The following is a 72,089-nucleotide window of genomic DNA, read 5'->3' on the forward strand; positions in this document are numbered from 1 at the left end:
GAGTCCAAGAAGCATTTTGTGAATGACCAAAAGAAAATTGTAGCAAAACTAAGCATCCTTTTTAGATGCTTACCATTACTATGTTCAAAACAAAGAATCACTAGCTCAGCTGTTTTTCTTAACATATTCTCAAAAGAACTATTTTACCTAGAGCACATCAAGTTCCAAGAACAAAAAGTTGGTTTAGGTTTATGAACTTTGTAACAGTAACATCTAATTCCAATGCAAAAAAACTTATGACCATAATTTAGATAGAAATACTATTTTTACATCCATTATGTATGACTAACAGAGCAACAATTTATGTCTTAATTGTATGTAAGTAAATTGTGTTCATCCTTATATTGAGTGTTATCCAACCACATAGATAACCATATAACTATATAAGCAAATTCAAGGATTAAGATAATCCTTGATCTTTTTAGTGGCAGCTTCTTTATAAAGCTTTGCCTCTCAAAACTGCTCTTGCTAGCAGAAATTTAACCACTAACCACCAGTGTAAAGGAAGCTAAAGAGACCAAGGATTTTTCCAATTAATTTTTATGAAGTCGCCCTGCTGTCGCCATCACCACTGCTGCCACTGCCTAGGCCACCACCGCTGCCTGAAGCACTGCCTAGGTCATCCATGGAGCAAACATCGGAGTTCTTCTTCTCCTCCTCACTCTCTTTCTCACTATCTGTGTAAACATTTTGAGTAATGAATGAGCCTGAGAAAAATAAGGTGCCATTAAATAGGTCAGTTGACGTGGCCATTAACAAATTTTTAGTGATGCCATGGCCAGTGGTGTATTTTTCAACCATTGATCTCTAATAAATCAATAATAATAAAAAGCTGTACCTGTTAATAATAAAAGTGCACCTTAGTTTTGTGGTTTTCATGTTTTCCTCAGCACACGAGACATTTCTTTGTGTTTGATATTTCCTTACAATGAAGTTTTATTATTTATCAAAAACAATAATAATATAGAAATTTTTACTATCCTAAAATCACACATGCATATGACAAATTCTTCAAATATGTCCTACTTCATTTTAACATTAACACCTACTAATGATATTAACGCAATTTTTTGTTTCTTCCACTGTTGATTACCCACAATTACATTCACCAAGAACAGGCACAAACAGCTAAAAAATCCTCCGGCCGGTAGACAGTAGAAAAGCACATCAAAACAATTAATATTTGCAACCTCCACATTCTCTCTAGTCCCTATTGATGCTAATTCAATTAACTGGTAGTCCAGAAACTAATATAAACACTAACTTAACAATCATTTTCCTTCCATTTTACAGCAACCAGAAACAGGCTAATAAAAAAAGAACCAAACAAAATGAGACTCAAAACAAAGCTAATATTGAACAAAATCAAGCAAACAAAAAGTTAATCATTATTAAACTTTGTGTCCAAAATCCTAACTAATGACAGTCACTATTTGGCCACTGAGAAAGCCTAAGAAAAGAAAAAAAAAAGCATAGGTTATAGTTTGAACTCCAAAATTGACTTAAGTTAGAAATATTAGAACAGGGCCAAGGATTAGCAAAAGGCAACCCTAAGCCTAGCATTCTCTGCTCAAGCTGTAAATTTGCTAATAAGAAATGCACACTGAAAAAAGAAAAACAAAATCAAAAGATTGACCTCATTTCAACACTTCCAACTATCATTCCTCAAATGTAATTTAAAGAACTTCACCCATTCATATTGAGAAGTTTCTTAAACTCAGGGATATAAACAATTACAGCCTTAGTTTCTGCATCGAAAGTACTAGCCAAAGTTATATACAAATCAAGCTATACTAGCTAAAGTTACTTTTCACAATGATAGTGGCAAAACTGAAAGTGATATTATAGCTGAAGTTAATTTTCACATTTACTTACCCCCATCAAGTAAAACCAAGCTCTCCATTGAATTAGCCGAGAAAGCCACCCAATTAGCATCTTCAATGGCGAGAATGTTCTGATTTTGACTCTCAGGGTCAATTGAAACCAGTCCAGTGGCATTCTTAATGAGAAGTTCACCATTGTTAGTGCAGCCAAAGAAATGACCTATCCAAACCCATTCCATTGGTATCACAAATTTTCTAGTCCAAGACTTGGACACGCCGTACTTCTCCATAACCCATATGTGGCATAAGAATCTCCCACCACGCTCATTACCATGATCACGAGCGAAAACAAAATCAGCTGGCGATCCCTTGTACACTGCAAGTTCAGTGAAATTTATAGACACTAAATCTAAGTGATTACGAGGCATCATTATCTCATGGAAGCTTTCATCACTAATGTCAAAGGACAAAATGAAAGAATAGCCAACAGTAAAAGCTAAAGCGTGCAGAGCTCCATTATAAAATTTGAAAGGTCCCCAAACATCACAAATAGTCCCAATGTTGGGTTCATACCCTCTTAAGGACTCCATAGATACTACAACCTTTCTCCACGAATCCGAACTTAACGTGTAAATCTCTGCTTCAGCCTCTGATTCATTGAACATCACATTACACACAATCCTCAGAATCTTGAAGTCGTTGTTCAGAGAATCATAAGCAAATCCAATAGCGGCTCTTTCATTATACTTGCGATTAAAGCGAGTAGCTACAAGTTTCTTGAACATTCTAATACTTGGATTCCACAAATAAATAATGTGACAAAGTTCTTTCTCACGACTAGCTAGGCAGAACAACCCATTACAGAAACCAACAATCATGTACTTCTCAAAAAAAGAGGGGATTTCAAACCTAGAAACCTGGGTCAATGTGCGGTCGTTGTTGCAAACAACCGTACACAATTCTTTGGAAGATGATGAACTATCCTTATCCTCTGTACTATATAGCAAATACCCACTGTGAGTTTTTGTGGACATTGATGATTCGGATTGGTTGAGGTTGAGCTTCAAGTGTTTGTTGATGAAAGTGGTGTCAGTGATGATGGAGTTCCAAGATTTCGAAACGCACCTGAATCGGGTTAAGGATTTCACTGGTAGGTGAGCCAGGATGTCTTCTACAACGTCGTCTGGAACACGCTCACCCATTGTTGTTGTAGTTTGAGACATTGGGAAGGGACCAAGTTTAAGGTTTCAGGTTTTATTAGTTTGTGTCTTGACTTTTGAGCGTGAAAAAAAGTGAAATGAAAGAAGGAGCTGGAGGAATATGTTTATGTGTCATAAAACTCATACGGAGGAGAACTGTGAAGGAAAAAAAAAATGGAGATTCGGTGAATGAATCTATTGGGCTTAAGCCTCGGAAGAACCACTAAGCCCAAGTAGGCTTTATTTACCCGAAGTGAATCACTTTCAACCCCATTTATCCTCTCAAAATACCAAAGTAAGTTTGGATGTGCATTAATAATTGTCTATTTGTTGAAAGTAAGGTAATAATAATTAAGAGGAGGGGTGGGGAAGATAATCCTTTTGTGAGTGGAGCTTGCTAAACCCGCTTGGTAAAACAAATTTCATAGTTGTCATACTTTTGTTTGAATGCAAAATCTTTAATCATGTAAGGATTGTATGAGTTCTCGAACTATGAAAACTTGGTATTCAGCTTTCAGTCCGCTATAGTTCTTACCAAACTACCACTCTATTGCTTAAACATCTCCCAATTTGGTGGTGGATCAGTTGACTCAATGTGGAACTCATCAATTCAATACCTATGTAGAACTCAATTCATTTAATATCTAAGTTACATGTAATAAGTAATTATTTAGTACACCAAACTCCCTCCCCCCAACAACATAACAGTGAGTGCGTTGCTATAAGAAAAAGAAGAAATGTGTTATTTTTGGATAGGTTATAAGAGGAAAAATATATTGCTCGAATATAAAATAATTGTCCCTAATATGTATACTCCTACAGCTTGGTTTGATTAAACGATGTGTTTGACTTCGCTTATGGAGTTCTATTAATTTGAATTGTCATGTTGGTTCTAATTTCTAAGTAATATTTTAAGTTCCCTCTTCTGTTTCAAAGACTCGAAAAATCAATTGAGAAACATAGGGGGTGGAACATGTGGCTTTAGTTGAAACTCACATATTCCATGAGGTTAATTCCCAGGGGTTGTGAAGAATCTTGCATTTGAGGAAGGTATAACAGGTTGATTTCCCCTTAGAAATCATAAAGTTTCCAACATGGCTCATGAACCACCAATTTCTGCATCAGAATGACAGATTTCTTTGGCCTAATTTTAAAGTAGATCTTTACACAACAAGTGGCAGGAGACCCAACCCCTGTAACTTCTTTCTCTGGTGAGCTAGATCTTCAAGTACATAGTCCTATCCATTGGTTAGTTAATAGTTTCTATAATTCTCTAAAAATGAGTGATAATGATCTGAAATGTAGACTTCTAAAAATTTGTATTGAGGCTATTTACATTTGAAAAGCCTAAAATTCCCAAAGGGGGTGCTCTAGTGCAGCTACAACTTCAATAATTTGAAAAGCCTTCCAACTTGATCACTTGAGCACAATGATTAAAAAGTTATATTTATATTTAATTTAATTACTTAAGATATAGTAAAATACACATTTGACTTTCCTATAGTATCATCCAACTGAATAAAAAAATGAAGACAAACCATATGGCTCATTAGCATAGTCCTAAATTTTCAAAATGAAAAGGCAAACTGCCAACATCATCATCACTCATAAAACCAATCTAAAATATTTTAATACAAAATATGCGAGTACTAGCATTAGGGGTGTAAACACTCCCAATTGCTGTTTTAGAAACTAAGAACTCAAAAAAGTGCTCTAATCCAGTATGTAAATCCTAAAAATTTAAGAACCTGTAAACATAAACAGTAGGTATCTATATTTACAACCCACTGTTCACGAGTTTCTAAACCCAAATAATATTAATTTCTTTATTCTCTCTCTCTCTCTCTCTCTCTCTGACCCTCTGACCCTCTGCAACTCTCTTCTCTCTCAACTCTCTAAAACTCTCTGAAACTCTCTTCTTTCATAACTCTCCCTCGTGATCCTCGCGATTTTAGTTGGTGGGTTTCGATGATGGCACAGATCAGAGTTTGGGTCGGTGGTGGCTGTGGTTAGAGTTTTGGGTCGATCGGTGGTTGTGGGTGAAGTTTGGATCAGTTGTTTGGTGGGGTTTGGATCGATTATTTGGGATCAACGTTTGGGTGGTGTTTTTGGTCAAATTTAGGTGGTGTTTATTGGTTTGGTGCTTACTAGTTTGCTTGCTCGGTGCTTATGGGTTTCGTGTGGATTTTCCTTTGATTTCTTTTGGGTTTCTATGTATATGGTGTTGCCGTGGTTAGCGTTGTCCATGGGTCGGGCCTGGTCGGTTTTGGACCCAACTCAGACTTGACTTGTCGGCGTTGAGTGGAGAGCGAAGGAACCCGAACCGACCGTCGAAAAAATCAGTTGAGTCGGTTTCGAGTGATGGTGGGCGTCGGTCGCCGGAATAAAAAAGGCATCGAAATCTGAAGAAAAAAAAAGTCGCTAGAATCTAAAAAAATTCGCTGAAAACTAGATCTTTTTTGCTGAAATCTGCATTTTTTTTCGCTAAAAATTGCTGGGATTTGGCTAGATCTGGCTAAATCCCACCAGATCTAGCCGGATTTGGTCGAGATCTTACTAGATCTAGTTGAGATCTCGTCGGATCTAGCTTGTTTTTGCAGGATTTAGTCAGATTTTTTTTATAGCTCCAGTTGGGTTCAGGTTGCTTGGGTTTTGGAGATGCAAACCCGCTACTCGACCCGCCAGTGTCGGTTTTTGAGAACGAAAACCCGTCGCCAACCGACTAGACCTTCGATTCGAGTTGGAATCGGGTCGACATCGGGCGATTTAGTCGGGTTGTCGGGCTCTGGTCAAGTCTGGATAGCCCTAGCTGTGTTAGTAGGTTGTTGTCGTGGGTCTGTAGAATCAAGGTGGTGGGGGGTTTGTCGTGGTGGTTGGGGTGGGTTTTACTGTGGTGGGTTTGTGGTGTTAGTCTGTGGAAAGGCCATGATGGGTCTATGGTGGTTTTTTGTTTTGGTTTTTTTGGTGGTGATTTGTGGTTGTCATGTGGGTGATTGTGGTGGTGGTTGTTGGTGGTGGTGGCAGCTGAGTTTCAGTAGTTGGCTTGATCTGGGTTGTTCTGTTCTGGGTTTGGGTTTGGGGATGATAAAAAAGAGAGGAGAGAAATGGTAGTTTTATATTTATTTTATTAAGAAGTTTATATTATTTTATTATGATGTATATAAAATAGAAACTGGAATGTTGAGAGAGTTATAAAATGAGATGGAAAAATAGATAAAGTAGGTTTTTATGGTGTAAAATAGAACTTTTTTGATATCAGATGCTAATGCTCTTAGATTTTCCTACGATAATCTTTTTCTTTTTTGTCAAATTCTCTCTTCTTCTACTTTTCCTAGCAAGACTAGACTCTTACCTCCATTAAATGCAGAAGAACAAAGATAGAGAAACTAGTTGATGTTTTAAACTACCATAGTGAAGGGACACCAACATCATCAAAATCACTAATCATGCCACCAAGAAGAGAAAGAATGTCCTAAATCAAAATAAATATTAATTTCCCCATCAAAATTACTATGATAACTACTCTAGCATCACTCTTATTCCGTGAAATCATAGACAACACAACGAACAAACAACCAATGCCATCAACATACTTTTATTTCATTTAGTCATAAAACCATCATAAATTTACAACTTATTATAATTTGTTTTATTTTTAATTTTTTTATATAATTAGACTGCAATATAAGATACACTCACGTTTTAGGATTAGGATTTAAAATCCTACAACCTAGAAAACAATCGTGAAAGTGTGAAACCAAAAAATCAAAAATAAAATAAAATAAACCGTACAACACAACAAAAATTAACACAAATTTTTTTACAATATTATTTGAACTCTCAAACCTCAGTAACTCTCTTCCACTATTTCAAGGGTCTCATGGCTGCCAACAATACCACTTCATCAGCTTTGGAAAAAGAACAGGGTTGATATATTTGTACCTTTTGTTTGCAATAATGTCAAAGATTATATTTTTTTTCTTTCGGGGGTTAGGGGTTGGTGTTTTATTTTTAAAATCACTACCAGAATCATCTTTAAAAAAAAAATCCCTAATAGAAACCTGGAAATACTTACTCCGAATTCCCAAAGGATTGGAGATCCTAGTCAGACTCTATGTATGTATAAACTATTCCCAGCTCCCAACCCAAACCCTTACGTACCATCTTCAATCAAAACAAAAGAAAAGCTATCTGCTAATGCTACGGCTAAGGGAAGTTTGTCTACGTCAAGGCTATTGAAGCCATATGAAGATAAACCCGTCATCATTTTCAGTGGTTTCAACTGGTTCAAACCACCTTCGGTGACGGATAATGGAGTCATTGAAACACAGCTAGAATGGTATTCCATTGAAGTACCAAACACAGACGCAGAGCAAAAGCAAAAGCTCAATCCGTTTTCGGTAACAGAGGTTGAGAGATTGAGTTACTTTACAGTTTTAGACTCATCTATCTATTGTATTAGCCATTACACTACACTTTGTACCAATCAAGTTTGGAAGTTAGACCTTACCGGTTGTATTGATGGTTGGCAACCTAGTCCTTCATCTTCAACTGGTAGTAGAGTGCTCCCTCAAAAGATCATCTTGAATGGAAAGTTGTATTTTTATGAACTTTGTAGCAGTAACATCTATTTCCAATGCAGAAAAACTTATGCCCATAATTTAGATAGAAATACTATTTTTACATCTATTACATATGTAAAACAGAGCAACAATTTATGTCTTAATTGTATGAAAGTAAATTGTGTTCATCCTTAAATTAAGATAATCCTTGGTCATATCAGTGGTTATATTTCTGCTAGCAAGAATAGTTCCAAGAGGCAAAGCTCTATAAAGAAGCTGCCACAAGAAAACCACCAGTGTAAAAGAAGCTAAAGAGACCAAGGATTTTTCCAATTAATTTTTATAAAGACACCCTCTTGTGGCCATCGCCACTGCTGCCCAGCCCACTGCTGCTACTGCCTAGTCGACCGCCACCGCCTAGGTCATCCATGGAGCAAGCATTGGAGTTCTTCTCCTCCTCCTCCTCCTCTCTCTCACTCTCTCCATCTGTGTAAACATTTTGAGTAATGAATGAGCATGAGAAAAATAAGGTGCCACTAAATAGGTCAGTTGACACGGCCATTAACAAATTTTTAGTGATGACATGGCTAGTGGTGTATTTTTCAACCATTAGATCTCTTATAATCCACATTTAGCTATGGAACAAAACATTACTATGCAAACCCAATTAGGCTAATGGGTTTTTGAATGGTCAATGATGAAAGTACTAGAGAACAAAATTGCTTCGCTATCTGAAATCCCCATTTTGAGCACAATTCCGAGTTGCTAACTACAATGGTATACTCTTAAATACGTCTCGTTGCTACTTGTAACATTGATAACACCTACAATGCGCACAGAATTGCTGGATATTCTCAGCAATAATAACAAAATCTATACAAAATAAAGTAGACAGTACTCAATTAAAATTTTCCCAAACCTCAATACACATTATTACCCACAATTACTTTCACCAAACACAGACACAAACAGCTAAACAATCCTCCTGCCGGTAGACAGTATAAAAACACATCAAAACTATTAATATTTGCAACCTCCACATTCTCTCTAGTCCTATTGATGTTAATTCAATTAACTGGTAGTGCATAAAATAATATTAACACTAGCTTAACAATCATTTTCCTTCCATTTTACAGCAACCAGACAGAGGCTAAAAAAGAGAACCAAACAAAATGAGACACGAGGCAAAGCCAATATTGAACCAAATCAAGTAAACAAAAAAGTTAATCACTATTAAACTTTGTGTCCAAAATCCTAACTAATGACAGTCACTATTTGGCTGCTGAGAAAGCCTAGGAAAAAAAAAAAAAAAGCGCAGGTGATAATTTAAACTCCTAAATTGACTTAAGTTAGAATTATTAGAACAGGGCCAAGAATTAGCAAAAGGAAACCCTAAGCCTAGCATTCTCTGCTCAAGCTGTAATTTGCTTATAAGAAATGCACACAGAAAAGGGAAAAACAAAATCAATAAGATTGACCTCAATTTAACATTTCCAACTGTCATTCCTCAAATGCAATTTAGCTAACTTCACCCATTCATATTGAGAGATTTCTTAAACTCAAGGATGGAAACAATTACAACCTTAGTTTCAGCATCATAAATACTAGCTAGAGTTACATACAAATTTAGCTATTCTAGCTAAAGTTAATTTTCACAATGACGGTGGCAAAACTGAGAGTGATATAATAGCAAAAGTTAATTTTCACATTTACTTACCCCCATCAAGTAAAACCAAGCTCTCCATTGAATTAGCCGAGAAAGCCACCCAGTTAGCATCTTCAATTGCAAGAATGTTCTGATTTTGACACTCAGGGTCAATTGAAACCAGCCCTGTGGCATTCTTAATGAGAAGTTCACCATTGTTAGTGCAACCAAAGAAATGATCCCTGTGAACCCATTCCATTGGTATCACAAATTTTCTAGTCCAAGATTTGGCCACACCACACTCCTCCATAACCCATACGTGGCATAAGGCACTCTCACAACGCCCATTGCCAAGATTATGAGCGAAAACGAAATTAGCCAGCAATCCCTTATACACTGCAAGATTAGTGAAATTTATAGTCTCTCCATCTACGTGATTACGAGGCATAATTATCTTATGGAAGCTCTCATCGCTAATGTTAAAGGACAAACTGAATAAATAGCCGATGGTAAATGCTAAAGCATGCAGAGCTCCATTATAAAATGTAAAGGGACCCCAAACACAACAAATAGTCCCAAGTTTGGGTTCAGTCACTTCACACCCTCTTAAGGACTCCACTGATATTACAACCTTCCTCCACGAATCCGAGCTTAACGTGTAAATCTCTGCTTCAGCTTCTGATTCATTGAACATCGCATTACACACAATTCTCAGAATCTTGAAGTCGTTGTTCAGAGAATCATAAGCAAATCCAATAGTGGCACTTTCATTATGCTTGCGATTAAAGCGAGTAGCTACAAGTTTCTTCAACATTCTAATACTTGGGTTCCACAAATAAATAATGTGACAAAGTTCTTTCTCACGACTAGCTAGGCAGAACAAGCCATTACAGAAACCAACAATCATGTACTTGTCAAAAAATGAGGGGATTTCAAACCTAGAAACCTGGGTCAGTGTGCGGTTGTTGTTGCAAACAACCGTACACAATTCTTTGGAAGATGATGAACTATCCTTATCCTCTGTAGTATATAGCAAATACCCACTTTGAGTGTTTGTGGACATTGATGATTCGGATTGGTTGAGGTTGAGCTTCAAATGTTTGCTGATGAAAGTGGGGTCAGTGATAATGGAGTTCCAAGATTTCGAAACGCACCTGAATCGGATTAAGGATTTCACTGGTAGGTGAGCCAAGATGTCTTCTACGACGTCGTCTGGAACACGCTCGCCCATTGTTGCTGTAGTTTGAGACATTAGGAAGGGACCAGGTTCAGGGTTTCAGGTTTAAGTTTGTGTTTTGACTTTTGAGTGTGAAAAGAAGTGAAATGAAGGAAGGAGTTGGAGGAATATGTATTATATGTTTATGTGTCATAAAACTCATACGGAGGAGAACAGTGAAGGAAAAAAAAAAATGGAGATTTGGTTGAATAAATCTATTGGGCCTAAGCCTCGGAATAACCACTAAGCCCAAGAAGGCTTTACTTACCCGGAATGAATTACTTTCTTTTTTTTCTTTTTCTTTTTTTTGAGAAACGAATGAATTACTTTCAACCCCATTTTTTCCTCTCAAAATACCAATGTTAGTTTGGATATGCATTAATAATTGCCTACTTGTTGAAACTAAGGTAATAATAATTAAGAGGAGGGTTGGGGAAGATAATCTTTTTGTGAGTGGAGCTTGCCAAACCCACTTGGTAAAACAAATTTCAAACTTGTTAGACTTTTGTCTAAATGCAAAATCTTTAATCATGTAGGGATTATATGAGTTCTAGAACTATGAAAACTTGGTATCAAGCTCTCAGCCCGCTATAGTTCTTACCAAACTGCCACTCTATTGCTTAAACATCTCCCAATTTGATGGTGGATCAGTTGACTCAGTGTGGAACTCATCAATTCAATACCTATGTAGAACTCAATTCATTTAATACCTAAGTTACATGAAATAAGTAATTATTTAGTACACCAAACTCCCTCCCCCCAACAACATAATAGTGAGTGCGTTGCTATAATAAAAAGAATAAATAAGTTTTTTTGGATAGGTTATAAGAGGAAAAATATATTGCTCCAATATATTATAATTGTCCCTAATATGTATACTCCTACGGCTTGGTTTGATTAAACGATGTGTTTGACTTCGCTTATGGAGTTCTATTATTGAATAGTCATGTTGGTTCTAATTTCTAAGTAATATTTTAAGTTCCCTCTTCAATGTCAGAGACTCCAAAAATCAATTGAGAAACATAGGGGGCTGAACATGTGGCTTTAGTTGAAACTCACATATTCCATGAGATTAATCCCAAGAGGCTGCGAAGAATCTTGCATTTGAGGAAGGTATAACAGGTTACTTTTCCCCTTAAAAATCACAGAGTTTCCAACATAGCTCATGAACCACCAATTTCTACATCAGAATGATTGATTTCTTGGGCCTAATTTTAAAGTTGATCTTTACACAACAAGTGGCAAGAGACCAGACCCCTATAGCTTCTTTCTGTGGAGAGCTAGATCTTGAAGTACATAGTCCTATCCATTGGTCAGTTAATAGTTTCTATAATTCCCTAAAAATGAGTGATAATGATCTGAAATGTAGACTTCTAAAAATTTGCATTGAGGCTATTTACATTTGAAAAGCCTAAAATTCCCAAAGGGGGTGCTCTAGTGTAGCTACAACTTCAATAATTTGAAAAGCCTTCCAAATTGATCACTTGAGCACAATGATTAAAAAGTTACATTTATGTTTAATTTGATTACTTAAGGTATAGTAAAATACACATTTGACTTTCCTATAGTATCATCCAACTGAATAAAAAATGAAAACAAACCATATGGCTCATTAGGGTAGTCCTAAATTTTCAAAATGTAAAGGCAAACTGCCAACATCATCATCACTCATAAAACCAATCTAAAATATTTTAATACAAAATATGTGAGCACTAGCATTGGGGGTGTAACCATGTAAACACCCCCAATTGCTATTTTAGGAACTAAGAGCTCAAAAAAGTGCTTCAACTCAGTATGTAAATCCTAAAAATTTTAGAACCCGTAAACAGTAGGTACCTATATTTACAACCCACTGTTCACGAGTTTCTAAACCCAAATAATATTAATTTCTTCATTTCTCTCTCTCTCTCTCTCTCTGTGACCCTCTGCAACTCGCTTCTCTCTCAACTCTCTAAAACTCTCTTCTCTCACAACTCTCCCCCATGATCCTGGTGATTTTAGGTGGTGGGTTTCGATGCTAGAACAAATCGGAGTTTGGGTCGGTGGTGGTTGTGGTTGGAGTTTTCGGTCGATCGATGGCTGTGGGTGGATTTTGGGTCGGTTGTTTGGTGGGGTTTGGATTGGTCATTTGGGGTCAACGTTTGGGCGGTGTTTTGGTTGGATTTAGGTGGTGTTTGTTGGTTTGGTGCTAACTGGTTTGCTTACTTAGTGCTTGTGGGTTTTGTGTGGATTTTCCTTTGATTTTTTTGTGGGTTTTTGTGCATATGATGTTGCCGTGGTGGTGGGTTGTTGCTATGAGTCTGTAGATTCATGGCGGTGGGGGTTGGGGTGGGTTTTTTAGTGGTGGGTCTGTGGTGTTAATATGTGGTGAGGTTGTGGTGGTTTTTTGGTGGTGATTTGTGGTTGTCATGGTTGGTGGTATGGGTGATTGTGGTGGTTGTTTTGGTTGTTGTTGGTGGTAGTGGTGGCTAAGTTTCGGTGGTTGGCTTGATCTAGGTTGTTCTGTTCTGGGTCTAGGTTTGTGGATGATGAGAAAAAGAGGAAAGAGAGGGTAGTTTTATATTTATTTTATGGGAAATGCTAACGAATGTCCTTATGGCATTGGTTAATAATCTATTTAAAGAAAGTTTTTATGGGAAAAGAAAAAAAGTAATTAATGTTTTAACAGCTTTTTTCATTTCCCATAAAAGTTGTGTCAAAATTTTCCTAAAATGGATTGTTAACCAATGCCCTAAGAGCACTCGTTAGCATGACCCTTATTTTATTAAGAAGTTTATATTATTTTATTATGATGTATCTAAAAATAGAAACTGAAATGTTGGGAGAGTTATAAAATGAGATGACAAAATAGATAAAGTAAGGTTTTAAGGAGTAAAATAGAACTTTTTTTGACATCGCATGCTAATGCTCTTAAATTTTCCTATGATAATCTTTTTCTTTTTTGTCTAATTCTCTCTTCTTCTTCTTTTCCCAGCAAGACCAGACTCTTACTTCCATTTAAATGCAGAAGAATAAAGAGAGAGAAACTAGTTGATGTTTTAAACTACCATAGTGAAGGGACATCAATATCGTCAAAATCACTAATCATGCCACCAAGAAGAGAAAGAATGTCCTAAATCAAAATAAATATTAATTTCCCCATCAAAATTACTATAATAACTACTCCAGCATCACTCTTATTCTTTTTTTTTTTTTTTTTTTTTGGTAAACAACAAATTTTTATAAACTAAAAAGCAAAAGAGGAAACATGACAGAGCCCGTCCGAGAATACACCACGACAATCAGCCTCAACAAAGGAAATAAGGTCCACAGGCGGACTTGAATACAGAGTAAAATCTAAACTTTGAGAACAACCTAGTCTAGCTAAGCGATCCGCACACAGATTTGCTTCCCGAAAGACATGTTTAATACGGGCATGAGGCATTTGGGAAACCAGCAGCTTGCAATCATCAATGAGAGGGGAAATCACAGTGTTAGTGAATGAGGGGTTGTTAAAAGCCTCCACAATGACTTTAGCATCCAATTCTATAACTATTTCAAGAGAGTTTAATTGAAGACATAAGAGTAATCCATCTCTAAGGGCCTACAGCTCAGCTACTAGACTGTTTGCTTTCCCTAATCTTCTGGAGAAACCCACAACCCAGCTTCCTTTGTCATCTCTTATCAATCCACCGCCCCCTGCACTACCCAACAAATCATTTGAAGCTCCATCAGTATTGAGCTTTAGACAGCCGGCCTGGGGCTTATCCCAACGGATTCTTTGAGGGAGCCTGCGGTTCAACCTCTTAGGACGAGACGCACAAAGAGCAAACTCCTCTGCCTGCATAATGATATCCTGCAGAAGATTAGGATTAGGCCTTTTGTTGTTGAACACCAACATATTTCTTTGTTTCCATATCTTCTAGATGGTGTAAAGGAAGATTGTTTGCGAAGTGGATAGTCTGTTTGGGTGGGGCTTCCCTTGTTGGCAGTTGGTAACAAGCCACTCCCTTGTGTTTTGAGTGAAAAAAACTTGATTAATAGTTTGGAACTCCAGCTGAACCCAAATCGACTTGATGAGCTCACAATCACGGAGAGCATGAATAATTGATTCACTTTCAGTATGACAAAAGGGACAGATTGGATCCTGAGAGACCCCATTTCTCACAAGGCACTCTTTAACCCCAACACTATTGTGCATACATTTCCACACAAAATTCTGAATTGTAGGGAGGGCATTAAGCTTCCATATCCACCCACCAGCGAAGGTTTCTTCATTTGGGACCTCATTGGCAAGGCAATAAGCACTCCCCAAATTGAAAGAACCTTTAAGAGAGTGACTCCAGGCAAGCTTGTCCCCACCTCTCGCAACAATAGGAGTGGGAATAGCTTGAATTTCAGCTTTCAGCTTTGGGGGAAAAACAAAGGGAATAACTGACCAATCCCATCCATAAGGAGCAGCAACATCTCTGATCCTGAGATTGTAGGTTTCACAGGTAAGAGGACCATGGATAACTTGTCGAAGAGGACCAAGGTTTGTCCAACAGTCAAACTAGAAACTTAAATTACTTTCAAAGCCCGGAATCCACTTCACACCCTTCTTGAAAACTTCTTCACCTTTCAAAATTCCGCTCCAAGTGGGGGAGCATGACGATCTTGACTTAATTCGCTCCTCAGTTCTTTGTCTTGTGCCATACTTAGCCTTAAAAACCCTTGCCCAAAGCACATCGCCCTCAGTGTGAAGCCTCCAGTTGAGCTTTGCTAGAAGGGCTGTATTTCTACCCTTCGCTGTTTGTAACCCCAACCCACCTACATCCTTTGGTCTAGTGACTTTCCTCCAGTTCACCCATTGCATCTTCTTTGAGTTATCCATCGACCCCCAAAGGAAGTTTCTATTCACTCTATCCACTCCTTCCAAGATCTTGTTGGGCAGATATGCATTCTGCATTACATGAGCTGGGATGGTGGAGGAAGAGGCTTGAATCAACATTGTTCTGCCTGCCATAGACAAAAGGTTTGCTTTCCCACCCGCAAGTTTTTTCTTTACCCTATCAAGGACAAATCCAAACTCTTGGTTGTTGGTCCCTAGATGTTTGAGTGGGAAACCTAAATATTTTCCCAAGTTAGAAGTCTGCTGGAAGCCCAATAAACTCGAGAGCATATCTCTTTGGTCAGGATCAATGTTGGGAGAGAAGAAAACCCGGGATTTCTCTTCACTAATGGTTTGCCCTGATTTGGTACAGAATTTTGTTAGGGCGTCTTTTACCGCTGCACAACTATCAGGATCAGCTCTGGCAAATAAAATGAGGTCATCAGAGAAGAATAGATGGGAAAAAGAAGGCCCACTTCCAGAAGCTTTGACTGGATGCCAAAGCTTACCCTGGCATTTTTCCTTAATCAGGAGGCCTAGATACTCCATACAAAGGATAAAGAGATACGGTGAGATGGGGTCATCTTGCCTGATCCCTCTAGAAGGCTTGAAGGGTTCAAGACTGCCTCCATTAAAAAGTAGAGAAGTTGACACTGAAGTCACACAACTTAAGATGAGGTTCGAAATCCTATTTGGAAAATTGAAATTTATCAGCATCTCCTGGATAAAACCCCACTCAATTTTATCATAAGCTTTTTCAAGGTCGATCTTGATGGCCATATATCCTCTTTTACCCTTTGTTCTGCCTATGGTGTGAATTAGCTCCCGTGCAATAATGGTATTATCCACTCCATGTCTCCCGGGTATGAAGGCAGCTTGGCAAGGGGAAATAAGCTTGTCCAAAAGCGGTCTTACCCTCACCATAATCACCTTAGTAATGATCTTGTAAATCATATTGCATAGGCTGATTGGTCTGTAGTTACCAATAACCTCAGGGCCTTGAATTTTAGGAATCAGCACAATGTGGGTTTTATTCATATACTCAAGAACCCTTAGCTTGGTAAAAACATCCATGACTTCCTCCAACACTGAATCTCCAACAACTAACCAGAATCTCTAGAAGAACCCAGCGTGTAACCCGTCCGGCTCGGGGGCCTTGTAAGCCTTCATAGACTAAAGAGCTTCCTTGACTTCTTCCCTTGTGACCACAGAGTCTAGATTACATTTATCTTCCTCAGATAGATGGTTCTGCCACTGGTGGTGATGCAAACCCAACCGGCCAGCCTCTGTGTGCGAAGTGGTGTAGAGGGAAATAAAACCCTTCCTGAAGTAGTCCATAACCTCCCTTTCTCCAGTTATCCAATCTCCCCTCTCATCCTTTACAGAAGCAATATGGTTCCTCCGCCTTCTAGCTAGGGCCGAGACGTGGAAGAAGGAAGTATTCCTATCTCCTTGGATCATCTAGTTTATCCTCGACTTCAAAGCCCACAAATCTCTTTCTTGATCCAGGACCATTTCGAGCTCATTGTGAATCTGGTTCTCCAGGTAAATGAGATTATCGCTAGGCTGATTTGCCAAGGCACGTTGGATGCCATAAAGCCTGGCTATGCACCTCCTTTTTTTTGCATGAATATTACCGAAATGAGATTTATTCCATACAATGGCTTCCTTTGTAAATCGGTCTATCGAGTTAGCAAGCTTCCTAGAGCCATTCCAGGCATGACTAACCATAACGGGGAAAGATAAATCAGTAAGCCAAAAACTCTGAAACCGGAAAGGTCTGTTGAGGTGTAACGATCTGTTGGGATTGGACTCCAAGAGGACCGGGCAATGATCCGAGTGGCACCGAGGGAGATGGGTGACCTTAGCATTTGGATAGAGCAAGCACCAGTTCGGATTCCCAAAGAATTTGTCAATTCTTTCAAGAATGAGATTATTCAAGTCTCTTTTATTGGACCATGTATACCTTGGCCTAGAAAAACCCATGTCTACCATACTGCACTTGTCTAGACAATCTTTGAACAATAGGGATCGGCCAATACTGACACCCCTTCCACCAAACTTATCCTCACCAATTAATGGCTCATTGAAGTCCCCAGCCATTATCCATGGTTTATTATGCAGCTCAGCCGCTTTTGAGAGGTTTTCCCACAACACACAACGTTCTGCACTTCTAGGACTAGCATATATAGCAGAGAATATCCAAGCAAAGTCAGAGGAGCGTACCTTAACCTCCACATGGACCTCCTGCTTAGTTTTTGCCAGTGTCTCAGCCTCAACTTTATCTGAGTTCCAAAGAAGCCAAAGCCCACCTGCGTACCCAACTGTGTCGATGTGGATAGCACCATAAAAAAGGAGTAAATCTGAAACCTCCTTAGCTCTCCTGCCTCCAAGCTTGGTCTCTATGACTACAAAAATGGCCAGATCATGAATCCGGGTAAGGTCCTGAATGTGACTCTGAAAGTTGGGCTTCAGAGTGCCCTTACTATTCCAGATTATTATATTCATAGTAAGATGATAGGTTGGGGTAAGGCACTTATCAACAGGCGGCCACAACACCGCCACCCTCCTCCGATTCCATCTGATCGTCGCCATTATCTCCAGCATCTGTCTCCATCTTAAGCATAGTGTCAGCTTCTTCTCGAACACACCCATCTCCCTCTCTCGAGTTACAGGGAAGGGATTGAGATTCAGGGCTTGCTGGAAGACCTGTAGGAGCTTGGAGGTGTATTGGATTCCCCAGACCGAGATGGAGACGGAATGGTTCTTGAGCATATAGAGAATCGAAGCTGATCTCCAGATCGGGATTGTGAGCGGGAGCTTCAGGTTTGGTGGAAGCCGCGAACCTGAAGGGAGAGCTTGACGATGAGCCGGGATCATGGTTGGGGAGAAGGCTAGAATTGGCAGAGGGGATGAGAGGTTGGGAATGAGAGGTACCGACGCCACTACTTTGTGTAGATGCACTTCTGTTTCGGGCAATTCCTTTCATGCCCTTGACAGATAATCTAAGAGTGCTCTTCTGGGTTGATAGGGCATGTGTGGGCCTATCCTAACCTCTTTGGGCCTGCGGAGGTAAAGCATGACTGCTGCCCATACCTGAATGGGCCTTCAGCCCAATCCCATTAGGCCTATCAACTGGCCTCGCAGTGGGCTGGGACTTTAAAATGGTTGCATTGCTAACGCCTTCAGCTGCCTGGGCATGCGTAGAATTCCATGCTGATCTGGTGGACCCCTCAGGAGCGGATCCTTTCTTTGTTCCCTTCTGAATTTGTTTTTTCCTAGTCACTACCATCCAAGGGCCATACTGTCCTTCAATGTCCTCTGCTCCACTCACCTTTGGCATTGCATGGGATTTGCCAGAGACGCAGGCTTCATGCAAATTGTGTGAGCGAACTTCCAGTCCGTCCTTATTCACCTCCTCCGCTGCTACCGGCGGTTTACCTCTGTGAATCACGTATGGGCAAGCCTCCTGGCGATGACCCACCCTTCCACAGGCGAAGCAAAGTTTGTGGATACCTTCGTAGGAGACGACTTGTTCAAACTTACCGATTAATATAGTATTAACCAACGGCTTATTGACATCAATTTGAACGCACAACCTGGCGTACTTACCTCGAGCCTCCATGGCCGTGTGACTATCAATTCTAAGCACCTTGCCAATAGCTTCGCCAATTGGCCTGAGAATATCCGCTTCATATAGCTCGATAGGAAGCTCGTAAAGTCTTATCCAAACAGCAATGAGAGAAAAGCTCGCTGAGGAAGGCTTAAAAAATGGTTCCCATGGCCTGAGGGAGAGGAAGTGGTCTACTATAAACCATGGTCCATTCCTTAGTACATTGTCCAAATCTTCCTTGACATAAAAACGAGTTAGGAAGAAATTATTACCAAGGTCCACACAGTCAAGCCTTCCCGATGGTTTCCACAGCTGACTCAGCTTGGAATGAAGGTAGTTGAGACCCACAGATTTGCCAACCAACTTCACAATAATGGCTTTCGAACATTCTATCAACAAACAACCAATGCTATCAACATTCTTTTATTTCATTCAGTCATAAAACCATCATATTAGCTTCGCAAGTTTCACAAATTTACACCTTATTATAATTTGTTTTATTTTTTAATTAGACTGCAATATAAAATACACTCACGTTTTAGGATTAGGATTTAAAATCCTACAACCTAGAAAACAAACGTGAAAGTGTGAATCCAAAAACTCAAAAACCCCTGTACCAAAAAAAAAAAAAAAAAAAAAAACAAAAACAAAACCGTTCCCATAAAAATAAAATAAAAAATTAAAATCAAAACCGTACAACACAACAAAAACTAACACATAAATTGTTTTACAATATTATTTGAACTCTCTATTTCAAGGGTCTCATGGCTGCCAACAATACTGCTTCATCAGCTTTGGAAAAAGAACAGGGTTGATATATGTGTAACTTTTGTTAGCAACAATGTCAAAGATTAGATTTTTTTTTTTTTTTTTTTTCTTTTCTTTTGGGGGTTAGGGGTTGGTGTTTTATTTTTTTTAAATCACTACCAGAATCATCTTAAAAAAAAAAAAAAAAAAAAAAAAAAAAAAAAAAAAAATTCTCTAATAGAAACCTTGAAGTACTTACTCCAAATTCCAATAGGATTGGAGATCCTTGTCAGACATGTATAAACTATTCCCAGCTCCCAACCCAAGCCCTTATGTAACATCTTCAATCAAAACGGAAGAAAAGCTATCTGCTACTGCTATGGCTGAGGGAAGTTTGCCTACGTCAAGGCTATTGAAGCCATATGAAGATAGACCCGTCATCGTTTTCAGTGGTTTCAACTGGTTCAAACCACCTTCAGTGACGGATAATGGAGTCATTGAAACACAGATAGAATAATGGAGTCATTGAACGCAGATAGAATGGTATTCCATTGAAGTACCAGACACAAACGCAGAGCAAAAGCAAATGCTCAATCTGTTTTCGGTAACAGAGGTTGAGAGATTGAGTTACTTTGCAGTTTTAGACTCATCTATCTATTGTATTAGCTATTACACTACCCTTTGTACCGATCAAGTTTGGAAGTTAGACCTTACCGGTTGTATTGATGGTTGGCAACATAGTCCTTCATCATCAACAGGTAGTAGAGTGCTCCCTCAAAAGATCATCTTGAATGGAAAGTTTTTTTTTATGAACTTTGTAGCAGTAACATCTAATTCCAATGCAGAAAAACTTATGCCCATAATTTAGATAGAAATACTATTTTTACATCTATTACAAATGAAAAACAGAGCAACAAACAATTTATGTCTTAATTGTACGAAAGTAAATTGTGTTCATCCCTAAATTAAGATAATCCTTGGTCGTATCAGTGGTTATATTTCTGCTAGCAAGAACAGTTCCTAGAGGGAAAGCTCTAAAAAGAAGCTGCCACAAGAAAACCACCAGTGTAAAGGAAGCTAAAGAGACCAAGGAAGTTTCCAATTAATTTTTATGAAGTCACCCTGCTGTGGCCATCGCCACTGCTGCCCAGCCCACTGCTGCTACTGCCTAGGCCACCAACGCTGCTCAAAGCACCGCCTAGGTCATCCATGGAGCAAACATTGGAGTTCTTCTCCTCCTCCTCCTCCTTTCTCTCACTCTCTCTATCTGTGTAAACATTTTGAGTAATGAATGAGCATGAGAAAAATAAGGTGCCATTAAATAAGTCAGTTGAGGTGGCCATTAACAAATTTTAGTGATGACATGGCTAATGGTGTATTTTTCAACTATTAGATCTCTTATAAATCAATAGTAAAAAAAAAACTGTACCTGTTAATAATAAAAGTACATCTTAGTTTTGTGGTTTTCATGTTTTCCTCAGCACACAAGACATTTCTTTGTGTTTGATATTTCCTTTCAATGAAGTTTTATTATTTATCAAAAACAATAATAATACAGAAACTTTTCCTATCCTAAAATCACACATGCATATCTTCAAATCTGTCCTACTTCATTGCAACATTAACACCTACTAATGATATTAACGCAATTTTTGTTTCTTCCACTGTTAAATACGATCAACCAGGATTCCACTGTTTTAAACTTCTAAAAGGAAGCATAATTTCAACTACTGCTAGTTGTTGGACTTGAGAACATTTGACAACAATATTCTATCAGAAATAGCTATGGAACTAAAGAACAAAATTGCTTAGCTATCTGAAATCCCCATTTTAAGCACATTTTGGAGTTGCCAACTATAATGGTATACTCTTAAATACGTCTCGTTGCTACTTGTAACATTGATAACACCTACAATGTGCACAGAATTGTGAGATATTCTCAGCAATAATAACAAAATCTATAAAAAATAAAGTAGACAGTACTCAATGAAAATTTTCCCAAACCTCAATACACATTGTTACCCACAATTACTTTCACCAAACATAGACACAAACAGCTAAACAATCCTCCTGCAGGTAGACAGTACAAAAACACATCAAAACTATTAACATTTGCAACCTCCACATTCTATCTAGTCCCTACTGATGTTAATTCAATTAACTGGTAGTGCGTAAACTAATATTAACACTGGCTTAACAATCATTTTCCTTCCATTTCACAGCAACCATCAGACAGAGGCTAAAAAAAAGAACCAAACAAAATGAGACACAAAGCAAAGCCAATATTGAACAAAATCAAGTAAACAAAAAAGTTAATCATTATTAAACTGTGTCCAAAATCCTAACTAATGACAGTCACTATTCGGCTGCTGAGAGAGCCTAGGAAAAGAAACAAACAAAGAATAAAAAAGTGCAGGTGATAATTTAAACTCCAAAATTGACTTAAGTTAGAATTATTAGAACAGGGCCAAGGATTAGCAAAAGGCAACCCTAAGCCTAGCATTCTCTTCTCAAGCTGTAAATTTGCTTATAAGAAATGCACACTGAAAAGAGAAAAAAAAAAATCAATAAGATTGACCTCAATTTAACATTTTCAACTATCATTCCTCAAATGCAATTTAGCTAACTTCACCCATTCATATTGAGAGATTTCTTAAACTCAAGGATGGAAACAATTACAACCTTAGTTTCAGCATGAAAAGTACTAGCTAAAGGTATATACAAATTTAGCTATTCTAGCTAAAGTTATTTTTCACAATGATGGTGGTAAAACTGAGAGTGATATAATAGCTAAAGTTAATTTTCACATTTACTTACCCCCATCAAGTAAAACCAAGCTCTCCATTGAAGCTGAGAAAGCCACCCAATTAGCATCTTCAATTGCAAGAATGTTCTGATTTTGACTCTCAGGGTCAATTGAAACCAGCCCAGTGGCATTGTTAATGAGAAGTTCACCATTGTTAGTGCAGCCAAAGAAATGTTCCCACCGAACCCATTTCATTGGTATCACAAATTTTCTAGTCCAAGACTCGGGCACACCATACTCCTCCATAACCCATACGTGGCATAAGACACGCCCATTACGCACATTGCCAAAATCATGAGCGAAAACGAAATTAGCCGGCAATCCCTTGTACACTGCAAGTTTAGGTAAATTTATAGTCACTCCATCTAAGTGATTACGAGGCATCATTATCTCATGGAAGCTCTCATCGCTAATGTCAAAGGACAAAATGAAATAATAGCCAATATCAAAGTTAGTTTGGATGTGCATTAATAATTGCCTCTTTGTTGATTACGGTAATAATAATTTTTTTTTTTTTTTAAAGGAGTGGAGTTTGCTAAACCCACTTGGTAAAGCAAATTTCATACTTGTCAAACTCTTGTCTGAATGCAAAATCTTTGATCATGGACGGCTTGTATGAGTTTTGGGACTATGAAAATTTGGTCTCAAGCTCTCAGCCCGCTATAATTCTTACCAAACTGCTACTAGATAACTTAAAAATCTCCCAATTTGGTGGTGGATTAGTTGACTCAGTGTGGAACTCATCAATTCATTGCCTATATAGAACTCAATTCATTTAATACCTAAGTTACAAGTAATAAGTAATTATTTTGTACACTAAATGTAATATCACCCCTCCCCCCACCCCCAACGTAATATTGAGTGCATTGCTATAAGAAAAAAGAAGAAATATCTTTTTATTGGATAGGTTAAAAGAAGAAATATCTTTTTTTTGGATAGGTTATAAGAAGAAAAAAATATTGCTCCAATATAAAATAATTGTCCCTAATATGTATACTCCTACAGCTTGGTTTGATTAAACGATGTTTTTGATTTTTGAATTGTTATGTTGATTCTAAGTAATGTTTTAACTTTTAAGTTCCCTCTTATCCAAAAAAAAAAAAAAAAGTTCCCTCTTCTATGTCAGAAAATCAATTGAGTAACGCATGGGGCTAAACATGTGAGTTTATGACAAGAATAACATGTCATTTTGGGTAAAAATGACATATGCTAATTTATGCAAACAACATGGCATTTTTAGTTTTAGGCATTTTTAGTTTTGGTTATACCAACATGCCATACAAGATTCAGCTTATGTCTAAGTCTAACATCACACTGTTTCTACCCAATGTCATCTTCTTGACAAGAAATATTTGGTGTCTCTAGTCAACACGGATATTGTATTTTTTAGCTAAGTAATTGAGGTAAAAGTTTTTGTAAGCCTAGGATGAAAATTGGCCAGAAGAATCTAATAGCTACAAATTCAAGAGAACTACATAATGCATTTCAAACAGACAGTCCATTAGAAGAGAACCTGAAAAACTAATAACAAAAATGAATAGCTACCTATTTGCTCTATGATGAGAATAAAGTGACCCTCCGGGAGGGCTCTGCTTGAAACTCACATATTCCATGAGATTAATCCCAGGGGGCTACGAAGAATCTTCCATTTAAGGAAGCTATAACTGGTTGCTTTCCCCTCAGAAATCACAAGGTTTCCAACATACCTCATGACCACCAATTTCTGCATCAAAATGACTAATTTCTTGGGCCTAATTTTAAAGTTGATCTTTACACAACAAATGGCAGGAGACCAGACCCCTGTAGCTTCTTTCTGTGGTGAGCTAGATCTTGAAGTACATAGTCTTATCCATTGGTCAGTTAATAGTTTCTATAATTCCCTAAGAATGAGTAATAATGATCTAAAATGTAGACTTCTAAAAATATGCATTGAGGCTATTTACATTTGAAAAGCCTTTACTTCCCTAAGGGGGTGCTCTAGTGCAGCTACAGCTTCAATAATTTGAAAAGCCTTCCAACTTGATCACAATGATTAAAAATTTATATTTATGTTTAATTTGATTACTCAAAATATAGTAAAATACACATTTGACTTTCCTATAGTATCATCCAACTGAATAAAAAATGAAGACAAACCATATAGCTCATTATTGTAGTCCTAAACTTTCAAAATGAAAATGCAAACTGCCAACATCATCATCACTCATAAAACCAATCTAAAGTATTTTAATACAAAATATGCATTAGATTTTCTTATGATAATCTTTTTCTTTTTTGTCTAATTCTCTCTTCTTCTTCTTTTCCCAGCAAAACCAGACTCTTACCTCTATTTAAATGTAGAAGAACAAAGAGAGAAACTAGTTGATGTTTTAAACTACCATAGTGAAGGGACACCAACATCATCAAAATCACTGATCATGCTACCAAGAAGAGAAAGAATGTCCTAAATTGAAATAAATATTCATTTCCCCATCAAAATTACTGTGATATTGCACCTAACAATTAACTACTCCAGCAACTCTCTTATTCCAAGGAATCATAGACTGCACAACCAACAAATAACCAATGCCATGAACATTCTTTTATTTCATTTAGTCATAAGACCATCATATTATTTCTCACCACTCAGCCCACATTCTATTTGGTCTTGCTTTTGTTTCAGGTTGAACCATAACAATCATTTTCTGAATAAAACATGCCAAACTATCTTAGACAACTTCCAATCATCTTGTTCCAAATATGTCCCCTCCAGATTTTACACAATAAGAATTTTGTTTCAAAAACACAATTTTGCTTCAAAGGCAATGTTCATATATATATATATATAATATAAACTCAAGGTCCCCATAGATAATGATTAAATCCTTAATAGTCTTAAATACTCCCAATCATGTGACAGAATATAAGATTTCCTTCTCAAATGCAAGTTGATAGTAAAATTGCTTATAAGTTATAAATCATCATTATGCCATGTATTCCAAAAGCTTGGTGAGGATGGCTGGCCCTAGGTTAGAATTGCCTAAAATGTATCTGGAAGTAGATCAATCAGTGAAAAGGGGTGTAATCATCCATAATCTGGGATGTAAATTTGGAAGGTGTTTATACTTCCTCTAATGTGTTCTCCAACAACTAATTTTACCCTGCTTGTTCAATGTCCATATACAGTTCATGGGTTATTCTTACAAGCTATATAGCGGTGGTGCATTTATATTCTTACATTGTATTTTAATTTGTAAAAGTAGAAAATGATAGAGCTTGTTGATTTGCTATCATAGTGCAAATATGTGGGGTGCAATAACATCATTGTTTCACAATAAGATGTACTAGAAGCAGGAAATGTTAACATAAGAAAATGACAGTATAACACATAGAATTAAGGGGGGATGAGGAGGAGCTAGTAGAACTGTATTGCCAAAGCCTTGAAAAACTCTAAGTTCACAACAAAACTCCTTTCTTGGAAAAACCGATAATCCCTTGGAATAGATCACCTATAACCATAATCAGTATAAGATCTACAACACGGTATTCAATAAAGATATCATGCAGAAAAAAGCTGTAAATATAAAGTTTCAAACAACCTATATCAACAAAGCAGTGATCGCTACAAATGAAAGACAAAACAAAAGCCATGAGGCACACCTCTTGATTATAGTCAAGACATGAATGAGAAAGGATCTCAGTCGTGAATACCAATTTCGACCTCAAGCTCATCATCATCCTCAAACAGCTTTAGAAGACAAGCATGCTGCTCTTCTCTCTTCTTTTTTTGCCATATCTTGAATAAAAGCTAGCAAAAGAAAAAACAGCCACCAAGGCATACAATAACTACCTTGATACCTACAGAGCTACCAGAAGCACCATGACTCCCAACATTATTTTCATCTTTTGTACTTGAAGAATCATTCTCAAAACCTTCAAATACACACAAATTGTTAGATAAATCACAAAATAACAATTTACCCTTTCTTAGATATTGTTTTATCTTGTGTTGTTGAATCCTGATGCAAGGTAAATACTATCCATGATTCAGGTCTCCCTCTCTCTCTCTCTATTATTACTATTTTATATAAAATGTTGTTCTACTCAATGTTTGAATTTTACAATTTTGTTCAAACATACTTTCTGTTTGGTTTCTGATAAAAAAAGACAAAACTGTACAAGAATAGAAAGCAAGGAGAATAGAGAGCAGTGGGTGCTTTTATGTTGTTATGTATAAGAATCTCTCCATTGGGTCTCAACTCAAATTTTTCCAAACACTACTTTCAGCTTTACTTTTGTGAATTGTTTTGAAATATTATATAGAATTGTCAAAAATATTTTATAGACTGAATAGTAAAATAGGAAATGCATAATTAAGGAATTGAATTTTTTTTTTCTTTTCTTCTCTTAGTACTATATAATTAAAATGTTTAATTTCATTTATTTTCTGTGCAATGGTATAGGTGAGATTTGCTAGGAAAAAAAAAGAAAAAAGAAAAAAAGAAGAGTAGTTCTAGAATTCGAACTAACCAATGCATAAAATTACAAAATTTATTGTTTTTCTTTTTCAACTTTTTATTTGCAAATATGAGTAAAATTTTCTTATAGCTGCATCTTAGTGAGCTTTCTGTTTTTTAATATCTCACCCTTAATGATTTGCTTGCTTCATTTAAGTTGTGACAATCTAATAAATCTTGAAGTGAAATAAGTTTCAAAAAACATGTAACAATCTAGTAAATCTTGAAGTGTAAGTTTCAAAAACCAAGAACTGGTACAAAATTGAAATTTCATTCAACAGATCGGTACTCTGTTGCATTCTTAGTATTTTTTGTTAATTCAATACTCTTTCTTAATGACAATAGAATTTCTTTGGGACAGGTTGAGTATAACATTGAGCCTTGTAGTACATCTGGTATGACCGATATTAGGTGCACTGACTCCAAAAGGATAAGCCTCCTTATGCCAATCGGTGGTTATATCATCTACGGTGTGGCCCATCAACATTCGGGGGGTATCGGTTCAACTCTTTATGGAGAGGTGATTCAACACTTACCTTATCTGTTTGTAGTGATATGAGTGACACATTTCTTATTTTCTTTGTTACCTGATATATCAGTTGATCTCTTGTGGAATATCATAATACTTACCCGATTTGATGATCTTCTATGGAGATGTATCAGGAATTGTCACTATCACAAGCAAAAGTAGTTCACACGCGTTCATATTTTTTCCATACTTTATTTCTCCATATATTTATGACCAACTAGATAGTTGGATGTGTAGCTAGAATCTTTTTAATTTAGTTACACTGAATAAACTATTGTGAAGATATTTTATAATTCACGACAAATTTGTGCCACTATAGTACACTTACAGTGTATTTGGTTGTTTTTTTTTTTTTTTTCTAATAAAATTTCTTACGTTACTTATCAAAAAAAAAAAAAAAAAAAAATCAAAATCACAATAAAATCTCATGTTGCATTAGGCTATGAACTTCATCGTGATCTGCATGTGCTCTATATACTTTTTTTTTTGGGTTTCAAAATTTTATTGTTCCTATAGCTCTGGATTAGTTATTTGATTCTATCTTTCCTTTCAATCATATAGTACCACACATCTGTGAAAATTTTTGTCATATTTTGAGGAGTTTAATCATGTAACACCTTCTTTTGCTCATGCTTTTGTGTGGAGTTTCAGGATGGACGGGTTTTATGTTCTTCAATACCAACTTATGGACAAGGGAAGGAAGCAGGAAATGAGGCTGGTTATATTGTAGGAATGTCCACTTGTTATCCTCAACCAGGCTGGTTATAAATGTTGGGGAGACTCTGATTCTGGAATCTAATTACAGTAGCGCCCAAAGGCACACAGGAGTCATGGGGCTCTTCTACATTTTGGTTGCAGACCAATTGCCAAAGCCTAGGCTTTCCCTACGAGTTCCAATTGCAAAGCAAGTTAATAAGGTATAAGCATTTGCATTGATGTAGAATGCAAATGATAATAAATAACGCTGCTGTCTGATTGACAAGGATCAATGGATGCGTTGATCAATTATATTTCACCTATAGTGAAGTTTTCTTCAAAAATAGTTAGCAATATTATGTCAATAGAAATAAGGCTGCTGGATTCTTATGAATTGAGATCAGGCCTCTAAAGTTTATTGGTTCTTTCAGGGTTGGGAGTAGCAATAGCTGTTGCTGCTAGTGCTTGCCAACTTTAGAATGATACAAAATATGGTTACCAGTCACTTGTGATGTTATTCCATGAATACTTTATGTGCCTAGTCCCCACTAAGAGAGAGGGAGAGTACTACTTGTATAATATATGTAGAATCCACCACCTTTTAGATATATAAAAATAAATTTTACAATAAGTATTGTAACTTTTTGAAGCAGTAGTTTCAAGTTCTTGTTATGGGTTTTTCTTCTTCTTGTTCTTCTTACGTGATTGCTTTTCTCTCTCTGTATTGGATTTGCTTTCTATGATATAACTGTTGATGTCATGAAGGTCTTTTTTATTTTATTTTCAAGGTATATGCATAATGGAGATCTGGAAAGCAGTCATTGTGAGATGGATAAGGGCGTCCTCATCATAAATGGCTCTTCGTCATTCATGATCAACCCCATTCTCTCTTATCTCTGGCCATTCTCAAATTATATTTATATTTGTTGGACCAGTCACCACTAGTGGTCTTGTTCTTCTTACGTGATTGCTTTTCTCTCTCTATATTGGATTTGCTTTCTATGATATAACTGCTGATGTCATGAAGGTCTTTTTTATTTTATTTTCAAGGTATATGCATAGTGGAGATTTGGAAAGCAGTCATTGTGAGATGGATAAGGGCGTCCTCATCATAAATGGTTTTTCGTCATTCATGCTCAACCCCATTCTCTCTTATCCGGAGACTTCTTTGCTGGCATTGCTGCTGCGTGCTTACTTCAGTTACTTGCTGTCACAATCTTGCTTGCTATCAAGCACTTCTTCTTGGGTTTTATTATTTATTTAACTTTAACAATAAATGCATGGAGTCAGATCTAGCTTTTGATTTTTTTTTTAGCTTTTGATTTTTTTTTTTTTTAAATTCATGATAAATGGTGAACGGTAACTATTCAAATGGGCTTGGGAAAAAATAAAAAAAGACCCCCAGTCAAATGGGCTTGGTTATGAGTAAATAAATTAATTTGTCACTTAACTATTTTATTGGGTTTCAAAAAATAAAAATTATTGGGTACTAAAGTATGCTTTGTCATCCACCTTCTTCAGTTTTAAACAAGTATGCTTTGTCATAACTTAAAAATAATTTAGAAACTTAATAGCTATTTATATTTTTTTAGAATTTAATAATTTTTATTTGTATTATGAAAGTTATGTTATAAAAAATACTATATATATTTGTTTTAGACTATTTTAGTTAATTTTTCTATTTTTTATTAATTTAATGTTTTATATATATTTAAAATAATTATTAAATTAATTATGACATCATCATGGTTCGACCCCGGTTCGACCTCGGTTTGACCTCAAAAACCTTGAACCTCTCCCTTTTACGGTTCAATGAACGGTCTGGGTCTGAAAACCATGGTGGTAGGCACCACACCGGTGACCCCTTTTAGAAGATACCCAGGTGCTGACGGGGAGTTCCATTTGCCTACTACGACTGACGAGTTTACACTTCATCAAAATGCTTATACATAATTTTTAAATGTGTCTCTTCTTTTCTTTTTTCATTTTTAATTACGAACACTACAATTCTTTTTTATAAAAATGACTCTTCTAAGCTTTGTTCTTAAATTAGATCGTTTTTTTTTTTTTTTTTTTTTTTTTTTTTTTGGAAAATACAAATAATCGCTAAAAACTGTTAGTTTACAACTTTTGGAACTATCCTAAAAAAAATGCTTACATTTTAGTTTAAAAAAAATGTCTCTTATTTTTCTGTTTTTTTTTTTTAATATTTTAAAATTACGCAAACTACAGTTCTTTTTTAAACGTGACTCTTCTATATATTCGGTTTTGCTCTTTAAATTAGATTAATTTGTTCGTTTATTTGTTCTTAAAGAAATAATAAATGCTTATATTTTAGTTTTTTTTAAACGTGACTCTTCTTTTTTAATAAAAAAAAAATACGCACACTACAGTTTTTTTTTTTTTTTTAATAAACGTGACTCTTTTATATTTTCATTTTTTATTCTTTTGGTTTATTCCTTCTTCTCTTTTTGCTTTCATGCTGTCAATGATGATAAAGAAAAAAAAAATTGGAGCCGTTCTCACAGTAAAACTTAAGGCTGTGTTTGGTTGCTGTAAAACGTTTTCCGGAAAATACATATTTTCCGGAAATGCTAATTTCCGGAAAAGGAAAATGTTTTCATGGTGTTTGGTTGCACTTCAAAAAATTTTCCGGAAAATATTTTCTGCTGTTTGGAAAAGAAAGGAAAACACAAATTCAGAAAAACACAACCCACAACCCAGGAAAAAATCGCGATCCACGGCGACAAATTCAGTCCGACGACCGCGCCGTCGATCGCGATCCACGGCGCGATCGCGATCCGAGATCGCGATCGCGGATCCGAGATCGCGATCGCGGATCCGAGATCGCGCCGTCGATCGCGATCTCGATCCGGCGCGATCTCGCGAAGGCGAGATCGCGATCAACGGCGCGATCTCGCGAACGTGAGATCGCGCCGTCGCGAGATCGCGACGTTGATCGCGATCTCGCCTTCGCGAGATCGCGCCGGCGAGATCGCGATCCGCCGGCGAGATCGCGATCGCGCGATCTGGGTTGTGGCTTGTGTCTGGATCCGCCCACTGGTCTTCTCCCTCGCGCGCGCGCTCTCTCTCTCTCTCTCTCTCTTTTCCGGAAATCCTTTGAAGTGAAAATAGAGCCGGTAATTGATTTCCGTGGTCAAAGGCTAATTTTTTCGGTCAACGGATTTCAATTTCCGGAAAATAGAATTTTCCGGACCAACCAAACACACCTATTTTCCGGAAAATCATTTCCGGAATGCGTTTGAAGTCGATTCAAACGCACCCTAAATCACAAAAGAAAAAGGGAAACAAAAAAAAAAAAAACAAAAAAAACGCAAAGGATAATGCTACCAAAATTTAAAGTTTATTGTTGCATACCCAGACATCATACCTCACTGAGTCAGTGTTGTCATACCTCTTTAACTTTTATCATTTTATAAAATGACGTGGGAATCCTAGCAGTTTTGCTTGTGCAAGTTTTTTTATTTAATTTTTTTTGGGATTGACTGAAGTGTAGAAAATTGTCGGTGGCTGACTAATGGATTGGTTAGGATTGAGATCCAATTGCATCATACAATTAATACATATATATATATATATATATATATATATATATATATAATTCAATAAATGTTTACATCTCACATGATGTGGCAACTGCATTGCACCGAACCCGAATCCAATATGTTATATTTTCATTTTGTCATTTTATATGATTGGACTTTGAATTATCCGATATATTTCTACGGCACCTCTACAGTGCCATTTTGGTTTATTGAGCCAAATTATTATTATTTTTTTTTAAGTTTTGAGTGGTACTGTAGCTACATTTTTTTTCCTTTTTCGTTTGTATTTTTTTTCTTTTTATATATATTGTTATACTAACACAACAAATTTCACAACATTTTTACAATTATTGAGATGTCAATTTCTTATAAGTCAAAATAAAATAATAAAATATGAAACTGTGATCAACCACAACTAAAAATAAATGTTTAGTAAAAATGTTGTGACACTTGTTAGATGAATGTGTAAAAGTTACAGTACTTTTGGTTTGTTCAATATATACTTTTATTTTTTTTTAAGTAATCCATTTGTGCTCTTTTTTCTGCTAACTATATAAAAAGAGACAATACCTCTACAATGCCCCTTTTGGTGTAGTGAGCCATTTTTTCCCCCAAGTTTTGAACAATTGCTACAGTGCCACTCTAGTTTGTTTAAGTGGCACTGTAGTTACAATAGCTACATTTTTTTTTTTTTTTCAGTCTTCCGTTTGTACTTTTTTTTCTTTTAAATATTTATAAGAACCCACATATATATTGTTATACTGACACAACAAATTTCACAATATTTTCACAATTATTGAGGTGTCAATTTCTTCTAAGTCAAAATAAAATAATAAAATATGAAATTGTGACCAACCACAACTGAAAATAAATGTTTTGTGAAAATGTTGTGACACTTGTTGGGTGAATGTGTAAAAACTATAATACTTTTGGTTTGTTCAATATGTACTGTTCATCGCTTTTTTTTTAATTATTATTTTTTTCCAGTCATCGATTTGTGCTCTTTTTTTCTATATATAAAAAGAGCAAATAGGCTCATAAATAATGTTATGAACAGTATTTTTAATTTAGTGACTTGCCTTTTTCCTCCTTTTTTTCCTTCAAGTTCGCCAACTTGGTTTGAGCTTATTTTTTTCTTTTAAAGGATCTTTATATGTTTACTTTTTACTTGTAATGTAAGTTTACATTGTATACACACAAAAAGTAGCAAATATTATATATATTTGCAAAAAAAAAAAAAAAAAAATTGTACAAATTTTGCAAATGTGTACAACATGTACCAATTTTTATGTGTTTACAATGTAAATTTACATTGTAAGTACAATGTATATTTCTCTCTCTCTCTCTCTCTCTCTCTCTCTCTCTCTCTCTCTCTATATATATATATATTATAAAAAAAGTGAATGAGAAAAGTTATAGTAATTTTGCTACAATAGTTTTGGTTTGTTTAACTTTCACTGTTTTGCTGGCCTTTTTTTTTTTTTTGGTGAATGCATAAAGTTGTAGTATATTTACTATATTATTTTTGGTTTGTCCACAGTAATTTTCATAACACTTTCGTAACAAATCAAATATGGTAAATTGTTATTAGTTCTAATTTAAACTTACCAATGAAACTATTTTTTTGTCTACCAATAACAACTTGTAGTAACCTACTATTTATGATTTGTTGTGAAAATGTCATGGACATAACATTTTTTTGTGTGAAAAATGTTAAGACATCTTGATGTTGTCACAATATTTTCAAAACTGCTGAACTATCAATTCTTTACAAGTTAAAATAAAATATAACAAAATTATAAAGGTATTTTAAAAATGTTACGTCATTCTGTTGTGTTTTTAGAAATTTTTTGTTAGTTTAATCAATTTTGTTGTGCCAAAATTCATTATTTCACATACAATTTTTTTGGGTTGACTTTTTGTATATTTTTTTTCTTTACACACTATTTTAAGTAAAAACACATAATTTACACACAAAAACAAAAGCAAAAACTTAGGGAAAAAACATTTTTCATCCTTTATGTTTGGTGTAGTTTACAATTTTTCCTTAAACTTTAAAATTAAACAATTTTTCCCTTAATATTATGAAAAGAGCAAATATGTTATATTGTTATTCTCTTAGTTAAACCCCAATGAAAGCTTATGATTCTTGTTAGGACATATGTGTTTCATATGTTAAGAACGTATGTCATGATTTTATGTAATTGGCTTATCCTTTGACAAAACGCACTTTACTTGTATTTGGGTAGATTTAGGATGTCTTTAAATACTTCAAGAAACCTTATTTCAAGATCAAGTATTAAAGCCTTCAAGTTTGTTCAAGAAAACAAGTTCAGAGTGCAAAATCATTAAAGCTCGACAGCTGCATCTATCGAGCTTAAGGAAGTTGTTCTACATTCGGTGTGCTCGACACCTGCTTGATACCTTCTATCTGTCAAGATTTACTGGCTGCACTATATAAGGCCTCTGTGCGATTCGAAAATCATTTTCTTCGATCTCTCTCTCGATACTTCTCTATTTTCTCTCCCAAAACACTCTCATCTCACTCCAAACTTGTTTCTCAAGGATTCTTCAAGCTTTTTCAAGTTTTTCTTTACTTGGTAAGCTTCTAATCCTTTCTCATTCATGCATTTCATGTTTTGAAACCTAGGTTTTGGGGTTTTTGAAAAATTTTGGGGTTTTTCAAAATTGATGAGCTTTCATTGAAATTTTGGGATGGGTTTTCACTTAAATGAGTTTAAAACCTCATACATTGTATCACATTAGCATTATAATGATATTGTCATGCATTTAGATGTGTGCTATATGTTTGTGTGCTGATAGGTTTGGATTGGGCTGAGCCCATGATGCATTTTCTTTTGCATGTCACATGTTCATGCATTTCCCATGCATACGTACTTTTTTTCAATGTACTTGATATATTTTGAAACTGCTTGGGACTTTTCTGATTGTCATTCTTTCACTTCCTCTCTGTTAGTTTACGTTAGTCGTGTCTATGGCACCTAAGCGTAAATCTACTCCAGCCCAGAATCCTCTTCATTCCAGTGCTTCTTCATCATCTGATCTTACTTTATCTCATATACAGTTCCGTGATGATGATGCCTTTAAGGCATTTTCAGAGAACTTTTCTAGACGAGGCATTCATTCGAAACGCCAAGTCATTTTGATGGATTTTGCTGACACCGACCTTCCCTCTGTCATTCACAGTAAGGGATGGGAGTCACTGTGTGACGTTCCGATCACCTGTCCTCTCGTGCTTATCCAGGAGTTCTACTCTAACATGCACGGGATTGATCGTTTAGTACCTCTTTTCTTCACTTGCGTTCAAGGTACGCGCATTTCTATCACACCATAGCTTGTTGCGGATGTGCTTTGGGTCCCTAGGATAGAGTTTCTTGACTATCCTAGTTGTGAGCGTCTGAGAACTGTGTCCAGGGATGAGCTTATGTCTTCTTTTTGTGAGCGCCCTACTGCTTGGGGTGAGCGTCTTTTTACACCATGTCGACCTTTTGCTAAAGGTCCTAGATTCATGAACATGGTGATGACTTTTGTTTTGCATCCCCTCTCTCACTACAACTCCATCACAGAGCCTCGTGCTCGATTTTTGTTATCGCTTCTTGAGCATCTTACCATAGACTTTCCTTCTCAATTCATTTTGTCTATTATAGATGTTCATTTAGATTCGGCGTCCCGTGATAAACTCATCTTTCTTTCTGCTATCACGAGGATCTTACGCCATTTTTCCGTTCCTTTTCCCTCTTCCGACCATTTTACCGTCATGTGTGTCATAGATTACGCTACCGTTAAATGTAACAAGGCCCAGTTTCGGTTGCGGCAGTCGGATTCAGTAGCTCCTCCCTCCCATTCAGCTCCATCCCGTTCTGCTCCATCCACATCCGCACCTCCCTCTTTTTCGGGCGATGTGACTTTAAGAGACATCATGGCGTAGCTGCAGCGCATGAATGCTCGCCTAGATACTCTCTCTACGGAGTTGTATTAGGTGAATGTTCGTGTCAGTTGTATTGCACGGTGACAGGCGTCCATGGGTGGTTTTGCTCCTGAGGCTACTCCTTCACCACCTTCTCCCGTGGCTTCTGATTCTGAGGATGAGGATGATGGTGATGACGATGATGCTTCGGATGATGCTGATGGAGATGCTAGCTCTACCGATGAGATGTCTACTTGACACTCTTATCCTTTGTCACTCGTGACAAAAAGGGGAAGTAGTTTTGGTATGAGAGTAGTCTATCTTAGGGGGAGAGTTAGTATAGGAACATTTTGTTAGGGGGAGTGTTGATACTTTTTGAGGGATGTAGTGAGGATAGTATGTATCTTTTCTTTTCTTTCTTTTTAGATACATTACTTTTGTACATGAGGTCTTGTGACCATTTATAGACATACATTGTACTTATCTCTTTCTTTATATTGATGTATATTTTTCTTTCACCTACCCCTTCATGTGTTGTTTCTTTTCTCCCTTTATACACATGTTTCTTATACTTGTATGCAATCTATTATTTTTGTTTCACACAAAGATGCCTTGATGAGTTTTGTTTAAAGTGTTTCAGAAATACAGGTTGTCAAAGTCTACTTGCCATAAATTCTCTTCTTGCAAAGTTTTTCAAGAGTTTGTGTTAGGATAAATTTTATTGTATTCAACGTGAATATGAGTTGAGTGATTTATGACTTCTCTCATATGTTCATTTGTTTGTTGTGGTTTTGTCACGGATTGCCAAAGGGGGAGATTGTTAGGACATATGTGTTTCACATGTTAAGAACATATGTCATGATTTTATGTAATTGACTTATCATTTGACAAAACGCATTTTACTTGTATTTAGGTAGATTTAGGATGTCTTTAAATACTTCAAGAAACATTGTTTCAAGATCAAGTATTAAAGCCTTCAAGTCTGTTCAAGAAAACAAGTTCAGAGTGCAAAATCATTAAAACTCGACAGTTGGCTCGACAGCTGCATCTATCGAGCTTAAGGAAGCTGTTCTACATTCAGTGTGCTCGACAGCTGCTCGACACCTTCTATCTGTCGAGATTTAAGATTCTCAGAATTCCAATATGATTTTCTTGGGATCCGTGAATTTTTCTTTGGGCTTTCTTTTCTCCTAACTCTAGACATATAAAAGAATCAGTTTAAGGGTCATCAAAGGGTTCACAAGTTGCACAAGTTTTGAGCAAACTCTATTCAAGCAAATTGTGACCAGAGACGAAGTTCTTGCCCTAGTTCATCTCTTTCTCTTGAAGAAGTTGTTGTGTATGTGCATCGTAGGGTTTTGTGACCAAGCATCTTCTTGATCTTCATTGTATGGATGAATTGAAGAACTTTGCAACCAACAACCTTCTTAGTTGGTGATTGAAGTCGCGTACTGGGATCCGCGCAATTGGTTAGTGACGTACTTGAGAGTCGTGCATCAAAAGTCCTGAAAAAGGTTGTGACAAAAGTCCATAGCATTGCTTATAACCATTATATTCTAATACTCTTCAAGTATGGGTCATTTGCTTCTTTAAATAATAAGCAAATATCAAGCCAATACATATGATTTTTAACTTTTTAAATGGAACGAGACGTACTAGAGTCAAGTCATAATTCAATTTCATGAGATAAACTACTAGTTTTTCTTTCAAAAAGTAAACTAGTAAGAAATAATAAATTTAAAACCCATTATTTTAACTAATAACTAATGATGTCTATGAGTTCAAGAGTTGATCGACTTTGTATTTGTAGCAAGTGAGGAAATGAGTGCAGACTGCAGTGCACCGTTAAAGTTGGATGTCCCAATACACTAAATTTAAATGCTAAACTAGGAAACAACAGAAAATTCTAAAACAAAATAAGTGAACACAGAAAAATAACATTATTATGAGAACCTATCCATGAATCTCTTAAAAGACAGATCAAGGAGAGCGCAGCGATGGTACAAGATGAAGAGGAATTTTTTTGGACACAACAATGGCGCTAACTTCACTCATGTCCAAGTCTTCTCCATTAACACTAGGACTGGGCAACCTCCAGTCAAACCAATATAAGAGATTGGCAACCACATATTCAATTGAAGCAACACCGAATGTATAACCTGGACATGCTCTTCTCCCACATCCAAATGGGAACAATTCGAAGTCTTGGCCTTTGAAGTCAATTGGATTGTCTATGAATCTCTCTGGGAGAAATTCTTCTGGCCTATCCCATACCTCAGGATCCCTATGGACTGCCCATGAATTGACAAATACTCTCGTTTTTGGTGGAATATCATAACCTCCAAATTTCACACTTGTTGATGTTTCTCGAGGTATCATAAGAGGAACTGTTGGGTGAAGTCTTAGTGTTTCTTTGATGACACATTTCAAGTAATCCATTTGAGTAATATCATTCACATCTATCTTTGACTTCTTTCCCACAATTCTTCTCAACTCTTCTTGAGCTCTCTTCATAGTACTTGGAGCTTTGATAAGCTCTGCCATTAACCATTCCAAAGTTGTTGAAGTAGTATCTGTTCCTCCCACAAACATGTCCTGAAATTATAGAAAGGAAAATGTTAAAAGTTGCTACTAATTCTGTTATAAAAGGTTTACAAAGTGAAGTGATAACGAATGTTATTAGTATTACTTTAGTAACCTAATAAATGAATATCTAAATTACTTTTGGAAATGCTAGTTAAAGTTATTACAAAATTTACTACAAAATTTTTATAAATTAACGTGATAATAAATGTAATTGTTACAAAATTTAATCCAAAAATTTTATAAATTAACATGATAATAAATATAATCATCTATATGTTTAAAAATTGACATATTAGTTTATAAAATTTATGAAAGAAAATTTGTAGTATCCGAGCATCACTAATTACATTTTATTAATTAGTGACACATAATTCACAGAGAGAGAGAGAGAGAGAGAGAGAGAGAGAGAGAGAGAGAGAGAGAGAGAGAGAGAGAGAGAGAGAGAGAGAGAGACCACTAGGATTGCTTTGATGTTGTCATTAGTGAGCTCAAAGTCGAGTATGGGATTCTTTTGAAGTTGGAGGAGAATGTCCACAAAATCTTTATTGCTAGGATTCTCTTCATTACTTTTCATTGTCTTGTGTTCTTCCACAACCTCATCAAAGAAAGCATCAAGTTCTCGAAAAGTGGCTTTCATACTTGGTACTGTCCCTGTAAGGACATCAATCCATTTCAAAAAAGGGAAAAAATCTCCCAAACAGAATGCTGTAAATAGCACCATCATCCTTCTTGATAGGTGCCCAAACCCGCTCTTATCATCACCTTCAAACTTCTGTCCAAGTACGCATCTAGAGACTATGTTGTTTGTGGTTGCAATCAACATGTCACTTAGATTAAGAGAAGCCTTTTGGAGGCATGACTCACGTATATTATTGATTAATATTGCAACTTCTTCATCTCTCACATACTGGAAAGATTGCACCCTTTTGAGACACAAAAGTTCAAGCACACAAATTTTCTTAGCTTGTCTCCAGTACTCACCATAGGATGAGAATCCTACGTCTGTGCATCCATAGAGGAAGATATTGGCAGATGTAGTTTTTGGCCGGTTTGAGAAAACGATATCTTGTGTCTTCATTACTTCTCTGGCCATAGCTACAGATGACACCACTAGGGTTGGAGTATGCCCCAAATCTAAGTGCATTACAGGGCCATACTTCTTTGAGAGAGCTTGAAGAGAACGATGTGGGAATCTTCCTAACTGGTGAAGGTTTCCAATGAATGGTAGCTTTGGTGGGGATGGTGGTAAATTAGGTTTGCCACTTCTAATGTGCTTGCAGACATAAAGAAAAGTGAAGAGGATAAGGAGGGAGAGGAGGGGATTTAATTGGAAGGATAGTTTATGTAGCTCTTGCCATGATTGCTGCAGCAGTAATAGTAGAGCCATTTCTTGTGAGTGTTTTGCATGAGCTCTTCAAGTATATATAATCAATTCTTCCATGATCATACAATTTGTTACAATTTGATAATATGATCAATTGTAATTAGTAAACCATCACTTTTACTTTTTACATCCACTCACAGTTACACTTAAAGAAAAAGTATTGATTCAAGAGTTGTGTTCACATTTTTCAATAGTTAAATATAGTTTTTTTGGTGTTGTGATTCATATTCTTCGATTAAACTCAATCACATATATTTATTCATTAATATAGTGAAAATAATATTATCTTCTTCAGCCATTACAATCAAGTATGATTTTATAAATTATCTTTTTTTTTTTTTTTAAGAATCTATAAATTATATATCCTATAAACAAAGTGACAAACTGTTAGTTGAATGATGCGTCTTTTATCATTTTAATTATAAAATGACGTGGGAATCCTAGCATGTTTTGCTTGTGCAAGGTTTTTTATTTAATTTTTTTGGGATTGATTGAAGTGTAGAAAATTGTCGGTGGCTGACTAATGGATTGGTTAGGATTGAGATCCAATTGCACCATACAATTAATACATATAAATATATAAATATATATATATATATATATATTTATATATATATAAAATAGTGATTCAAAAGAAGTTATAGATAAGAATTTACAGATGTTAGAAACAACTGACAGTAGAGATACAGAAATTAGCCCTATTAAGGAAAAAGCAACACGTATAAAAGATAAAAGTACTATAGAAAAAGACAGACTAAAAGAAGTTTCTAGTTCAGTACAAATTATATGTAAAGAGCTAGACACAGATAGACAAAAGAGACTAATAGAGACAGACAAGAAAGAATCTCCACATGAGAAGTTGATAGATAATGGGAAAGAAATAATAAAAAAAGGAATGGTAAAAGAGATAAAAGAAATAGTTGAAAGACAGAATAGTGAAGATGTAGGGAAAGTGATAAAAGGACAAAGAAGCCTAATAGAGACAAATGATAGAAAAAGAATTGAAAGACATAAAGATGAAGGTGTTATACGTAGAAAGCTAGAAAAAGAAATAGGAAAAGATGATAGTCCTAGAAATAATGATGATAGCTTGAAAGATAAATTGTATGAAAGACAAAACAATGAAATGGTACGTAGGAGGTTAGATACAAAAGAGATAGAAAGAGATAGTGAAAAAGTAGTCAACAATGGTAGGAAAAATAATTATGGTAATAGTGATAGTGTAGTAAAAGTAAAGATGGAAGTAAAAGACAGAAAGTGTAATAGTTTTAAAGAAGAAATTGATGAGAGACTTAAAATAATTGATAGAACTGAAAATAACAGTTTAATAGAATTGTCTAAAAAGATAGAAATTTTAAGTTTACCAATGGAGACAGACAGAAAAAGAGACATAACAGTTTTAAATACTACAGAGTTATCAGATAATGAGAAAGCTGACAGACATGTGAATAGTAATATTTGTCATAAATGCAAAAGATATGGACATACTAAAAAACAATGTGACAGACATAATAGAATTACTAAACAAATTAGTAAATTAGAATTTGAGAAAGATATTATAAAAGAATTGATGGAAATATTTAATGTTAAACAAAAAGAAATAGATCAAGTAAAGAAAGAGTTAAAATCAACCAGCCCACTTAAAATTAATAAAAGAAAAAGAAAAGAAAAAGACATAATAATAAAATTAATAGAAAATCTACCAAATCATTATAAAGACAAGAAAGAATATTTATTAAAATTGAAAGACACTATAGAAATACCTATTGCTTGCATTAAGTGCAGGAAATATGGTCACCATGTTACGGATTGTAGAAAGGAAGAAAAAGCCAAGAAAGAAAAGGTAAAAATGAAATTAAAACAAGATGGTGTAGAGATAAAATCAATAGCTCTACTGACAGAAGAAGAAATGGTAAAAAAGGAAATTAAAGAAATTAAAGAAGAAAATCTGACAGACATAAATGAACATAATATTGTAGAAATAATAAAAGAATTTTCTAATCCCATGATAGACCCCCTTGTTCCTCCTACAGATAACGAAGTTATAGATATTAGTGTTTCAAACAATAATAATAAATTTGATAGACAGAATTTCTTAAGTTTAATTGACAGAGTAATTCCCCAAAGATGTCATACAGATACTACTAAACAGTTTTCTTTGACAGAAATTGCTTTGACAGCTGATATGGATTATATACAAGAAAGATTAATACCCTTAAAGTATTATGAAAAATCATCTGAAAGATTAATTCAGGCCAATAGAGAAAAACTAATAATTAATATATGCCATGATAGAATATATTTTGAGACAGCCTTTGTTTTAATTAAAGACTTTCCTTCTAAAATTATTTTAGGAACTCCTTTTATGACTTTAATTTATCCCTTTTTAGTGACAGACAAAAGAATTAAAACTAATATATTGGAAAAAGGTATATTCTTTAAATTCATTGTACCACCTGTCCTGAAAGAAATACACTCTTCCAAAAAGGTTACTATTTCAACAGATATCAACGATAGAGGAATCTATAGAACTGAAAGAAGTTTGGCAGAAATGCTACTTGCTAATCAATTGATAGAAAATGACAAAAAGAAAGATAAACAAGACAAAGAGACAGAGATATGTTTTTATTCTCCTTTCTTACATAAAGTCCAATCTACAGAAGAACTCATAAAAGACGGAAATATGAATACAATCTTTTATAATCAATATGCATGGACTAATAGTATATGGACTGACAGATGGCAATTTGAGACTATTGCCCCTACACCAAATATAGATGGTACAATTATTACTTCTTTTAATAATAATGACAGACATACTTATAGACTGATAGAAGTACTAAATGACAAATGTACACTCTTTATAGCATTTTTAAATATTCATATAACAGATATTTTAATAAAAGAATCTTTGACAGACTCTTCTTTATTAAACATTAAAGAAAATATTAATGGTGGTAATCTCTTGAATAATGACAGATTTAATTTCCCTATAGACAGAATTAATCCCCTGATAGATTGTCCTATTAATGAAAGACTTTACAAGGATAGAATTATACTAGATTTAAGGAATATTCTGAATCTCATTTACCCTGACAGATCCCATCATGACTACTCTAATACTGTTGCTACTCAGCAAGAGCACGAAAGTGTACAAAGAAAAGTTTGTTTTATAAATATTGCTTGTTTTCTTGTTTTTCTTATAAAATATTTCAAAAGAATTTCACAGAAAGACATTGACAGAAGGATTTCAAAAGAAGCTTTTATTTGTTCCAAATATAATCCTTTTCCAAAAACCCAATTGCAGACTACCATGAGTAAAAGATTTTCTCAGAAAGACAAGGGCAAGGCACCAGCGGTGCAACCTAGAGGTTTCCGAAAGACCTCAGTCAAAATTTCGGATATGCATGAAGGCGTCTCGATAGAGACAATATCCCTTCAGGATACGTTGCTAGCAGAGGCAATGTATTCATGTGGTAATAAAAGTGTAATCTTGCAAAAAGTGCTCGATAGCAATCTTATGTTTCAAGACGGAGAATTTACAGACCTTCCTCTTCATATTAAACTACTTCTTGACAATTTACAGGCGGCATTCACCCTCAGACAGAAACCCTTATTCCAAATGACCCTTCAGGCTTTGGAATTACATCTTGTTAGCACCGGGGCATTTATTGAAGCACTCGGTTGTCAACTCCCTGGCAAGGAGGATGGAGATTCAAGCTCCACAAAGACAGAACTACAGTCTCTAAAAAGCTATCTTATGGGAACAAGCTTTTCAAAGCTCCACCCTAAGATTCAGCAAAAAACGAGACTTGCTATTAGAACCTTACCCCCTGAAATCCAACAGAATATATTAACTCATAAAGCTATAACAAGTTCTTATGACAGATGGATGTATCTTTTTAAATTATTAGTCTCTACAGCATTTATCAGAACAGAAGACATGACAGGTGATATATGGTTATCTCATAAGGCTAAATGGTATGCCAGTTTTGGAAATTCAGACAGAGTTTATGAAAGAACAGGAGACAGATTTGATCCCTACCCGGGATTACTTATCAACACAGAGACAGAAGATCCAGTAATCTGTGATCCCATATGGTTATCTGAAATGCTAGAAGCAGGGTTTATCAGAAAATTAACCATTACTTCTACAAATCAGATTAGTTTATTTCCCAGAGTCATCCAAGAAGCAGCAGCACAGATTGGAGGACTTAATTATATGAAGATAGAAATCTGGAGTACTCTTCCAGTTTGGGACACTAGCTATTATATGGAAGCTCAGCCAGCACACATTCTAGTCCTTATCCATGATTGGTGTGGTATCCTTGAATATAACTGGTATACAGGAGATACTTACTTATCACTTGAGGATCCAGGTGCTTTGGCTCAAGAATGGTCTAATTTCATGAGTAATAAGATTTATGAAGAAAAGAAAGAATTAGATAGAGGTTTTCATTTATATGGCTACACCGACAGGATAGCTGTGTATGGCCCAAGACCTTCAGTAGGAAGGCTCATTGGGAAAAGAAGGATTGTTAAAGATCCCAGATTGATGACAGCCAAAGATCATGTTCCTGTTTTCGTTCCTATTTCATACTGTGCCCTATGTAATGATTATGGAATGCTCCACGAGCATGAGCAGTATGAGGATAACACTGATCCGCTAGATTATGATAACTACGCGGATACAGATTGATAGACAGATAGACAGAAGGCACAGACAGACAGAATACTCTTCCGACAGACAGCGGCGACAGATCACTATTCACCAGTGACAGATCACTATTCACTGGAGACAGATCACTATTCACCGACATGCATGAATAGCTTCCAGACAGATCCATTACAGTCCAGACAGATACAGATAGATCCAGAAAGATATTTTGAAAGATATTTTGACAGAATATTATTCACATGCAGATAGACTATTACTGTTCAAGATAGACTTTTACTGTTCAAGATTCTACCGACAGATTAACTTGAGTCCACTTTACTTAACTCAGATTACTTTTGAAGACTTACCATGGTTCACTTTATCTATAAATAGACAGACTTCAAAGACAGAAGACAGGTCCATTTCCAAGGTCCAAGTTTTAGGTCCAATTTTCTAAGTTCAAGTTTCCATTCCAAGATCCAATCCTCAGAAAGACTTTTAGCTTTCCTTTTCCCTCTCCGAAAGACTTTTGTACTTTACTTTATCTTTTTGTAATCTTGTAACCTTTCCTTTAGACAGACAATCTTGTAACCCTTTACAGATTTTACTTTGTAATCTTGTAACTCTTCAGACAGCTCTTATTTTCAAAGCTTGTAAGAAAGACAGTTTGTTTTCAAGTATAATCAAAGACAGAAGTATTTTCAAGTAAGATTTTATTTGTTTCAGTTTTCATATTCCATACTCCGTTTTAATCTATTTTGACTATATCTATTTTGCTATTCTCTTCTTTATCAACTATTTTATCATTGTTTATGCTTCTATATTACTGCTGTGCTCACTCCTGGGTAGTCAATGGTATTACTTCTATAGTAGTGGTATCAGAGCCATGGATGGTAGGTGTATGAGTTTTATTTCTTTGCAATTAAGAAGTTACTAGGAACTCATATTACTACATAGCCACTACTTGCTCCTTGTTAGCGTTGGTCAGCCTAGAGACTCGTTGGCAAACCATAGTTTCGCGTTGGTCAGCCCCTTTGTTGTAGCCGACGGACAGGCGTTGTTTGGGTGGTCCCGCAATGGAGTTTCCCGAGGAGGTGGTCCCGATAGCAAGGATACCAGTGGTTAGTAATAGTTCCGCCAGTAATTATTAATTGCTTAAAAAGAGAATAAATACATTTATCAGCTCATCATCTGTTTGCTTGTCCACACTTAGGCTAGGCACACACTAATTGAAACATGGACTATGATGATATAGTTTATGATGAAGGTTATAGCATGAAAGATATAGATGATAATTGGTCAAATAGTGATATGGATTATGAAACTGATTCTGATTCTAACAGTGAAATGGATAATTATAATTATAATAACACAAATAATTGGAGTAATTTAACAGGAGATAAAATCAACCGACAGACTAATAAACACAATAATAGTTTTTTAGACAGAATTAATAGAAAATTGGAGTCCTTGGAAAATATTGACAGATCTACTATATATACTAAAGTTGAAAAGAAAAATGATAGTTTTTTGGACCTCTATGAAAGAATGAAAGCTTTAAATTCACATTTTGAAAAAGATATAGAATTTGGACCCCATCATAGATCATCTTTTACAGAAACTATGACAGATAATTGGTATATAAATAGTAATTCAAAAGATATAGATAAGAATTTACAGATGTTAAAAGCAACTGACAGAAGTGTTGATAAAAGAATTGACCCAATTATGGAAAGAGTAACACGTATAAAAGATAAAAGTACTATAGAAAATGACAGACTAAAAGAAATTTCTAGTTCGGTACTAGACACAGATAGACAAAAGAGCCTAATAGAGATAGACAAGAAAGAATCTCTACATGAGAAGTTGATAGATAATGAGAAAGAAATAATAAAAAAAGGAATGGTAAAAAAGATGAAAGAAATATTTGAACGACATAATAGAGAAGATGTAGGAAAAGTGAAAGACATAGTAAAACAAAGAAACATGACAATGAAAGAGAGAAAAGATGATAGTTTTAGAAATAATGATGATAGCTTGAAAGAATTGTATGAAAGACAAAACAAAAGACAAAACAATGAAATGGTACGTAGGATGTTAGATACAAAAGAGATAGAAAGAGATAGTGAAAAAGTAGTCAACAATGGTAGGAAAAATAATTATGGTAATTTAAAAGAAAAGGCAAATAGTGATAGTGTAGTAAAAGTAAAAATGGAAGAAAAAGACAAAAAGTGTAATAGTTTTAAAGAAGAAATTGATGAGAGACTTAAAACAATTGACAGAACTGAAAACCACAGTTTAATAGAATTGGCTAAAAAGATAGAAATTTTAAGTCTACCAATAGAAACAGACAGATTAAAAGACATAACAGTTTTAAGTACTACAAAGTTATTAGACAATGAGAAAACTGACAGACATGTTAATAATATTATTTGTCATAAATGCAAAGGTTATGGACATACTAAAAAACAATGTGACAGACATAATAGAATTATTAAACAAATTAGTAAATTAGAATTTGAAAAAGATATTATAAAAGAATTGATGGAAATATTTAATGTTAAACAAAAAGAGATAGATCAAGTAAAGAAAGAGTTAAAATCAACCAACCCACTTAAAATTAATAAAAGAAAAAGAAAAGAAAAAGACATAATAATAAAACTAATAGAAAATCTACCGGATCACCATAAGGACAAGAAAGAATATTTATTAAAATTGAAAGACTCTATAGAAATACCTATTGCTTGCATTAGGTGTAGGAAATATGGACACCATGTTACAGAATGCCGAAAGAAAGAGAAAGAAAAAGACAAGAAAGAAAAGGTAAAAATGAAATTAAAACAAGATGGTGTAGAGATAAAATCAATAGCTCTACTGACAGAAGAAGAAATGGTAAAAAAGGAAATTAAAGAAGAAAATCTGACGGACATAAATGAACATAATATTGTAGAAATAATAAAAGAATTTTCTAATCCCATGATAGACCCCCTTGTTCCTCCTACAGATAAAGAAGTTATAGATATTAATGTTTCAAACAATAATAATAAATTTGATAGACAGAATTTCTTAAGTTTAATTAACAGAGTAATTCTGCAAAAATGGTATACAGGTATTCTGCAAAAATGGTATACAGGTATTACTAAACAGTTTTCTTTGACAGAAATTGCTTTGACAGATTCAGGTGCTAATATAAATTATATACAAGAAAGATTAAATTATATACAAGAAAGATTAATACCCTTAAAGCATTATGATAAATCATCTGAAAGATTAATTCAGGCCAATAGAGAAAAACTGATAATTAATTATAAAATACCTAATGATCATATATGCCATGACAGAATATATTTTGAGACAGCCTTTGTTTTAATCAAAGACTTTCCTTCTAAAATTATTCCTTTCATGATTTTAATCTATCCCTTTTTAGTGACAGATAAAAGAATTAAAACTAATGTGTTAGGGAAAAATATATTCTTCAAATTCATTGTACCACCTGTCCTGAAAGAAATACACTCTTCCAAAACGGTTACTATTTTAACAGATATCAACGATAGAGGAATCTATAGAACTAAAAGAAGTTTGTCATCTTTAAAGACAGAAATGCTACTTGTTAATCAATTGACAGAAAATGACAAAAAGAAAGATAGACAAGATAAAGAGACAGAGATACGTTCTTATTTTCCTATTGCTTTCTTACATAAAGTCCAATCTACAGAAGAATCCATAAAAGACAGAGATATGAATATAGTCTTTTGTAATCAATATGCATGGAATAATAGTATATGGACTGACAGATGGCAACTTGAGACTATTGCCCCTACACCAAATATAGATGATACAATTATTATTTCTTTTAATAAAAATGACAGACATACTGATAGACTGATAGAAGTACTAAATGACAAATGTACACTCTTTATAGCATTTTTAAATATTCATATAACAGATATTTTAATAAAAGAATCCTTGACAGACTCTTCTTTATTAATCATTAAAGAAAATATTAATTGTGGTAATCTCTTGAATAATGACAGATTTAATCTCCCTATAGACAGAATTAATCCCCTGATAGATTGTTCTATTAATGAAAGACTTTACGAAGAGATATATAGTAGTACATGCATGGAAAGAATCGTACTAGATTTAAGGAATATTCTGAATCTCATTTACCTTGACAGATCCCATCATGACTACTCTAATATTATTGCTACTCAGCAAGAGCACAAAAGTGTGCAAAGAAAAGTTTGTTTTATAAATGTTGTTTGCTTTCTAAATAATTTTATTATTTTTTTTGTAAAAAATTTCAAAAAAGTTTCACAAAAAGACAGAGGCAAAAGAATTTCAAAAGAAGTTTTGACAGAAAATATTTGTTCCAAATATAATCCTTTTCCCAAAACCCAATTGCAGACTACCATGAGTAAAAGATTCTCTCAGAAAGACAAGGGCAAGGCACCAGCGGTGCAACCCAAAGGTACCCGAAAACCTTCAGTAAGAATTTCGGAAATGCATGAAGGCGTCTCGAAAGAGACAATATCCCTTCAGGATACACTGCTAACAGAGGCAATGTATTCATGTGGTGATAAAAGTGTAATTCTGCAAAAAGTACCTGACAGTGATTTTATGTTTCAAGACGGAGAATTTACAGACCTTCCTTTTCATATTAAACTACTTCTTGATAATTTACAGGCAGCCTTTACCCTCAGACAGAAACTCTTATTCCAAATGACCCTTCAGGCTTTGGAATTACATCTTGTTAACACTGGTGCAGTTATTGAAGCACTTAGTTGTCAACTCCCTGGCAAGGAGGATGGAGATTCAAGCTCCACAATGACAGAATCACAGTCTCTAAAAAGCTATCTTATGGGAACAAGCTTTTCAAAGCTCCACCCTAAGATTCAGCAAAATATGAGACTTGCCGTCACAGCTTTACTTCCTGAAATTCAACAGAAAATATTGACTCATAAAGCTCTAACAAGTTCTTATGACAGATGGATTCATCTTTTCACAGTATTAGTTTCTACAGCAATTATCAGGACAGAAGATATGACAGAAGATACATGGCTATCTCATAAAGCTACATGGTATGAAAGTTTTGGAAACGCAGACAGAGTTTATGAAGGACTAGGAGACAGATACAATCCTTACCCGGGATTACTTATCAATACAGAGACAGAAGATCCAGTAATTTGTGATCCTTTTTGGCTATCTGAAATGCTAGAAGCTGGGTTTATCAGCAAATTAACCATAACTTCTGCAGATCAAATCAGTTTATTTCCTAATGTCATCCGAGAAGCAGCCATACAGATTGGAGGACTTAATTATATGAAATTACTAATCTGGAGTACTCTTCCAGCCTGGAATAATAGCTATTATATGGAAGTTCAACCAGCCCACATTTTAGTTCTTATCCATGATTGGGGTTGTATCCCTGAACATAATTGGTATACAGGAGATACTTATTTATCACTTGATGATCCAGGTACTCTGGCTCAAGAATGGTCTAATTTCATGAGTAACAAGATTAATGATGTACATAAAGAATTAGACAGAGAAGGCTTCCACTTATATGGCTACACCAACAGGATAGCTGTATATGGTCCAAGACCTTCAGCAAGAAAGCTTATTGGGCAAAGAAAGATTGTTAAGGATCCCAGATTAATGACAGCAAAGGATCGTGGTCCTATTTACCGTCTTATTTCATATTGTGCCCTATGTAATAGTTATGGAGTGTACCACGAGCATGATGAGGACAACTCTGATCTGCTAGATTATGATAACTATGCAGATACAAATTGATAGACAAAAGGCACAGACAGACAGAATACTCTTCCGACAGACAGCGACGACAGATTACTATTCATCGACGACAGATCACTATTCACTAGAGACAGATCACTATTCACCGACATACATGGATAGCTTTCAGACAGATCCATTACAATCCAGACAAATACAGACAGATCCAGAAAGATATTTTGACAGAATATTATTCACATGCAGATAGACTATTCAAGATAGACTTTTGACTTTTACTGTTCAAGATTCCACCGACAGATTAACTTGAGTTCACTTCACTTAACTCAGGTTACTTTTGAAGACTTACCATGGTTCACTTTATCTATAAATAGACAGACTTCGAAGACAGAAGACAGGTCCATTTCCAAGGTCCAGATTTTAGGTCCAGAACAGAGGTCCATTTTCTAAGTTCAAGTTTCCATTCCAAGGTCCAATCCTCAGAAAGACTTTTAGCTTTCCTTTCCCTTTCCCCGAAAGACTTTTGTACTCTCCCTTAGAAAGACTTTTGTACTTTAGTTGCTTTTTGTAATCTTGTAACCTTACCTTTCCAGACAGACAATCTTGTAACCCTTTACAGATTTTACTTTGTAATCTTGTAACTCTTCAAACAGTGTTTATTTTCAAAGCTTGTAAGAAAGACAGAAGTTTTCAGTTTTAATCAAAGACAGAAGTATTTTCAAGTAAGATTTTATTTGTTTCAGTTTTCATATTCCATACCCTGTTTTAATCTATTTTTGACTATATCTATTTTGCTATTTTCTTCCTTATCAACTATTTTATCATTGTTTATGCTTCTATATTACTACTGTGCTCACTCCTGGGTAGTCAATGGTATTACTTCTATAGTAGATCCAATTGCACCATACAATTAATACATATAAATATATATATATATATATATATATATAAAATTCAATAAATGTTTACATCTCACATGATGTGGCAACTGGCAACTGCGTTGCACTGAACCCGAATCCAATATGTTATATTTCCATTAAAACTAATTTTAATTTTGTCATTTTATACGATTGGACTTTGAATTATCCGATATAATAATATAAAAGAGAATGTGAGAGAGTCCAGTTTAGCTTTTCTGCTTAGTTATCTATACATAATTAAGAGACTAGCTTAGTTCAATTAACATATCTTGGTGTTTTAAAAAAAAAATACATAATTCAAATTCCCTTCAAGTTGATTATTAATGTATCAAAAAGTAATAATTTTAAAAACTAAATTACTAATGGCACTCTAGATATTGTCCTAATTTCTGTCCAACTAAAATTTATATTTATATTGCTAAGGGAGGTATGAAAATGCTATAATTTTTACTGTTAAAAATTTGGATCATCTTTGATTTTCTCATTCATTGGAAAAACGCTAGTTTTTGTTATATATAATATTTCTATTATATTACATAAGGCAAATCAAAAGTGATTGAGCTTGGCTCCCCACCCTACCAAGGAAAATTTTTGGCTGTCACTTCTTCTTTATGTGGGGTATGTAAGAAAGCCAGCACAGGAAACTCACCATTGCCTTCTATATCTTGTGCTTCATCAAATTCGAACGCCTGCCCCCTCCATGTGCTTAATGGGTCCCAGTACCAGTCATTCATTGATAATAGAGCACTAAGCTCGAAACCTCTTTGGATTTAGTCCATGAACATTTATTGGCTCTCAATCATGAAAAAATAAAATTGGTACGATCAGAATTTTTTCATCCAGAGCAAGAAATAAACACGTGTTATAAAAAAGATATATCATGAGTCAAAGCAAACTCAATTATAAATAGATTTTCCTCTATTCAAGTTACAAAAGAATCAATGTTTTTGGCATGTACTGAGGCAAAACATGAGCCGGGCAATTGCCCTACCTTTTTATGTGAGATAGTTGAACACTTCTAAAATCTTGCAGCTTTTGTCGAGTCCACTCAATGATATTGGCAATAACAACTAGTGGATCACTAGAGCCCATCAAAGCATCAATGACAATCATTGAATCACTCCCCATAACAATGTCTCGGATTCCCACATCCCAAGGAAAGAGCAGTATCTCCTCCATGGCTTTAACTTCGGTTTCTATCGTTCCCAGAGGCACAGCAAAGTGTTTGCTTAGGGTGGCCTCCACTCTGCCGACATGGTCACGTATGATAGCCCTAAAACCCACTGTCTGAGAGTGGGCAAAAGTTCCCCCATCAACATCACATATGTTTAAGAAAGCAAAGAAAGGAGCATTCTGCTCCAATCCTCTTCAAAAATAGTCCATGAGTAGTTATATTTGTACTAGTCACAAACTCACGCAGTGCGTGAAAAAATTTAACGATTTATTTTTTTTCTTAAGTGAAAAATGAATCAAGTTAATAAGATTTATAAGAGTTAGTCTTAAACCCTTCTTAAAATGATATGATTATTTTCTAACAAAGTATGGTTAATACAATATATTAGATTTTTTAAATTAAACTGTCTATATTTGTTATTTGAAAGTGTTTTAAATTAGGTAAGTTTTTTTTATAAAAAAAAAATGATAATAATGCATTTTACATTTAATTATTACATAAAGTGAGATATTTTGTAAATAATTTAATGTGTGGTGGTTGAAATATGTTCTAGTTCTCCTTACAAATGGTTTATTATCTATACGTCTTGAATGACTTAAAAAGGAAGCAAATATAAGTAAATTAATTAATCACTTATATTAGGACAAAAAATTACAAGACTTTAATAATATAAGAAAATTGTAATTTTATCAAGAACTTACTAATATTACACTAAGAATGTCACATAGTAATTGTCAATTAAGCATTTTTTTTAAACACAAAACTCTACTCCCAAAGCATCACTGAAGTGGACCAAATGAACTAAAGTGGACCAAATGGACCGAAATGGACTGAACTGGACCGGAATAGACCAAACTAAATTGATTGGACCAAATAAACCAAAGTATACCGAATGAACTGAAATGGACCAAAATGCTATGCTGATATAGTTCAACAAGAACGTAGCTGCTCTTCAGCTTTTAGATATTAATATATTCGGTACTATACGAATCTTTTTTTTTTTCCGTTTTTTAGTAAATACAATTTCTTCTCGTGTTTTTTATTCTTAGCAGTAAATACAATTTCTTTATTGTTTGGATAGGCAACTATTGATTTTTTCTTTTTTCTTTTTTTTTTTTTTTTGGTTTTTGAGTTAGACAAAATGTGTGTTTGGCTCCAAATAAAAAAGCCAGCTTATTTTACTATTCATTTTATTTTTGCTACTATTCATGAGCCTTATTGCACTTTTTTTTTTTTTTTTTTTTTTTTTTTTTAATGTGAAATACTACTAAACTTTATTAATCAGAAGAATTGACAAATACATCCTGGTTGAGAGCTCGTTCAAGGAAACAAGGAGTCTCTTTAATCTAAACAAACAAATTTGCAATGCCTAAAGCATGTCTTGCAAGTAAATGGGCTGGCCTATTGCCATTACGACCAACATGGGTGAAGTCTACACAGCAAAAGCTATGAGCAACAGCTATAGAACTATAGACCAAAGCAGCAACAGATAAAGGAGGAGGAGATAAGTCCCTTAAGGCATTAACCAGCAACAAAGAATCACTCTCAAGCATGAAGTCCTGTATAGACATATCCTTGGCAAATTGAAGACCCAGCTCAACAGCCTTAGCTTCAGCTTCAATGGCACCTAGAGGAGCATCAATCTTTTTACTATAGGCACCAATCAACTGGCCCGTTGCATCTCTTATTAAAATCCCAACCCCTGCCATTTTTTGCTCTTTGAAAATGGCCCTATCCACATTGATTTTGTAGCGGGTTAGAGAGGGAGGCGTCCACACTATTGCCTCAGCTGGCTGCTTCAAAGACACCGTAGCCTCCATACAGGCCTGATACACACTTAAGTACTCCAACGCTCCTTGTAAGGCCTGACATGACTTCTTTGCACCCTCGTTTCTACACTAGTTCTGGTTTGACCACATCGCCCAAGCTACCACAATCATCTTTTCCACCCCATTGTGATCCCACTGAGCTATCATCACCACATACCAGAGCATGTCCATGAACGACCCAAATTGATGAACCATTGAGTCTTGAAACAAGTTAGATGTACGCCATATCTTACTAGCTCGTTGACAGCGCCAAAACAGATGGGCTGAAGACTCCTCCTCCATATTACATTCATCACAAGAGCTATCCAACAGCACTTTGCACCTGAGCAGGTTCTCCTTCGTGGGCAAGACATCTTTGCAAGCCCTCTAAGAAAAATGGCGAATCTTATGCAGAGTATTGTAGCTCCATAGTACTTCCAAAACCTCCTTAACTGACTACCATCAGACACTCCTCCCACCGGTGCAGTTGAGCTCATCTCCATGACCAGCTTATATGCACTTTGAACACTAAAGATCCCATTGTGCATTAAAGCCCAGACTTGCTTATCCCCTGTCAGATTAGCACTTAGAGCAATGCTACAGATTAAGTTAGCTTCATGTGGAAGGAAGACTTGCTGCACCAACTCATTTTTCCATGTACCATCCACTTCATTTATGAGGGTTGCAACCCGAGAGTCCTCAGGTAGGCTTGAGACAAGAGATACAACCTTATAAGTTAAGGGAGAAGGCACCCACTTATCCTTCCAAATCATGATGCCATGGCCATTGCCCACTTGCCACCTTCTACCTTTCCTGACAATTTCCTGAGCCACCAAAATACTCCTCCAAGCAAATGAAGGATTTTTTCTAAGACTTGCATCAACAAACTCACACCTTGGAAAATATTTGGCCTTAAAAACCTTATATTAAAAGGAATCATTCCCAAACTGGAGCCTCCATCCTTGTTTTGCCAACATGGCCAAATTAAATTACTTTAGTTGCTTAAAACCCATACCCCAATAAGCCTTAAGAGCACAAAGTTTCTCCCAACTGATCCATGCCATTTTCCGTTCCTCCTTACATTGCCCCCACCAAAAATTCCTAATGATACTTGTCATCTCATTACAAAGGGAATCAGGGATTTTAAAGCAGCTCACAACATATGTCGGGATAGCTTGGGCCACTGCTTTTATCAGAACTTCCTTCCCAGCTTTAGACAATAGCTTTTCCTTCCAACCTGCCAACTTCTTAGCTAGCTTTGTCTTGACTTCCTTAAAAGTATTCTTCTTATTTCTTCCCACTAATGATGGAAGACCCAGGTACTTCTCATGTTGCCAAATCACTTGAGTACCAAACCTCACTTTTATCTCTTCTTGGATCTCCTTAGCTGTGTTAGGGCTGAAAAACAGAGAAGTTTTGGCACGGTTCAGCTGTTGGCTAGAAGCTTGCTCATACGTACATAGTACTTTTTGTAGGGCTTCACCTTCTTCAACGGTGACTTTGTAGAAAATTAAACTATCATCTGCAAAAAATAAATGAGAAAGGCAAGGGCCTCCTCTACACATAGATACACCTTCCAACAAACCATCAGCTGCAACTTTTTTAATTAATGCAGAAAGACCTTCCGCACAAATCAAAAATAAATATGGGGGAAAGTGGATCACCTTGGCAGAGCCCTCTGGACAGAATAATATGGCCACTAGGTTTACCATTGACACGGACAGCATAAGTGACTGAAGAAATGCATTGCATCATTAAGCTTCTCCATCTTGAGTGAAACCCCAATTTCTCCATTATCTTATCTAAGCATGCCCATTCCACCCTGTCATAGGCCTTGCTCATGTCGAGCTTAAGAGCCATCTCTCCTTTAGCCCCTGATTTCTTCAAATTAATTTGGTGCATCATTTCAAAAGCCACTAAAACATTATCAGTAATCAACCTACCATTCACAAAAGCATTCTGAGTATCACTAATAATAGATGGGAGGATTTTTTTAAGTCTGTTGGCTAAAGTTTTAGATGCCAGTTTGTAAATGACATTACAGAGACTTATTGGTCTAAACTCGGTTACTCTTTTAGGTGAGTTAGTTTTAGGAACCAAAACAATATAGGTTTCATTAAATTTTGGCGGGGTAATGCCAAAATTTTGGAAATCCAATACTGTCTTAGTCACTACACCACCTACAGTAGACCAAAATTTTTGGAAAAAAAAGAGGGGCATACCATCCGGACCTAGAGCCTTTAAAGGATACATCTATTTAAGGGCTTTGTGCACTTCACCTACCTGGAATTCCTTCACCAGCATGGAATTCATTGATTGTGTCACTTTAGGCTGAACGGCCTCCATAATTTCAGTGAAGTCTGATGGTTCTAAGGAAGTAAATAAATTAGAGTAGTACTCAATAAACACCTTCTTAATCTCTCCTTGGTCAACCTGCCACACATTTTCAGCATAAAAAACCCCCTCAATTAAATTCTTTTGAAACCTTGCTAAAGCCTTTGCATGAAAGAAACGGGTGTTCGGTCTCCCTCTTGAAACCAATTCAGCCGTGCCCTCTGTTTCCACATGGCATCTTCTTTATCAAGCCAACAATTCAATTCCACTCTAGTTTCTCGTGAGTCTTTGATAACCTCCGGTGATGAAGCTTGCAACTCCAACCCCTCTAAATGTTTTTGTAAGCAAGCAATCTTCTTTCCCACATGCCCATATTCATTCGCATTCCATACCTCCAATTTATTTCTGCAAGACTCCATACAAGATAAAATAGGAAAATCCGAAGCCATACACAACCCTTCCTCCCATGCCTCTATCGCCACTTTCTCACATCTCTCATCCTTCAACCACATAGACTTGAACCTAAATATTTTCTTGTATTTCTGTTGTTTTTTCTTTGAGAGCAGATGCAACAAGAGAGGATTATGATCAGAAACAGAAGAGGACTTATGATGAAGCTTTGCAGTAAGGAATAAAGAATGCTAGTCTGTAGAAGCTAAGGCCTTATCTAACCGCTCCCTGATTTGAGTGCCATCCCGTCTTTGGTACAACCACATGAATTTCGGACCTACAAAGCCAACCTCCTTCAGCCCACAATAATTAATAGAAGCATTAAACCGTGCCATTTGTTGAACAGGCCTGGATGCACCACCCTCCTTCTCTGCTTGACATCTAATTTCATTGAAGTCCCCAATCATTAACCATGGCAAATGTGAGCTATCCCTTAACGAATTAAGCAATCTCCACGATTCCACCCTTTGTGAAGTCTTGGGATGACCATAGAAGCCTGACAAATGCCAACACCCAATCCTATCACCCCCCCCCCCCTCAATCAAAGCATCAATAAACGAGAGCAAAGCATTCAGCACATCCACTTTAATATCAAATTTCCAAAATAAAGCCAACCTCCCCCCCCCCCTTTAATCCATCACTTGGTATAACAAAAATATCCTTAAAACCACACTGATTACGTACAATTTTTACCCACTCTTCATTCGACTTCGTTTCCATCAAGAAAACCAAGTTAGGATCTTCTAACCTAATAAACTTTTTCAAGGTGTTAACTGTCTAAGGGTTCCCAAGCCCTCGACAGTTCCAACTTAAGAGACTCATTGGACCTGGCGGGGTTGCCCAGCAATCTCCGCCGATCCCAATTGTGTAGCAAATAAAACACTGAGTCTTTTTGTTTCATCATCAACTTTCTGCTTCTTTTAATTTTCAGGCACACCCCCCTCTGCACTACCTCCCCCATCAGCTTTTCTTTTTGGGCCTAAATTCTCCACTTTATCCATCTGCATCTACTCATTATTGGGCCTACAAGGAAGCCTAGTCCACGTACCTTTTTTATGCTCTTTAGTGAGGCCAGCTCCATCATTCCTAGCTACTGCCTTTGACCCTTTTGGTGCTTGTTTACTATGCCCTGATTTCACATTCTTCCTCTTCTTTGAAACTTCAATCCATCCCATCGAAAACTCCACACTACCCAAACTAGGTGGCATGCTAGTAGAGACATTTTCGGGCCCGACTACCTCTGACTCCCTTATCATCTCCACAGAACCATGCATCAAATCCGGAAACACCTCATCCACCTCCTTTCTCTTAATGTCACGAATCACCTCAGCAACTAGTGCATTTGAAGTTGGGACATTATCAGCAAGCTCCTTATCTAATTCCTCAATTACCGTTTCAAAATCTGCTACATTGTGATGGATTTTTGAAGTGCCAGGTGTCTCGGTTGGTACACAAATCAACTCCCCTATCGCACCATCATTCCTAGGCGGATTTGCCATCGTATTCGACTTACCGAGGCCCAAACCATCCACCTCTACTCTCTGAATCAGCAAAGTTGAAGGTTGTTTATTAAACCCATGTGAAACCGACACTCCATTCCTAACGGACTGATCAACCGTGCCTCTGACCGGCTCTGAATCATACCCTTTCACTTCAATAACTTGTAGCTGGGCCAAACTAAATATTGATGCCTTAATCCAGTGCCCATACTGTTGACGTTCCAACGACAGATTTCCATTGCTTTTCAGCCATATTTCGCATTCCTTATCATTATGTGACAATATCCCACACCAAAAACAAATATTGGGTAATCTCTCATACTGTAAGGATACCTACCCCTCTAAGTCATCCTCAAAGTTTACCTTTCTTCCTCTGCACAAGGGGCGAGAGATATCAACCTAGACTCTAATCCGCATAAAAGTTCCTCCCCTCATCTCTAAATCATCCCGAGGAATAACAACTTCTCCAATTGATTCACCAATTTCAATGGTCGTCTCCAGGTACATAAACTTGTATAGGAGATCATGAATTTGGATCCAAAATTTCACTTTGTTAAAATCAACCTCCTTTATAGGTTTATTTCCTTCAAACCATTGTATCACCACTAAATGTCAATCATAAGACCATGGTTCCCCAAGTAAAACTTTTACAGCATCCACCTCCTGATCAAAAGTAAATAGGAGTATATTGTCTCCCACATTAGTAATATGGAAGCTCGCCTTTGTGCGCCAAAGAGGGCGAAACATACGCGCCACTGCCTCAATGTTTAGTGCCCTCTTCGTAAAGAATTTCGCTGCTAACACACGCACTAGCTTCTGGTTTTTCTTTGACAGTACTACTTTCTTACCTTCCCACTTCGAGAGTGACAAGTTATCACACTTACGAGTAAGGTCTTCCATCCTCAGTCACCACAAAGTACCTCCACCCAACGTAAAGAGAAGCAAAAACAAGCCCTACTAGTAGCAAAGTACTATAGGGAAACACCATGTCTTTCTCGAAGAGAAAGGTAACGGCACTACTACAACCTAGGTTTGGGGGGCGGTGGGAACCCTAACCCTAGACCGAGAACTTAAAATCCTCATTGCATTTTTTGGTACTATTCATAGGTCTCATTGTATTATTTCAGCTAACTTTTATCTTTATCTACAGTACTTTCAACAAAAAGTATTTAGTTTCAGTAAAATAAGCGAACAAACAGACCCAAAGATAGCAAAGAAGGAGATCAAAGATAGCACATACTTTAATCAATCACTGCAACCTTACCAAGGTTCAAACTTCAGTCATGACTCACCACTCACCTCTCTAAGTGCTTAATTTTTATTTATTTTACTGAATAAGTCCACTTGCTTAATTGGCTTAGGCCCAGTCATTGATGATAGGCCACAAACTGAATGACCCCTTGTGATAGAAATTAATTAATTAGCCAAGTTATTAATTAATCAATTTATCATATAAACGTGTGGTAGCACAAACAAATCACCAATAAACTAATTATGTAACGGAAAATAAATAACACGATGATTTGTTTACGAATGGGGAAAACCTAACGGCAAAAATCCCAACGGGTGATTTTTAGGTCACCACTCCCGAAACTCTACTATTATCACAACAAGCAGTTACAAGTAAAGAAATCCCAAGTACCTTACCAGCCTACAGTTGAACCCTTACCCCAATACCCAATTGGACTTGTTCTGTAGTGACAGTTCCCATTTCTGATGCACGACTCCCAAGTACGTGACTAATCAATTGCGCGGATTCCAGTACGCGACTTCAATCATCAACTAAGAAGGTTGTTGGTTGCAAAATTCTTCGATTCATCCACACGATGAATATCAAGAAGATGCTTGGTCACAAAACCCTACGGTGCACATACATAGAAACTTCTTCAAGAGAGAGAGATGAACTAGGGCAAGAACTTCGTCTCCGGTCACAATTTGCTTGAACAGAGTTTGCTCAATGCTTGTGCAACTTGTGAACTGTTTGACGGCCCTTAAAACAATCCTTTTATATGTCTAGGGTTAGGAGAAAAGAAGGCCCAAAGACATATTCACGGATCCCAAGAAAATCATATTAGAATTCTGAAATTCTTAAACCTCGACAGATAGAAGGTGTCGAGCAGCTGTCGAGCACACCGAATCTAGAACAACTTTCTTAAGCTCGATAGATACAGCTGTCAAGCTTTAATGAATTTGCACTATCAACTTGTTTTCTTGGACAAACTTGAAGGCTTCAACACTTGATCTTAAAACATGGTTTCTTGAAATATTTAAACACATCCTAAATCTACCCAAATACAAGTAAAGTGCGTTTTGTCAAAGGATAAGCCAATTACATAAAATCATGACATATGTTCTTAACATGTGAAACACATATGTCCTAACAATTGATAAACTAGCACTAAGCTCCAATCCTATTTGGAAATAGATAGTCCTTGAGCAATTATTGGTACCATTCAAATCAGGTTTTTTATCTTTTCATGTGAATACAAGTTCTGTATTTTTTGTTTTTGTTTTTGTTTGTTTGTTTTTTTTTTTTTTTTTTTTTTTTTTTTTTTGTTTCGACAATTATTGAATGAATAAATTAACACATTTTTTTCCTAGAGTGAGAAGTGGACACAAATACGTATTCATAAAGATAGATAAACTCACTACCTAAACAAATTCACCCAATACATACAGAATAAAATAAGAACGCAGACTTTTAGATACAAAGTAATAAGAATCTTCAACTTATCATAATCTACCGAATAATAAGAGTTTAAAAGGTACAATTCATTCTATTTATAAGCCAAATGCTGAAAAATAACAGTCAATATTCTTTCTAATTTTCATCCATACATGATGTAGGACTTACTTATATAGGATCAATCTCCAAGTACGAGTAATGAAAACTTGAATTTCAATAAAAGCATTTAATAAAAAACATTGACCAAATATTCAAAACACAACTAACAATACTAATCATCAAGACTTGGGAATTGGAAAAATACACTTATGTAAACCAAATAAATATAACTAAGATTAAGAGAATTCAGAATTTTTTGAGGATAGAGAAGGAAAAAATTTCATCGTGCACATGATTGCCATTTGAATTTACTTTACCCTAGTTATATGACTCATGACTTCGAAATTCATATTAATTAGTTGTTTGCAAAAGATGTATAAATGCGGAATGATGCTATTAGGTTCTAAATATTTAGTCATAAATTTTTAGGTTCTAAATATTTAGTCATAAATTTTTAGGTACTAAATTTGTTGTATGTTGGCAAATCAAGAACAAAAACATATCTAGTATAAGATCTTAGTGTTTTTGAAGTGTTTTAGACATTGCTCAAGTTGATACAAGTTAAGCTTCAAGAATGTACAAGCTACAGAAAGAAGAATTAAAATCTGTCAAGTTCAACCAATCGAAGAGAAGCCTCGACCAATGAAATTGCGATTCTACAGATTTTTAAATCAGGCCCAACAGCTCGCAAAAACGTTTAGGGTTTGAGTCCAACACTCCTAAGTATTAAAGGAAAACCTTAATACATGTTTTTCAAGTGTCGGGAGTTACTCTTGTGAGATCTGTGAGGTTCTGAATCAAGGTTCTGTATCTTCTAACTCTACAAGCATCTACTGGAGATCATATCCATATTGCTAGTACCGGTGGAGTAAAGTTGCAGCCAAGCCTTCAGCTATCAAGTGTATTGAATATCAAGGCATGAACAGGTGGTTCATGTGAGAACAGATCCAGATCTAGGAAGTCTATAGAATTCAGAGCCCAGTTCGGTAACCGTGTTCAATTTACTACGAATTGATATTCTTGATTGTAAATCTCAACTTGATATAGTAGATTGTTCACTTGGGATAGTCCTCCCCACCCCCCCCCCCCCAGGTTTTTTTTTTTACCTTGAAACGTGTTGTTTCATTGGTTTTCCTGGGTCATCACATCTTGTGTTATTTACTTTTCCGCTATGTTTGTTATATGTGATGATTATTTAACCTAGATCTGAATAATTAACCTAAGTAACAACTTGGCTAATAAATTAGGTTAAACATGTTGTATTTTTCAGGGATCTAAAACTTAACAAACGTGATCAAGTTAGCCACAAAATTATATAAAAGATTCAATAAAAATTCACTAGTATTTTGCTATAATTCAGACAAATAGCAATCACCCACTCGACACTATCATTAAAGATATTAAGGTCTAATATTTCTTGGATTATTAATTAGCAAAGTAATGATAATTTAACCTATGGTATAAACATTGTAACCTTAGGTTGGTATATAATTTTAATTTTAATTTCTTATTTTTGAGAAACACACATTATAATAACACAAATATCTTTTAATTAATTTAAAACATAAAACTTAACAATAAAAATGTAACCATGAAGAGATTTTTGTTGTCAATCTAAGCCTTCTAAGGCTAGTTAATTCCTGTTCCTCAAAAAAAAAAAAAAAAAAAAAAAAAAACCGCTTAGTTAATTCCTTATGCTCACTCTATGTCATTTTTATTTTCTTTGTTATATTTCCCATTCATTTCATCACAATATCAAAAATATGTCTTTTCATTTCCTAACATAATATCCTAAATATGGTTTATCAAGGTCCATGTTTCTTATAAAACCCTAGTTGGAGTTCATTGTGATAGTTTTTAGACCCCTTAAAACACAATTGATTTAACCTAGGTAATTAGCCAAGTTATTACTTAGTCCAATTTAACAAATCTAGGTTATCACAATTACAAAGATCATATCATGCAAAGCAGCGAAAAGATAAATAACACAAGATATGATCATTTAGGAAACCAAACCGGTAAAAACCTGGGGAGGATTTGACCTAACTATCCTCAAGGAGAAGCCTCGACCAATGAAATTGCGATTCTACAGATTTTTAAATCAGGCCCAACAGCTTGCAAAAACGTTTAACTGTAGCAAATTAGCATACTTAATTATTAGGGATGGCAATGACGTAGGGTGGGCCTGAAAGATGGGATCTTTGCCCTCGCCTTGCATGGTTTTGTTTTGCCCTATCCTTGCCCCGCCCCGCATAACGGGAAAAGTTTTCTTGCTCCATCCCCGCCTCTCAAGATCCTACGAAGCCCCGTTTCATTCCGTAAAACTCTACTTCTTATTAATTTGCTCCACAACTATTACAATTTTTAAGAAATAAAATTATCCGTTTCATTAATAAAAATATATTTGAAATTACAAATAAATTTATCTCATCAAATTAAACTAATTTTTAGCAAAAATTGAATAATATTATCTAAGTATTTAATAAAACAATATCACAACAAAACAAAAATCTCAAAGTATGACACATAACAAAATAATCCAAACTTTTTTTTTTATAACATCTTTATCTATTTCTAGAAACTAATATGGAAGTTATATATATATATATATATATATATATAGACCTTCCTAAAGCAAGGGAAGGTCACCTGCCAAACTCTCATGGTTTAAGACCATGTGAGGAATTGGCTATAACTTAAAATTGTTTAAGTGGAATTTTAAAAACTGCTATTGCACTCACTCAGCTACTTAGATTGCTTCGTCCCGAGTGCTTTGTTCCAATTTGTTCATGATAGAAAGAACTACAAATAACATGCTATTATGCTAAGAAAGAACTTCAAATAACATGAGATTATTATGCTGAGAAAGAAGTCAAGAATTACAATTAACAGCAGCACTGGCACACAAGGACACAAACACAAACCTACACACATGTATCTCATCAAAATAGAAAACATGTTGTTATGTTCATGATCAAATCTTCCACGCCTCCTTGGCAATTGTAACATGAGAAACCCTGTGAAACTCATCAGGAGAAACACCACAGAAAATAGCATTTAAAGTCTTGCTATTAACGTTAGCTGCTGCGAGGGCTGCCTTATCCCATTCGAATTTGGCGGCCTCTGGCCTAGTCCAACCTATATCTACAGCATCCCAAACACTCTCATCAATGGAACATAGGAATGCCCTCATACGGACTTTCCAAAATGCATAGTTGCTTCCATTAAAGTATGAAGGAGCATTAAGAGATTGAGATCAATCTATCTCAAAAGGGGTTTAGGATCGCACTTAGGTAATTAAACCATAGCAAGTGCACCTACTCTAATACCAATTGAAAGTTCAATTAGTGTATAAAACACCAATGAACGTTTAGACCCCCAACGTTTTGATTCAGCATTTGGCTGAATGTTCCAATCAAGTCAGTAGTGTATCATGCTGTCTACAAATTTGAGAAAACTAGGATATTTAAGTGGCCCGCGGAAGCAATAGGGAGATTCTAAAAATCCTGTTGATTAGCAACGTTGCATAAGACAATGTCATGAACATTGAATAAACTTAGAAATTATATTACTCGTGTGATTAAATGTCTTAAGTAATATATACATTGTCAGGTAGATCTTTAGCCTCATTATGCTAATACAACATATCTAGCAAGGTTTGTTTTACAATTTTTCCTAGTGTTCCTATAAACTGGGGGTCACCAATAATCCCGACATGAGCAATGCCCATCCCTGAAGTGGTGAAAGACCTTTGAATCCCCCACTATTATTTCCCTTCTAGTGATCTCGGAAATCTTCTTTGCTACAATGTGGCAATCTTCACATATTCTAGTGTTTTTCCTTACAAGGATGGGGCTTCCAATCGTAGTGGATATCAAGCCAAAAGAAATAGCCAATCTCACACTATGTTTCTGGGGTGAGTTTGCTCTGTTCTTCCTCAAATCTAAAGGTCTGAACTTGGTAAGACTATGAACAAAAATGTCTTCTCCTATCTTCCTCGTGATAATATCTAATACATCATAAATCATGTTTGTTTCAGCATGTGAACTGTCATTGTTGACAAACCTGCAAGATCTAGAATTGATTTCAACCACACTACACCCCTTCGTTTTCTCTAACCCTTCTTTTATCATAAGACATTTAAGCCGCTCCACATCTTCCCACCGCCCAGCTTCAGCATACATATTAGAAAGCAAGACATAGCACCCAGTATTATCATGCTCCAAGGATAAGATGTGTCTAGCTGAAAGTTCAGCTAATTCTATGTTTTGGTTGTTTCTGCTTGCAGTCAGTAATGACCCCCATATCCTAGCTGTAGGGAACAATGAAATTTCATCAATGAATATCTTGGCTAGCTCAAGATTTCCGGTGCGCCCAATAAGGTCAAGCATACAGCCATAGTGCTCCATTCCGGGATCTATACTGTAGTCCCTCTTCATTGAATTGTAGTATTCCCACCCTTCTTCAACCATGCCAGAAATGCTACAAGATGATAACAGGGACACAAAGGTGCTCTCATTAGGTTTGAAGCCCTTTTCCTTCATTTCAGAAAACAATTGAACAGAAAATCTACCAAACCCATGGATGGCATATGCCATAATGATTGTGTTCCATGATATTACATCCCTATGCAGCATGCGATCAAAAACTTCCCGTGCAGCCCCTATATCCCCACATTTTGCATACATGTAAACAATTGAATTCAAGATGAAAGTATTTGTGCCAAGCTCCGACTTCATAATAAAACCATGGATTTGCTTCCCCTCTTGCAATGAGGCTGATTCGGAATAGGCAGGTAGAATGCTTGCAAATGTAAATGCATCTGGTTTAAAAGGCTGGTGCCAAATATCCTGAAACAAAACCAAGGCTTTATTGTTCCACCCATTCTGTACATAAGCAGCAAGCATGGCATTCCATGAAATCAGGTTTTTTTCAGTCATCTGACCATATACACGCTCTGCCATATCCAACTTCCCGCATTCTCCATACATGTCAACTAAAGCAGTTTCCAAGACTGGATGAGGGAGAAAACCTTTTCTAATGGCATAACCATGGACAGATTTACCCTCCAAGAGAGCTTGTAATTGTGCACAAGAGGGAAGCATGTTTATCATTGTGATTATATCTGGGTTCAATTTATCACCATCTTGCATCTTTCTCAAGAAAGACAATGACTCAAGAAAACGAGAACTTAGTGCGTAACCACCAATCATTGCATTCCAAGCCACCACATTTCTTGGAGATATCCTGTCAAACAACCTCTCTGCATAATCCATCCTACCACATTTTCCATACATGTTAATAATTGATGTCTGAACCATAACATCCAGTTCAAACCCACATTTCAGCACTTGGCAATGAATCTCCTTCCCACAGTGCAGACGATACTCAAGAGAGCAAGCACCAAGTGCACTGATCATGCTGAACCTATCAGGCTTCATCCCAAGAGCCTGCATCTCGTAGAAACACATCAATGAGCTACAACCATCCCCAGAGGCAACATATCCACTAATCATAGAATTCCAAGATACCAAGTCCCTAACTGGCATTTCTCGAAACACCCTCTCAGTGAACTCAATATACCCCATCTTCGCATACATAACAATAAGGGAATTACAAACATAGACATCCAAATCCAAACCAATCTTAAGCAACTTCGCATGAACCTTCTGCCCTTCCATCAAGGACAACAACCCTGTACACGACTTGATCACAAACGGGTAAGTAAAATTATCACCTCGAACCCCTTCAAAACCCATCCTACAATAAAAATCAACCGCCTCTCTAAACAACCCATTATTGGTACACCCTCTAATCATAACATTCCAGATATACGTATTCCGGATATATGTATCCAACTGAATCATTTTCTCAAACAGGTAGAGTGCATTTTCCATACGCCCAGAATCGACAATATTACAAAGAGCCCGTGTGAGCGAGCGAGTGCTTGGCTCAGGTTCAACCAAAGCTTTTACAGTATTCAATTGGGTCCTATTGAATGAACCAAATTTCGAGACTTTTTGCTTGTTTACTATCCTGGAATTTCGGTTTGTTCTTGCCGTTTTGACATGTTTATGCCAAGCGTTTTGGGGTGAGTTGGAGTTGTTGAAGTAGGTGAGTTGAACAGAAAGTGTTGCTGCCATTTCAGATAAGATGGAGCTTTGAAATTTAGGCCCTGAAAAAGTAGCCGTGCCCAGTAGCTATGTTGCTGCCATTTCGCTTGTGGTAAAGACCGTTAATTTCGTTTTAAAGAGGGTAGTTATGTTCTGGCCTAAAGCTGAGAAAAAGGACTCAAAAGAATGAGAAGGTAAGAAGCGTTCTGTATAAAAGATTAGGGGTAGTCTTAGTTGGGCTGGGCTAGCATAGCCCAAGGGCCCAACTTAAACTTTTCTTTTCTTTATTAAATTTATATAAGAATAGAAAAGAAAAATTAATTAATTAATTAATTAAAAACCTTAGAAACCAAACACTGACCCATCTATGTTCTTCATTAATAGTGTGTGGTGGCACCTAAATCGTGTTAAGAATTTCACTGGTAGCCGACCCAGGATGTCTTCCACGACGTCGTCTAGAACACTCTCACGCATTGTAGTTTGAGACATTTGGAAGGGACCAAGTTTAAGGTTTATTAAGGTTTTAGTTTGTGTTTTGAGTGTGAAGAAGTGAAATGAAGGAAGAGAACATGTTTCGAGTGAGATTCCTTTATTTTGTTAAAACTGAAAACTTTTTACTAAAAGTATTGTAGATAAATGTAAAAGTTAGCTGAAATAATACAGTGAGACTCATGAATAGTATCAAAAAGTACAGTGAGACTCATCAATAATAGCAAAAATAAGCTAAATAGAAAAATAAGTTGGCAATCTTTTTTTTTTTGCCAAACACACTTTATATGTGTCATAAAACTCATACAGAGGAGAATAGTGAAGGAAAAAAAAGTAAAAATGCATTTTTGGTCCCTATATTTTGTGTCAATTTCCATTTTGGTCCCAAAATTAATTTCGTTGCAAATTTCATCCTTAAAAAAAGAAAATCATTTTTAAAATCGTCCTTGCCGTCAACCAACCAACGGAAATATCCTACATATCTGACGGAATGCCCTGCTTGCGAACATGATGTTGACGTGACTATTAAAATATTATTAAAAAAAGATTATTTTGCATTTTTCAAAATACCACGTCAGCATTTTAATTTTTTTAAAAAGCCATGTTAGAAAATTAAAACAAAAAGTATATTAAATTTTTTTTAAAAGCCTTAAATCTAATTTAATTAATGGGATAATTACAGTAAACCCATCTAAGGTTAGGCCCGTTTTCACTTTGCCTACCCGTGGTTCAAAACTTAAAACTTTGCCCACTTGAGGTGCCTTCCGTTAGGGATCTGTTACCCACCTCTTCATTTGTCGTTAGAAAAACACATTTTTAGGGAAAAACAAACATAACAAAGATCAAAAAGTTAGGGTTTTTATTGCTTAAGAACTTCTATGATAACAAAACACAAGAATAGCACACAGATCAAAGGCTCAATGAAATCAATTTTAATCTATATCAATATCAACAATCTCATAACAACTCAAAATTGTGAACCAATTTTTACAAGAAGACCAACAATCTCAAAACAACCAACAACGTTATTAACAAAAGAGAGTGAGATAGAGATAAGCAATCAACAACCAAAGAATGAGATAATGAGAAATCCAGCTGTGGGTTTGGATTGTGGTAGATCAGCCATGGGTTTGGTGGCGTGGTGGCAACCCTAGGTGCTGCTTGTGCCTCTCCTAATTCTCAATCCTTTTCTGCACAACCAAACACCACCAATTAAGGAATGGAAAGGAACCTTCCAACTTCAAACCCACCCACAAATCCAACTTCAAACCCACTCCGAATCCCAACCACAGTAGCAAACCCACCCCCAATTCCAACTTCAAACCCACTCTAAATCCCAGCCATAGTAGCAAAACACCTGAATAAGCTAAGTTCAGCACTAAGAAAGCTAGAAATTCAAGCCAAAAGAAACAGAGAAGTGAGAAAAAACAACAACAGATTTATATATTGATTCCTTCAACTTTCTCGAGAAACTAATGGAAAAAATAATGAAGGAAAAGCGAAGTGTACCAGAAAATAGGTGACCGATAAGGAAGAGGAAGAGTGCGGCATTGCGATTGATGGATCTTCTTTGGCTTCGTGTTGTGAGCCAATGCGACGTGCGAAGAAGAGTGTCAGATCGCTCCTGAGAGAGAAGCCATGGTTGCGCTACCGAAGCTTAGAGAGAGAGAGAGAGAAAGAGAGAGTTAAGTTTTGTTTGGCAGCTTTGTGAAATGTTTGGCAGCCTTTGATAAAAAGGAGATTGCTTTTTAGGCAAAGAAACAGCAAATTCAAACCAATACATGTTTGAATAACCCATTGGACAAGAGAATAGCAATACTGTTGATTTATGTTTTGTTCTCATAGAAGTTCTTAAGCAATAAAAAACCCTAACTTTTTTATCTTTGTTATGTTTGTTTTTTCCTAAAAATGTGTTTTTCTAACGGCAAATGGATAGGTGGGTAACAGATCCCTAATGGAAGGCACCTTAGATGGACAGAGTGTTAAGTTTTGAACCACGGGTAGGCAAAGTAAAAATGGGCCTCAGGTGGGTTTACTGTAACTATCCCTTAATTATTATTATTATTTTTTTTTTTTACTTCTCATTATTTTTTCGTAAGAACATAGCAGTTTGTTCTTCATGTTCTTCCCAAATCCAAGAAAGAAACCCAACAACCAAATCCAATCTCCATCAATGCCAGGAAAACAAGAAATAAATCCAACAAACCAACCAATCTCCAGCAAACCCATAAACTCATAAATTTCACATTCAAATTATAAAATTCCTATTCCAAATTCATGTTAAAAATGAACACACAAGACCAACAAACCCATAATATTCAATCCCAAGAACAAAAGAATAGAAACCCAAAATATTCCACAATTTGTACAAATTCTTCCACAAAAATCAATTTTACATTCAACCAAAAATTATTATCCTAATACAATATTTCTCATGGTGGTAGTGTTGTAGTGGAGCCGACGGCATCATTGTCCAAGATCCCAAATCCACCATCTCCCTCGTCAACCCAATCACATGGGTTTGAGAGCCACTGCCTGGGGTGGCGGCATTGGTGAACAACAAGGGTGGAGGTAAGGGTTTTGGTCATGGCTGTGATCGGGCCTGAAAGAGGAAAAGAGAGGGTAAGGTAGAGAGAGGTTTCGCCATTCATGGTGGCTTACTTGGCACACAGAGAAGTAGAGAAGCCGAAGTCGAAGAGGGGTTCAAAGGTTCCTTCCCTCCCTGAACTGCTCCAGACCACCGTCGGCCTCATCTCTCTCTCTCTCTCTCTCTCTCTCTCTCTCTCTCTCTCTCTCTCTCTCTCTCTCTCTCTCTCTCTCTCTCTCTCTAAACCCAAATCACGGGTTCAAAATGGGCTAATGAAAAAAAATGTTCTAATGAAAAGAAATCGTTTAAATTAAAGAGAAATTAAAAAGAAATCGTGAGAGGCAGAGCTTAGGGTCCTTGGCCATTGGTTTCTGGGTTTGGAGCTTGGTGTCTTTGGCCATGGGTGTTTGGGTATGGAGTAGATCAAAGAGAAATCAAAGAGACAGAGAGTGAGAAAATTTTATGTTGGGTTGGGTAACTTGGGTTCGTGGGGTTGGGATTGGGGTTTGGTGCAGAGGATTGTGATAAAAAATTTTAAAATTGAGAATTGAGAAATTAAAATTTCAGTTTAAATCAAATTTGTATCTTCAGTTTAAATTAAAATTAAGAAATTAAAGGTTTTTTTTTTTAAATTAGATTTAAGGTTTGTTTTTTAATTTAGTTTAAATACTTTGATATGGTTTTTTTTATTAATTAAAATATTGACGTGGTATTTAAAAAATGTCAAATAATCTTTTTTAATAATATTTTAATGGCCACATCAATGCCATGTCAGCAAGCAAGGTATTTCGTCAGATACGTGGGATATTTTCGTTGGTTGGTTGATAGCAAGGACGATTTTAAAAACGATTTTCTTTTTTTAGAGATGAAATTTGCAACAAAATCAATTTTGGGACCAAAATAGAAATTGACCTAAAATATAGGGACTTAAAGTGCATTTTCGCTAATAATAAATTATGGACGTATACCCTAGTGGTTTTAGTAGCTGTATACGTTTTATTATTTTTTACCCAAATAAAGCATATATACAAAGAAGTTGAAAATGCATATATTTTCCACCGAAGTCCTTAATAGTCCATGATGATGCGTTGAGAGAAATAATAAATTGAGGATGTATACCCTAGTGGCTTTAGCAACTGTATTTTTCCTTTCAGGGGAGACACTCTCCTATCCGCAGTTTTGTTTTATGGCATGAAGAGATTAAAAACAATATATTTTCATCTTTCAAGACTCTCCTCTCTGTATTTTTCGAGATTGGTGCATATCGGATTCTATCCTATCCCAATCGCTGGTACCAAACAGTAAAACTCAACAATGACCAATCAATTTATCGAGTCTGCATCAAAAAATTTATCGAGTCGATGGGTATGCTCTCCATGTGACAACTGACAACTACTTTTTCATGAAAAAGAGTAATAATTTATGATGGGAATGACGAGATCACATTACCCTGATGAGATCAGTACTAGTGACGAGGTAAACCTTGACGACAAACGAGTCATCACCGACGAGGAAAAGAAAATCATTCAATGGCGCTAGCAGATAACCTGGACAGTTACAAAACCAGCAAAGCAGACCGTTGGAGCCTAATAAAAGCCCCATAATTGGGCTGAAGGCGTTACAAGAAAGAAGCATTAACACCCCAACGGCTAGCAGTCAAGCTCACATATATAAAGTCCTCACATTGGCAGCAGAAGGTACACATATACTAAGACTCTAAAAAGATACCTACTATCTTCTAGTTTTGTGAATTGCTTTATTGTTCTAACTTTGGCATCGGAGGCGTTGTGGCAGGCACCACATCGGTGACCCCCTTTCTTGAAGATAATCGGGCGCTGACAGGGAGTTCCATCTGCCTACTGTGACTGACGAGT

At 35.9% G+C, this 72,089-nt stretch overlaps 6 protein-coding genes across 13 annotated transcripts; all 6 read right to left on the reverse strand.

Moving 5' to 3' along the window:
- Positions 1 to 246: 246 nt before the first annotated feature.
- On the reverse strand, positions 247 to 10,571 carry LOC126707447 (F-box/kelch-repeat protein At3g23880-like). 6 transcript variants are annotated; one of them, XM_050407086.1, is made up of 3 exons: positions 9,906 to 10,571; positions 1,876 to 2,470; positions 247 to 707 (listed from the first exon to the last, which is right to left on the reverse strand). In XM_050407086.1, the coding sequence occupies exons 1-3, from the start codon at positions 10,479 to 10,481 to the stop codon at positions 541 to 543; spliced, it is 1,338 nt and encodes a 445-aa protein (XP_050263043.1). In that variant the 5' UTR covers positions 10,482 to 10,571; the 3' UTR covers positions 247 to 540. The 6 variants fall into 6 exon arrangements, with proteins under 6 accessions (XP_050263043.1, XP_050263044.1, XP_050263047.1 ...); XM_050407087.1 differs by having other exon boundaries at positions 1,876 to 2,425; positions 9,861 to 10,571; XM_050407091.1 differs by lacking the exon at positions 9,906 to 10,571 and adding an exon at positions 839 to 904 and having other exon boundaries at positions 577 to 707; positions 1,876 to 3,147.
- A 6,184-nt stretch (positions 10,572 to 16,755) lies between these two features.
- Positions 16,756 to 17,802, reverse strand: LOC126705222 (uncharacterized). Its single transcript, XM_050404131.1, has one exon. The coding sequence runs from the start codon at positions 17,800 to 17,802 to the stop codon at positions 16,756 to 16,758; it is 1,047 nt and encodes a 348-aa protein (XP_050260088.1).
- Positions 17,803 to 18,343: 541 nt separating this feature from the next.
- On the reverse strand, positions 18,344 to 19,951 carry LOC126705223 (uncharacterized). The gene is made up of 2 exons (XM_050404132.1): positions 19,914 to 19,951; positions 18,344 to 19,316 (listed from the first exon to the last, which is right to left on the reverse strand). Exons 1-2 carry the CDS (start codon positions 19,949 to 19,951, stop codon positions 18,344 to 18,346), a joined length of 1,011 nt encoding a protein of 336 aa, XP_050260089.1.
- A 537-nt stretch (positions 19,952 to 20,488) lies between these two features.
- Positions 20,489 to 26,804, reverse strand: LOC126707449 (uncharacterized). 3 transcript variants are annotated; one of them, XR_007648960.1, is made up of 4 exons: positions 26,100 to 26,804; positions 22,472 to 22,792; positions 21,659 to 21,724; positions 20,489 to 20,921 (listed from the first exon to the last, which is right to left on the reverse strand). XR_007648960.1 is itself a non-coding variant. In XM_050407092.1 (3 exons), the coding sequence occupies exons 2-3, from the start codon at positions 22,704 to 22,706 to the stop codon at positions 20,764 to 20,766; spliced, it is 393 nt and encodes a 130-aa protein (XP_050263049.1). In that variant the 5' UTR covers positions 22,707 to 22,792; positions 26,100 to 26,791; the 3' UTR covers positions 20,489 to 20,763. The 3 variants fall into 3 exon arrangements, 1 of the variants encoding a protein (XP_050263049.1); XM_050407092.1 differs by lacking the exon at positions 21,659 to 21,724 and having other exon boundaries at positions 26,100 to 26,791; XR_007648959.1 differs by lacking the exon at positions 20,489 to 20,921 and having other exon boundaries at positions 20,929 to 21,724; positions 26,100 to 26,790.
- Positions 26,805 to 37,592: 10,788 nt separating this feature from the next.
- On the reverse strand, positions 37,593 to 39,750 carry LOC126707445 (phenylacetaldehyde oxime monooxygenase CYP71AN24-like). Its single transcript, XM_050407085.1, has 2 exons — positions 38,716 to 39,750; positions 37,593 to 38,270 (listed from the first exon to the last, which is right to left on the reverse strand). The coding sequence occupies exons 1-2, from the start codon at positions 39,646 to 39,648 to the stop codon at positions 37,656 to 37,658; spliced, it is 1,548 nt and encodes a 515-aa protein (XP_050263042.1). The 5' UTR covers positions 39,649 to 39,750; the 3' UTR covers positions 37,593 to 37,655.
- Positions 39,751 to 64,566: 24,816 nt separating this feature from the next.
- Positions 64,567 to 67,340, reverse strand: LOC126707444 (pentatricopeptide repeat-containing protein At4g35130, chloroplastic). Its single transcript, XM_050407084.1, has one exon. It carries the CDS (start codon positions 67,167 to 67,169, stop codon positions 64,725 to 64,727), a length of 2,445 nt encoding a protein of 814 aa, XP_050263041.1. The 5' UTR covers positions 67,170 to 67,340; the 3' UTR covers positions 64,567 to 64,724.
- Positions 67,341 to 72,089: the final 4,749 nt, after the last annotated feature.

This window comes from Quercus robur, chromosome 11, assembly GCF_932294415.1.
Source record: "Quercus robur chromosome 11, dhQueRobu3.1, whole genome shotgun sequence".
Lineage (NCBI taxonomy): Eukaryota > Viridiplantae > Streptophyta > Magnoliopsida > Fagales > Fagaceae > Quercus > Quercus robur.

Bases quoted from the DNA above. Each gene is read 5' to 3' on its own strand.
- LOC126707447 (XM_050407086.1), bottom strand. From the start codon at position 10,481: ATGTCTCAAACTACAGCAACAATGGGCGAGCGTGTTCCAGACGACGTC. The intron at 2,471-9,905 runs GCTGAAGCAGAG...AATGAATCAGAG, and splicing joins CGATGTTCAATGAATCAGAA to GCTGAAGCAGAGATTTACAC. The intron at 708-1,875 runs GTAAGTAAATGT...TATTTTTCTCAG, and splicing joins CTTGGTTTTACTTGATGGGG to GCTCATTCATTACTCAAAAT.
- LOC126705222 (XM_050404131.1), bottom strand. From the start codon at position 17,802: ATGAATATAATAATCTGGAATAGTAAGGGCACTCTGAAGCCCAACTTT.
- LOC126705223 (XM_050404132.1), bottom strand. From the start codon at position 19,951: ATGTCTGACAAGGATCTCCAATCCTATTGGAATTTGGA. The intron at 19,317-19,913 runs GTAAGTACTTCA...GAATGTTGATAG, and splicing joins CAATCCTATTGGAATTTGGA to CATTGGTTGTTTGTTGATAG.
- LOC126707449 (XM_050407092.1), bottom strand. From the start codon at position 22,706: ATGGAGGAGTATGGTGTGCCCGAGTCTTGGACTAGAAAATTTGTGATA. The intron at 20,922-22,471 runs GTAAGTAAATGT...ATGTTTACACAG, and splicing joins CTTGGTTTTACTTGATGGGG to ATAGAGAGAGTGAGAGAAAG.
- LOC126707445 (XM_050407085.1), bottom strand. From the start codon at position 39,648: ATGGCTCTACTATTACTGCTGCAGCAATCATGGCAAGAGCTACATAAA. The intron at 38,271-38,715 runs GTCTCTCTCTCT...CTATAATTTCAG, and splicing joins ACATCAAAGCAATCCTAGTG to GACATGTTTGTGGGAGGAAC.
- LOC126707444 (XM_050407084.1), bottom strand. From the start codon at position 67,169: ATGGCAGCAACACTTTCTGTTCAACTCACCTACTTCAACAACTCCAAC.